The sequence below is a fragment of the Apium graveolens genome, chromosome 7 (genome assembly GCF_009905375.1).
Source record: "Apium graveolens cultivar Ventura chromosome 7, ASM990537v1, whole genome shotgun sequence".
Taxonomy (NCBI): domain Eukaryota; kingdom Viridiplantae; phylum Streptophyta; class Magnoliopsida; order Apiales; family Apiaceae; genus Apium; species Apium graveolens.
Window position 1 is genome coordinate 99,062,256 of NC_133653.1, and position 72,089 is coordinate 99,134,344.

Here is a 72,089-nt window from a genome sequence, read left to right on the forward strand (position 1 = left end):
TTCATGCATTTTTATTTCTTGTTCTTTGAGTCTGTTTATGCTTGAGGACAAGCATCGATTCAAGTTTTGAGGTATGTTGAGTGGCATTTATGACACTTTATAACGCTCCATTAAGTTTTGAATTGGTGTATTTGTACTCAAGTTGTTGGTGTTTTAATGTGTTTTCTAGTGTTTTTGCATTTCAGGCATTAATCTGGGATTCAGGAGAATTAGCATTGATTTGATGCTAATATGGTGTTAGGATGGTGTCCAAGGAATAAAGCTCGGGAAACCAACTCATTGCAGCAAGAAAAGAAAGAAAGCAGAATTTTATTTAGGAGGCCAGCCAAGTTTGAAAGGTTCAGTTTATTTGCTCCTTCTTCAGAGACACAGTGCGCCCATGCTGATGAAGCGTGCTGCCGCGCCGAGTTGGGATGTTAAAATCCTGATTCTACTCGGCTTCTAATTGGAGGACTTCTACTTTGCATGGCCTTCTATATATACCTAAATAAAAAACGTTTTTCAGAGAGAGAGAGATGTAACGGAGCTTAAGGAGAAGACGACAAGAAGACCTATAGCACAATTCAACGAAGGCGAAGAAGATCTAGTTTATTCTTGTGAATCTTTGTTCTAAGTTGTAATCTTGGATGCTCGTTTTTTGTTTTGTTGAACCTAATACTCTGGATAACGTACTTTGTTTATTATTTGTTTATAAAGACTACATTTATTATACCATGCTTTCATCGGAACCCACGTTGATGATGAGTCCGAATATGGGCTAATCGTTATCGTGGAGTTCTAGCGGATTTAATTATGGATTTCTTTTGTTGATTTGTATCAATGCCTTAGTGTGTGGTGATTGTATGATAACCAAGTATTGGTTATGCTTATTCGTCTTATGAGCGTCGCAAACATATAAGACAGCGTGTTAATTCTTAATGAAGCGAAAGTGAATTTAAGGATTTAGAACTTGCCATGCTAGCATAGGTTCATGTGTTATTGTTATGCATGATTCATAGGTAATTTTAACCATCTTACTTGCCCTATGTAATCGCAATAGATAACTTGTGCATTAAACCGTTATGTTGTCAAGTTCTATAGACATATAGGGTCTCAAAATAATTGGTGTCTATTCAGCTTCCATCTCTTTTGTGGATGTCTGGTAGTATGGTATTCGTACAACGAAAGTTGGCATTTCTCAATTTCGTGTTATTTGATTAGTGTCATCACCATTACATGCTAAGATTAAGAACGAAAAGGCTATTGAATGAAGTACTGAATGAAGTATTTAATGAAGTTAGAATCCCATATTTGTGTCATATATTATTCAACCCTCTTTAGTTAATGTTCTCTAGTTTAATTCTCAATAGTTAATCATAGTATAATCAAAACCCAAATTGTTATTCGTCTTAACATTGAATAATAGCCATATCATTGTTGTATAAGTGCATAAATAACAGGTTAACCTAAACCAGTCCCTGTGGGAACGAATCTGATTTATATCTTATACTACTTGTGAACGCGTATACTTGCGTATATTTTAGCGCGTGTTTAGAGACTAACAGCATGATGGCTTGATAGTCTTGATTGCTCATGTCAGAAGTGAGTAGATGCTGTGAGATGTTTGCCAATCCAGAGATCTGCTCAACAAGAAGATCATCTACAGAAGTAGGTTGAGATTCAGATTCTTGCAGCCATTGAGAGAGAATGTGTTGTTGTTGAGGTTGTGAGGTTTAAGGTTGAGCTGTTGAGCGATCAGAATAACCTGTGACTGAAGTCACAGTTTTACTCACAGATTGCTTTGTGTTTACGACAGTGTGTTGTCCTCCACTTGTAGTGGGAACCTCCAATTTAATTGGAGGGAATATGACTGGGTTGTACACCAGCCTCAAACCCTTGTGCTTCTAGCAAAGTATTGTCACATGAATGTGATAAACTTGCCTCTCCCATAGCAGGGTCATTGGCAATTATACTCATAGCATAAACTACTAATGCAATTTCTGCTAGGGTTTTGAGGGGAGTTGTTCATACATGAGGAACCTCCAATTGAATTGAAGAGGATTTAGATAGCTCCCCCTCAGGAGTACTACCCTCAAACCTAACAGTCTGTGAAGACTGATTTGCATATGAAGGTGCATTTGTGACATCCATGGGGTCTTCAGTAAAAACTAATGAACCCCCCATGGTTTTGATGGTGTCATCAAGGTCTACCCCAACTGGTAGCCTCTTACCATCTGATTTTTGTGTCTGGGTGGTGAGCAAGGTTTCTTGAACCATGTCACTTGATTTAGCTTGCACTTGAGAAATAGATTCAAGTGCTGTATGAGAAGAAGAAATTTGGGAGATTAAAAGTTGTTGTGCAGACATGAATGTTGGCAGCTCCCCCTGAGTAGATGAGGGAGCTTCAATAGATGTGCTCTCACTGTCTGTGTCATCCCTATTTATCCTACCATACACTTGAATTTCTTCAGGTGTAGGCTGTGCAGACTCTATACAGGGTGCACTGGGGTGAATGCTCTTTTCAATAGACACATCCTGTTGATAGGATGTATCTAGAGTATGTCTAGTCCCCATTGTTACAACTGCATCCTTTTGGGAGGATACAGAGGTGGCTTGAGTGGTTAGCTCAGTTTTCTTACTCTTTTTTGTTCTCTTGACCAATGGTGACTCAGCTTCAGTTTGTTCCTCACCACTCTCTTCATAACTGTCAAGGTTATCTCATTTCTCTTCTTTTTACTCACTTCACCCTTTTGAGAGGATGAAGTGGTTAGTTTCCTAGATGCTATTGGTAGAGAGGAATAGGCTCAACATGGTAGGTTCCTGTAGGTGTGCATGTGTTTGTGCTTCCACAGGTGTTAGGGCGAAAACATGCGCTAAAATTACACGAAAGTATACGCGTTCGCAAGTAGTATAAGATATAAATCAGATTCGTTACCACATAGACTCTTTTTAGTTAACTTAAGATTATGCACCTATGCAACAATGGTATGGCTATCGCCCAATGGTAAGACAATAACAAGTTGAGATGTTTATAACTAAGATTAAACTAAATGCAATTAACTAAGAGATTAAAAGTGATTGAATTAACTATATGAGACAAACATAGGATTCTAACTTCATTACTACTTCATTCAAAGTCATTGTTCTTTACCTTAGCATGCAATCGTGATGACAACTAATCAGATAACACGAAACTAGTAAATGCCAACTTTCGTTGAACGAATACCCTACTACCAGACATCCACAAAAGAGATAAAAGATGAATAGAAACCAATTATGTTAAGACCCTATATGTCTATAGAATTTGACAACATAAAGGTTTAATGCGCAAGATATCTATCGTGATTACATAGGGCAAGTAAGATGGTTAAAATTACCTATGAATCATGCATAATAATTACATGAACCTATGCTAGCATAACAAGTTCTAAATCTCTATATTCACTGTCACTTCAATAGAGATTAACAAACAATCTTATATATTAGCTACGCACATAAGACGAATAAGCACAACCAATACTAGGATATCAATCAATCACCACACACCAAGATATCGAAATAATTAACTATAGAAATCCATAAGTAAATCTGTTTGAACCCCACGATAAAGATTAGTTAATAACTGAACTCATCGTTACCATGGGTTCGAATGAAAACATGATATAAAACAATATATGAGTACTAGGGTTCAAAGACAAATCGAAAACAAGCATCCAAGTATCAACTATATTAAAGAAAATAAAAGTCTTCTTCTCCGTAGCCTTCTCGTGCTCTATAGGTCTTCTTATTGCTCTCCCCTCGCTCCTCGTTATTAAAAATGTCTTATTTATGGTATATATAGGCTTCAGGTTGACCAGGGCTTTAATTCTCTCAAAAACCAAGTAGAATCAGGATTCTGCCCAAACGAACCTGCGCGGCCTCCCCGCCTTGCGCGCGGGCGCACGCTGTTTCTGACGTTTTGGCGCGGCTGCCCCGCATTCCAGTGCGAGCACGCCGTGCTACTATTCTTTCAGCACGACCGCCCCCCTTCCCAGCGTGGGCGCACTGTGGATTTGGATTTTTGCTCTAATTTCTTGTTTTTGATGTCATTTGAGTTATGTCTGTCAGAATTTGATGATCTAATAGTCCATACGAAGCTCTCGAGATGCTCTTCAATATGAGAATGGTAGTGGCATCATATTCTGACCTCCTTGCAAATATTACCTTGAAAAGCTCAATTAATCTTCCAACTAATGCCTATAATGCACAAACACAAAAACACATCAAAAATACCAATAACTTGAGTCCAAAACACCAACTTAAGCTTGTAATGAAGCGTTCCAAGTAGATATAAAATCCACTTATCATACCCCCAAACTTGAATCGATGCTTGTCCTCAAGCATAAACAGACTCAAAACTATAAAACAACCTAATGCGTGAATGCAACTACGTGAATGCAACTAAATGATAATGCAAACGATCCCCTCAGAATAACCATAACCAACCAACAAGCGAATGCCTCTATGAATGTAATGACTTAAAATAGAATTCGAATAAGTCTCACAAACCAACTCATAAACTAGAAACATGCGCGTGTGGATGCTTAACAGATATACTCTCGAGACTAGATCAAATAACCATAACTTATCTCTCATCAAAATAATCACAAGTTTATAAACAGAATAGACGTTAAACGCATAATGACTCACAACACCTCCTTCCTACTAGAGTTATACAAGGAATCATGCTATTATTGAACACATAACAAAGATGCTTATTTGATCGTGCAATAAATGAGGTCCCATAAGACTTATATAATAATACCCATGTAGCGAGCGTTAGGTTAGCGTATCCCAGACTATCAAAGCCATAGGTCACTAGGCACAAAGTCCCCTAGAACTTAATAACTCGAGTATTAAAGAGCTCACTCTTGATCAATTATGCATAAACACTTATATATTATTTCTTATTTTTTTCACTTTTTTTCTTTTCTTTCTTTTCTTTTCAAGAATTTCTGAATGAGTGTGTTTCGCTCCATCTCATTCAACCCTAGACTACTCATAAATAATGATCCAGCTACTATCCATTTAACACCTAGCCTTATTCACAACTAGCAATGAAATCCAAGTTTTTCTCCAGTTTAAAAATCAGTATTTTTACGTCATTACGTGAATACCAAAAATTCTAGATATAAACAAGTGACTAAATCTCACCAAATAAACAAATATGATCATGATCTAGATCAAAAGCAAACCTATACGACTTGTGAATTTTATTTTTTTTCCTGGCATGCAAATCAATTCATTAAGACTTAAACATCCCTTTATTCATCATCACTACACTCACATCAACATCACCCAATCAATCAAAAACAGCTCAACCTAAAGGATCATGTTATATGCATGCACATGCAACTATATGAACTCATATAATAACACAAATAAATATGCAAACAAATATGACCTAAATGAACAATCATGCAAAAATATGAATAAAATAAACTAAACATGCAACATGAATCTATATGGACACACATAAACTAATCCTTACATTATCACCCCCAAACTTAAAATTTTCAATGTCCTCATTGAAGGGAATAATAAGAAATTCAGACATACCTAGTTAGCGGGAGGATCACCCTCTTCGGGTGGAGGATCAGGTGGCCAATAAACCTCGACACCAGTGTCTCAGAAAATAGTACCGAGAGCGTGTGTCAAATCTTCATCAAATCGTCGGTGGATGTCATGCATGGCCTCAATACGCCAAATCAACCTTCTATACTACGCATCACCAAGACCAAACCTATCAACTTTCTATGGTGCATGAGAGGGAACCTCTGTAAGAACAGGAGGAACCGGCCGGTCACCCTTTAGATTATCATAGATATATTCCAACCCCTTGTCCGGGGGTGCACCTAAGAATGCATAACTCAATTGGTCTGGCAGTGGGTTGAGCTCAAGTATGGGAGCTTCTTCAATCGACGGTTCGAGACACTCCTGAGAAATTTTTAGCTCTGCTAACCCAAGAGAATCAAATGGCATATCCAACTTCCTCTTCCACGGAGGTGCATTCAAAACCTGCAGCTGCTATGCTCCTTCTTCATCTTCAATAATTGATTCCCCTATTAAGGATCTCTCTAAGGTATCTGACCTTGGCAATTTCTCAAGCTCCGAATTCATGACAGAGTCGACCCACTCTACTATATAGCACTGCTCTTTATCTGTGGGTAACTTTATTGCCTTGAACATTTTAAAAGTGACCTTCTGATCTTAAACCTTTATTGTAAGCTCTCCTTTTTACACATCGATCATAGTTTGGCCCGTAGCCAAGAATAGTCTTCCCAAGATAATGGGAATCTTCTTATCCTCCTCAAAGTCTAGAATGACAAAATCAATAGGGACGATGAGCTTATCCACCTTAACCAAGATATCCTCCACTACTCCTCGCGGATAAGTGATGGAACGATCAGCCAACTGCAAAGACATGTTCACTGGTTTTGGATCAGGTAGTCAAAGTTTCTTGAAAACTAAAAAGGGCATCAGATTGATGCTAGCTCCCAAGTCACACAAACACTTGTCGAACGACAGATTTCCAATGGTGCAAGGTATCTTGAAGCTTACTGGATCTTTAAGCTTAGGAAGCAGGTTCTGTTGCAGCACAGCACTGCACTCTTCCTTTAGAGCAACAGTGTCCAACTCCTCAAGTTTTAGCTTCCGAGATAGAATACCCTTCATGAACTTAGCATATCTTGGCATCTGTTCTAGAGCTTCAGCAAAAGGTATGTTGATATGCAGCTTCTTGAAAAATTCCAAAAACTTGGCAAATTGCTTGTCGAACTTATGCTTTTGAAGCCTTTTAGGATATGGCGGAGGTGGGTAGACATATTTATCCCTTGTATTACCCTCAGGGTGATTGCTTTGAACAGCTTTTTTCTTCGGTTCCACCTCGGTACCCTTCTGCACCACTTTTTCAGCTACAATCTCATTTTCTGGATTTGGAAAAGATGCAGATGCACCTGCATTCTGGACACAATTTTCAGACTCTTCGTCTCGCTAAATTTGGGGCTTGCGACCTTTCCGAACCTCAAGGTAATGGCTTTCACCTGTTCGTTAACTTCCCTCTTGCCTGGATTGACTTCTGTATCACTAGGAAGCATTTCTGATGGTCGATTCAATAAGGCATTAGCAATTTGCCCTATTTGGTTCTCCCGAGTCTTGATAGAAACAGCCTGGCTTTGGCACATAAGAGCCTGATTTGTAATAACCCCAATTTTTGGAAATTTTTGAAACCCTTATGAATAGTGTTTTTGCTGAATGAGAAAACTTTTCATGCCACACTATGTAGGGGTTCTGATATGGATATTCTGAGATTTTATTAGTACTTTATATGGGATATAAGTGTATGTAAAGATCGTCAGAATCCAAATCCGAACACTTTGATTTTTCCCGAAAATCCAATAGATACGGAAAGAATTGAGTATAAGGTAACAGGATAAAAGGATTTAAATTAAAGGATTATAATAGAGGATCATAAAAAGGAATATAATGTATTGAGAAAGGTTAAGGGAACCTAAGTAATAAGATCCCGGGTATGATCCCTCAAACGATAAACGAAAACGAAAGTTAAGCGAACCGTATAACAGATCAGCGGTCATTAGGCAAACAATTAGGAAGTTAAGCAAAGGGATTAGAGGAAGTGATGTCACCCAACCAATGAGAAGAGGACAAGGAAGGGAGGATGACATAGCAATGTGATGTAAGCATGACATAGGGAAGGAGGAGGTGTGGTTGGTTTATAACCACACAAATATAAGGTTATTAAGGTAATTAACCAAAAACAAAACAAAAAACAACCAAGCTAAGCCAAACAAATCAAAAAACACAAAATCATTTCATTCTCATCATCTTGCTCTCGGCTTTTCATCTTTTTCAAGGGCAAGAATTTCAAAAATCAAGTTCCAAGCATTGTTAAATCACAAGGTAATTATCTAAGCTTCCTTGAACATAGATATGGATATGCTATAAGTTTAAGCTCCTAATTCCTTCACAATCTCTTCCAATAAATCAAGGAAGAAGATGGTGAATAGTAACCTTCAAGAAATAACTTTAGTTTTCTTGAATTTTTATGAAAGATTAAGGTTATACAAGCAAGGATCAAGGTTCTTTTAGGCATTCAAAGCTCTTGGGTTGTGTTAGGAAGCTTCAAGGAGGTATAAACAACTTTCACCTTTAACTTATAGTTTGAACTTTGAGTTTTGATGAGTTTATGGATGGATTAATTTATATATAGAAATATCCATGTATGTATAACAAGATCCATGTATGTTAGATAGTTGGTTGGATTTGTGGTGATTTTGGATATGAATCTTGGTTAATGGTTAATGAATCTTAAGTTATGGTTAGTAGATCATGTTTGTGGTTGAATAAGTTGGAAAACCTTGAGATTATGGACTGACTTTGCCTTGATATAAGTTGTGTTTGATGTATTGATGATGGTTGGGTGGTTTGTAGTGAATTGGTAAAGAATTTGGAGTGGTATAAATATTGGTAATCGCGTAAACATAGCCGTCGTAACGTCCGATTTTCTTTAGACTGTTTTGTGCATAACATTAGGACCCGAGGACCCCCTGCTAGATTATGACCACTGCCATGTTTAGATAGCTCATGTTACGAGCTTCGTTTTGATATGTAGTTCGTTCGATTCCGATGCACGGTTTAGGAGAAACGACCGTTTCAAGTAACGGCGTTTCGCGAACGATACTTTTCCCCTCGCCTTACTTTGAAACATAGGTTAAAGACCTTAAAGGACTAATTGAAGTATGAAACATTTATGTAAGGTGTAATAAGCAGTTGGTAAGACATCCGCGAAGGAATCACTTTAAAACTCGTAAAGGTTAAATTATTAAAAATGGTGGAGCCGAGGGTACCCGAGTGACTTAAGCAAATCAGTGAGCGCAAAACAAGCGTTAGAGTCTAAGTTAGTTAAAGTATAGATTTACAAGTGACTTTGGTTTAATTCCAACTTACTTGTTGTTTATAGGTTACCAGACTCGTCCCGAGCCATTCGTAACCCCAGTCGCCCAGGCAAGTTTTCTACCCGTTATACTGTTGTTGTGATGTAAATATATGTATATGCATTATCTTGTGACATTGCATGATTGTTATTAGCAAATTTTGCGATATATTGGAGCATGCTAATATGGTATATATGCATGTCTGTTTCGTAATCTGGTTATCTATCTGTTGATTTCAATGCTTATAGTTGCATAATACCTATGCTAGAAATAAGCAAGTAGTTGCGTATACCCTTAGTATAGGGGATAAAAGGTGAACATATTTCTAAACCGGGAGTCGATGTTCCCGAGTATATATATATATATATATATATATATTTATATATATATATATATGGATATATTTTTTAAAACTATTAATCGAATAAGGTTTATTCGATAAGTTTAACTTTATTTTATTATTGAATATTATTTCAAATATTATTCGAAGGCGTATGACTCCTTTACATTATTTATTGAATATTATTTGAATATTCATTTGAGGATGTATGACTCCTTTATTTTATTTAATTAATATTATTTATAATATTCATTCGAGGTATTATGACTCAGCTTATTTTATTTATTGAATATTATTTGAATATTCATTTGAGGATCTATGACTCCGATTATTTGCTGAGATATATTCTTTATTTTATTAAAGAATAAGGTGTCGATAATCAAACTTATTTTTGATTATTCAAATAAAGATATTACTTTCGTATAAGTATATCTTTGATTAATTGCTATTCATTTCAAGTATAAGTTTTAATACTTCTACTTCAATTATTTTATAAAGATTATTTTTTATGGGAATATTATTTAAATAATAATATTCAGACATTTTCTAAATATTCTGGGGACTGATTTGCTTCATTAAATCAGTTTTACTCCAAACACTCTTTAAAGTGTTTTCGAGTCTTTAAAATGATTTTCAAAAGTTAGAGCGGATCCCAAAACTATTTTTATATTTAAGATCTTCCTTTTAAAAAGGGGATTTAAATACTCGCTCAAAACCTGGGGGATCCGGCTCGGTGGTGTGTTTTATATTCGCAACAAGGTTGTTGTCTTGGTAAAAGAGTTTTTGATTACTTACCCAATATTCGGGAAGTAAAATTCTTGGAACAAGTTAATCCATTAACAGGCATCGCCTGGGAAATATCGGTGAGTTTTCCTTTCCAACTAGGTACGACTTCTTGGTGGAGCCGTATCAACAAGTTTCTACTTGGGGAAAGGGGGAAACGAGCTTTACGTTTCAGAGTCATGGATTTCATCTGAACTAGGAGTGGCGTAAGTGGTCGAGTAGCGCCGGCCCAGCCTTATTATATTGGCCCAAATGGCCTGGAAGTTCCGCTAAGGCGGTCCATTCCTTAGGAGTTCAGTGTTCGGTTGACAAGTAAATCCGACAGGTTCTCCTCTACATGTAGAAAATGGTGGGGTTGCACTACTACGACTGATCATCGTAAGTGGTCTTCCTGGCACAGCAAACTCCCGTAATGAGTTCATCATCCAATTGGATATTTCTGCAACACTACCCAGAGCACTTCGATAGAAAGGCTACGGTTGGGCGAGTGTTGGCAGGGTCAAGTTTTCAAAATGATGTTTGCATCAAATGAAGCATCTCGTAACTTCATTTTATTTTGATGATATTTTAAAGATTTAATCTATTCAAATCTGGTCTTGTAGTATCATCTATGTGATGAACTTTGGAAACTAATTATAACTTGAATGGTGGTAGTTCAAGTAGTATTTGGAAAAGATATAAGTATATTGGAGTATCTTGTAACTTCATCTTTTAAACTTATATCTAGTAAATGATTATCTTATGCATGACAAAGATTTTCAGAAAAATGTTGAGACAAGGTTAGATATATGAGATCACCTTGCAACGATATTTTTATACAGTTATACACTGGAACTCTGTGTGTATTATGCATGGAAGAGGACTTCCAATATTTTGAAAAGTATATATGTATATATATACTGAATATTTTGCGACTTCATCGCATTAAGATATCATCTTGGTTCATTTCTTTTGACCAAGACCTTCATGAGTACTATGAGAAGGCTCATATATTGTTAATCATTATACATATTATTTTGGTGGGCTTGCTGCTCACCCTTGCTTTCTTCTTTCATCACACAACATCAGATAGACAAGATGAACAGGACCAAGCTCCCAATTCGCGAGCGGATAGGAAACGTTCCGCAGCTTCCTATAGGCATTGATGTCGCTGTAGCTGAGGTAGGAACTACCAATAGGCTAGGCTTTCAACTTTGATGTATCAGATTATGTATATTTATGAATTGTAATAATGACAAAGAAATGTAAATTTATTCAGAAACCTGTTTAAGGTGTATTGGCATATAATTGTGGAATAAAACGACTTGTGATTATTTTTGGATATTCATCTCTGAGACTATAACTTGTGGTGTGTGTGTTTATTGTGGGGTCACAGTACAGAGTAGTTGATTATTTATTAAGAGTGGGTGTTATTAAGGGAAATGGAACTCGTGACAACCCGGATCCCCGACCCCGGATTTGGGGGTGTTACAGAAATGGTATCAGAGCCAAGCGTTATAAACCTCAGAGATGATGGGACGTTAAGATAATAAGTTCACTAAGATAATAAGAACTCTTGCCAAGTTCATAGTCGGACTACCTAACGTAGTACTGACAGTTAAAACCCTTATGGGAACCCTTATAAATGTAGCGATAGAAGCGTAGTTCGTTATCGTATAGAGTAGCGGGACTCCGAACTCTGAGGTTGAGGAGCAACAGCGCGATGATGTTTTATTACTAATTGGAGATCGGATTGTGGATCCGATAGAGTGTCCTAATGCAGGACCAGATGATGTTGATATTGAGGATGTAGCGGTTGAGGATGTTGTCCTAGATGGGATTGTTGCTGAGGAGGATCTCGTGGAGGATCCTGACAAGAATGAATAAAGGACCACTGATGAATTGATGACCATGGTTAGGGCAACTCCCAGAGGTAGGATTGGCCGGTCACTACCGGAGGTTCGTTCAAGTTTGTAAAGATAGTAGCCCCTTTAACGCGGCTTACTCGTAAGACTGAGAAGTTCGAATGGACAGAGAAATGCGAGAACAACTTTTAAGAACCGAAGCAAAGGTTGGTGACGTTCCCTATGTTGGCGTTGCCGGATTGAAAATGAGATTTTGTGAAGTGTAGTGACGCTTCGCATAAGGAATTAGGGTGCTTCTCATACAACACAGCAAGGTAATCGCGTACGCGTCAAGACAATTAAGGTAATATGAAATTCGATATCCCCGCCCATGAGCTTAGGCTCGTGGCAATAGTTTTACCCTAAAGATTGGAGGCACTACTTGTATGGAGAGAAGTGCGAGAATTACCTAAGCCATAAGTGCTCTAGTACATTTTCACGTAGATAGAGCTCAACATACGCCAGAGGAGGCGGTTAGAGCTAATCAAGAATTATGATTGGGAGATTCTTTATCATTCGGGGAAAGCCAATATGGTGGCTGATGCCCTTAGTAAAAAGGAGAGACTCAAGATGATAATGTCTTTTGGAGAGTTTATAAGAGATTTTGAGAAAATGGAAATAGTAGTGAAGGTAACCGGAGCCGGTACCGAAAAGCTGTTTGAGATAGCAATACAGCCCGAATTATTGGAAAAGATCTTATTGTGCCAGAAAAAGTTATGAATGAAGGCAGAGAGCCAACAAATAGATAAGAGGTTAATACCGAGAAAGATGAGAAGGGAATAATGAGGTATTCCTACAGAATTTGGGTTCCAAATGTTCAAGAGCTTAAAGATGAGATCTTAGATGAAAGCTAGTTTGAGGAATAAGATTTAGAGCAAACCCTGAACGTGATAGTCAGGGAGGTCGCCATCAAGATAGAAGGAACCCATGACATAATGGAGTGGAAAATGAGGATTTTAAATTAAAAGATGACCCCAATTATGGGGAGTAGGATGAAACATTTCATACTAAGGAAACAAAAAGTCGAGCGAGATAAGGAGACCCGAGACGGTACTCCTATACGGAAATTCATGGACCTGTCTAAAGAGAACTTAGACTATTATCCCCAACCACCACCCTGAGGAGACAGTGCGGTGGGAAATTCTTTCAGGACCTTTAAATCGCTAAGCTCTCAGAGTTCCAAGGAACAAGCTGACCCAGTCGAGGCAAGAGCCTGGCTAAAGGAAATATAGGAATCATTTGAGATTCTAAATGATTGACGAATCACAAAAGACTGTTTTTATCACTTACCCTCCTAAGAGAGAGACCACCCGCTGGTGAAAGACCAAGAAAGGCACGGAGCCAGAGATTATAATAAACTGATTTAAGTTCAGTCAATTGTTTTGAGGAAAGTACTTCCCAAGGTTACGGAGATAGTGTAAAAGCCTTAGAGCCAGAACAAAGGCAGACGAGTATGATGAATTATGAATCTAAGTTGTAAAAGTTGTTAAGATTCGTTCTGAAGACGCGAATCCAGAATGACGGGATATTTGAAATCAATGCTTATGTTGTGTTGGTTCATGAAATAATGATAAGAGAAAGGAAAATAAAAAGGAATTGAAGTGGAAAGGAATATAAAGGCAACAGAGTTTGAGGAATGATAAGGGAGTTGGGTATGAGGAAACCCTAAAGACTCATATTAATAGAAATAGAAAAGTATATGATCGTCAGGATGAGGGTGATTCACTATGAGTTAAAGTTGACGGTTGAAGGCATAAGAGATGCATATATTTTATCCCCTTTAAGTTGGGAGGATTCGAGGAAACATTGAGATAGTTCGAAGGATAAACAATGAGACGCGGATAGACTGAGGAGACAAGGAAGTAAGAAATTAGGAAAATTGGATGAAGGAAGTGACCTTCAAGAATGTGAAGTGTAAGACCGGTGGCTTGATACCCAGAAAGGGATACGCCAGGTATGAAAGATATCCCAACATTGAGATGACTGTTGAGATAAATAAAAGAGGTAAATGAGTAGTTAGAACTAAAAGGTTCACGTTGAACACGACAAACATCTTCTAGAACATCCCTATTATCATTACTGAATCAGGCAAGAAAAGCGGATAACCGTTCTTATCTTTTGGAGGCCATATTGATTGACCTCATTTTGAATACAGATGTTATTGTGAAATTAGGCATATACTATCGAGGTGGGAATGATTGAATAAGATACCCTTATCAGGGATATATGACTTGATTTATCCATGGAAGGATGCATGTACCTTTTAAAGGTGGAATTAAGGATAGAACATCGGTAACTTAAAATGAATCCTCGGGGAATGCATAAAGGTTGGAATTTCACCCTTAATAGGGATAGTATGAGTTTTGACAGTATGAATTGGAAAGGATTAAGGAAATAATAACCTTTAAGGATCAGTGGAGAAATTCTTCAGAAGTATATAGACAATGGTTCTAGTATTAGTAAGTGGTATTTTGATATGCCCTGTATATAGGGAATACAGGAGGAACGATTAAAGGATAACCTTAGAGGTTCTACAAGGAGAAAGGAAATATTCGAAATTCTCAAGAATAAAAATGTTGATAAAGGAAATATGACATAATTATAATGTTGCCAAGTGGGGCACGTGTTAAACCACGAGAAAGTATGGATCGAACCAGTAATGGTCGAAATTGTTCAGGGCAATTAGGACTTAAGATAAAAGATGTTCTAATTATGATTGAGAGTCAGTCATGACAGTGATTAACCTCTAAAGACTGAGGCAATAACTTATGGAAAAAAAAATGGTGATTTTTTTTTACTCATCAGATTTTAAGGAAAGCATTTTCACATAAGCTGTGATTGAAATAAGGTAGAAAATTTATTTGGAGGTGGTTAAAATGACATTGACTGTAAGGAAATTTTACTATCAGGAAAGGCTAAAGAGGTGGCCGACACTTTAAAGGTAAGAGGATAATTATAGGCGCTTGTGCCAAAAGAATACAGTGATGATGGTTAAAACTGTGAAGGTTGTATTATGGTTTGGAAGATTGACATTCCTCCTGATGACTATGCAATACCCAACCGTAATAGTAGTTGGTAAAGGTTTAATTCGTGTAATCGCCATGAACGGGCTATCTATCTTAGACGGTCCTATCTTGAGATAAGCTAGGACCATGTTTCAAAAAGGACTAGATGAACCCTTGAGTTAAGTCTTCTATTTAGGGCGTATGATTAAGAATGGTATTAACCTGCTATCGTTGCTTTGATTGAAACTCTTCTGCACTTTTATCTGCTTCATGTCATGTATGTATGTCAGGATCAGGAGTGTTCTTCATGAATCATGAATGGTGATTATGTTACCTCCTTAGAAGGATTTGATACGACATGTATGGACTCCGTATGGTTAGCTATTAAGACTTCATGGAAAATGAATGACTACAGTAGGTCAGTGGTGGACCATAGTAAGGAAGCAATGATTCTGCGAGTAATGAGCTGATTACAACCGTGAGAGTTGTATTGGAATGGGTGTTGAGATTGAGTACCACTAATCGGGTCGTGGTAGTGTATAAGCTATCATTGATAGACTAATTAAGTAGAGTATCTACCTAGTGAATTATTATTCTTTCTTATCAATAGAGAGTCGTATTATTATACGAGGAAGGTTGCGGTGCAAGCATAGAATCCTAGTAACGATGATGTATAGAATGAGATCCCAGATTCGATTTTCGATGTCGAGGGAGTTTCAAAGGTGATTGTGTATAAGCTCGAGGAAGAGCATGGGTCCATAGAATGATGGACGGGATAGCAAAAATATTTAGGCATGTGAAATACGATGCTATAATACTTGATGTTGATATAAATACATATATGTTTTGTTCTCCTATGACAAACCTCTATAGTTCAGAGGTAGATTCCAAGCCAGATATTTTATGGCAATATTTTTTTTACATATATACAATTCTCTTCAGTTCGTTCTTTTCTCTTCTTTTCATTTCAAGTAAGCTGAGAAGAACAACCCTTCCAGAAGGGGAGGTATTGCCGAATGACTATCTATCTTTGTGATAGAAGCCTAGTAGGATACCATCTATTGTTTAGTTGCTTGTCAAGTACTAAAGGCTGGCCACCTTCTGTACTAACTATGCGATATAACAAGTGTTCATGATCATAGTGATCTCTCAACAAATTCCTTTACTTCTATTTGATTGATCAAATTTTGGAAAATAGAAGCAACTGAAAAAGGAGTAATAAAGTGGTGGTAGTATGCGGAATGGGAACACATTCGTGATACTAAGGTTGACGTGGTTATTAAAAGGTTATAGAACGCTAACGAGCAAAAGTATAACCAGTATAATATTAGGAACGGAAGGTAGTAGCGATTACGAACTGGAAAAGAATGGGTATTGAGAAGCAGAAGCTCTAATGTTAAAAGCAATAATGAGAGTCTGTGCAATAGACTTGAAAGAATTTGGAATGATCACTTAATTCGGATTGAGTTATCTTACGACAATAGATCATATGTCATTATCGAGATGTCGCCTTATGAGATCATTGAGGGAAGACAATGTCGATCTCCCTTATGTTAGGATGAAGTTGTAGAGCGCAAGATGCTCGGACCCGCAGTAGTCCAAAGGACCAAGGATATGATAGATCTAATCAGAGGACGGCTGGTAGTAGCCCAAGATGGTCATGATAAGTATGTTGATTTGACACGAAAGGATAAAGAGTATGAAATAGGGGACCTAGTAATGTTATAGGTATCCCTTGGAAAGGATTGATGAGGTTCGGAAAGAAAGGAAAGCTAAGTCTACAATTTGTTGGACCCTTGGATATATTAAGACGTTTGGGAAGTTAGCATATGAGCTAGCCCTAACCCAGAACATGTAGCTAGTCATAACGCGTTTCACGTATCAATGTTAAGGAAGTGTAATTCAGATGCTAGATAAATAGAGGCATATGAGCGCATAGATATGCAACCCGACGTAACCTATATGGAGCAAACAGAAAGGGTTATAGATCGAAAAGGGACAAGTGCTTAGGAGAAGGGTTATCAAACTAGGCAGAGTTTGGTGGTAGGACCACAATGTGGGAAAATTTACTTAAGAGTTAGAAAGTGCAATGCTAGGAAGGTATCCCTATTCATTTTCTATCTGATTCCGGGACGGAATCCTTTTAAGGAGGGGAGACTGTAATAACCCCAATTTTTGGAAATTTTTGAAACCCTTATGAATAGTGTTTTTGCTGAATGAGAAAACTTTTCATGCCACACTATGTAGGGGTTCTGATATGGATATTCTGAGATTTTATTAGTACTTTATATGGGATATAAGTGTATGTAAAGATCGTCAGAATCCAAATCCGAACACTTTGATTTTTCCCGAAAATCCAATAGATACGGAAAGAATTGAGTATAAGGTAACAGGATAAAAGGATTTAAATTAAAGGATTATAATAGAGGATCATAAAAAGGAATATAATGTATTGAGAAAGGTTAAGGGAACCTAAGTAATAAGATCCCGGGTATGATCCCTCAAACGATAAACGAAAACGAAAGTTAAGCGAACCGTATAACAGATCAGCGGTCATTAGGCAAACAATTAGGAAGTTAAGCAAAGGGATTAGAGGAAGTGATGTCACCCAACCAATGAGAAGAGGACAAGGAAGGGAGGATGACATAGCAATGTGATGTAAGCATGACATAGGGAAGGAGGAGGTGTGGTTGGTTTATAACCACACAAATATAAGGTTATTAAGGTAATTAACCAAAAACAAAACAAAAAACAACCAAGCTAAGCCAAACAAATCAAAAAACACAAAATCATTTCATTCTCATCATCTTGCTCTCGGCTTTTCATCTTTTTCAAGGGCAAGAATTTCAAAAATCAAGTTCCAAGCATTGTTAAATCACAAGGTAATTATCTAAGCTTCCTTGAACATAGATATGGATATGCTATAAGTTTAAGCTCCTAATTCCTTCACAATCTCTTCCAATAAATCAAGGAAGAAGATGGTGAATAGTAACCTTCAAGAAATAACTTTAGTTTTCTTGAATTTTTATGAAAGATTAAGGTTATACAAGCAAGGATCAAGGTTCTTTTAGGCATTCAAAGCTCTTGGGTTGTGTTAGGAAGCTTCAAGGAGGTATAAACAACTTTCACCTTTAACTTATAGTTTGAACTTTGAGTTTTGATGAGTTTATGGATGGATTAATTTATATATAGAAATATCCATGTATGTATAACAAGATCCATGTATGTTAGATAGTTTGGTTGGATTTGTGGTGATTTTGGATATGAATCTTGGTTAATGGTTAATGAATCTTAAGTTATGGTTAGTAGATCATGTTTGTGGTTGAATAAGTTGGAAAACCTTGAGATTATGGACTGACTTTGCCTTGATATAAGTTGTGTTTGATGTATTGATGATGGTTGGGTGGTTTGTAGTGAATTGGTAAAGAATTTGGAGTGGTATAAATATTGGTAATCGCGTAAACATAGCCGTCGTAACGTCCGATTTTCTTTAGACTGTTTTGTGCATAAAATTAGGACCCGAGGACCCCCTGCTAGATTATGACCACTGCCATGTTTAGATAGCTCATGTTACGAGCTTCGTTTTGATATGTAGTTCGTTCGATTCCGATGCACGGTTTAGGAGAAACGACCGTTTCAAGTAACGGCGTTTCGCGAACGATACTTTTCCCCTCGCCTTACTTTGAAACATAGGTTAAAGACCTTAAAGGACTAATTGAAGTATGAAACATTTATGTAAGGTGTAATAAGCAGTTGGTAAGACATCCGCGAAGGAATCACTTTAAAACTCGTAAAGGTTAAATTATTAAAAATGGTGGAGCCGAGGGTACCCGAGTGACTTAAGCAAATCAGTGAGCGCAAAACAAGCGTTAGAGTCTAAGTTAGTTAAAGTATAGATTTACAAGTGACTTTGGTTTAATTCCAACTTACTTGTTGTTTATAGGTTACCAGACTCGTCCCGAGCCATTCGTAACCCCAGTCGCCCAGGCAAGTTTTCTACCCGTTATACTGTTGTTGTGATGTAAATATATGTATATGCATTATCTTGTGATATTGCATGATTGTTATTAGCAAATTTTGCGATATATTGGAGCATGCTAATATGGTATATATGCATGTCTGTTTCCTAATCAGGTTATCTATCTGTTGATTTCAATGCTTATAGTTGCATAATACCTATGCTAGAAATAAGCAAGTAGTTGCGTATACCCTTAGTATAGGGGATAAAAGGTGAACATATTTCTAAACCGGGAGTCGATGTTCCCGAGTATATATATATATATATATTTATATATATATATATGGATATAGTTTTTAAAACTATTAATCGAATAAGGTTTATTCGATAACTTTAACTTTATTTTATTATTGAATATTATTTCAAATATTATTCGAAGGCGTATGACTCCTTTACATTATTTATTGAATATTATTTGAATATTCATTTGAGGATGTATGACTCCTTTATTTTATTTAATGAATATTATTTATAATATTCATTCGAGGTATTATGACTCAGCTTATTTTATTTATTGAATATTATTTGAATATTCATTTGAGGATTTATGACTCCGATTATTTGCTGAGATATATTCTTTATTTTATTAAAGAATAAGGTGTCGATAATCAAACTTATTTTTGATTATTCAAATAAAGATATTACTTTCGTATAAGTATATCTTTGATTAATTGCTATTCATTTCAAGTATAAGTTTTAATACTTCTACTTCAATTATTTTATAAAGATTATCTTTTATGGGAATATTATTTAAATAATAATATTCAGACATTTTCTAAATATTCTGGGGACTGATTTACTTCATTAAATCAGTTTTACTCCAAACACTCTTTAAAGTGTTTTCGAGTCTTTAAAATAATTTTCAAAAGTTAGAGCGGATCCCAAAACTATTTTTATATTTAAGATCTTCCTTTTAAAAAGGGGATTTAAATACTCGCTCAAAACCTGGGGGATCCGGCTCGGTGGTGTGTTTTATATTCGCAACAAGGTTGCTGTCTTGGTAAAAGAGTTTTTGATTACTTACCCAATATTCGGGAAGTAAAATTCTTGGAACAAGTTAATCCATTAACAGGCATCGCCTGGGAAATATCGGTGAGTTTTCCTTTCCAACTAGGTACGACTTCTTGGTGGAGCCGTATCAACAAGTTTCTACTTGGGGAAAGGGGGAAACGAGCTTTACGTTTCAGAGTCATGGATTTCATCTGAACTAGGAGTGGCGTAAGTGGTCGAGTAGCGCCGGCCCAGCCTTATTATATTGGCCCAAATGGCCTGGAAGTTCCGCTAAGGCGGTCCATTCCTTAGGAGTTCAGTGTTCGGTTGACAAGTAAATCCGACAGGTTCTCCTCTACATGTAGAAAATGGTGGGGTTGCACTACTACGACTGATCATCGTAAGTGGTCTTCCTGGCACAGCAAACTCCCGTAATGAGTTCATCATCCAATTGGATATTTCTGCAACACTACCCAGAGCACTTCGATAGAAAGGCTACGTTTGGGCGAGTGTTGGCAGGGTCAAGTTTTCAAAATGATGTTTGCATCAAATGAAGCATCTCGTAACTTCATTTTATTTTGATGATATTTTAAAGATTTAATCTATTCAAATCTGGTCTTGTAGTATCATCTATGTGATGAACTTTGGAAACTAATTATAACTTGAATGGTGGTAGTTCAAGTAGTATTTGGAAAAGATATAAGTATATTGGAGTATCTTGTAACTTCATCTTTTAAACTTATATCTAGTAAATGATTATCTTATGCATGACAAAGATTTTCAGAAAAATGTTGAGACGAGGTTAGATATATGAGATCACCTTGCAACGATATTTTTATACAGTTATACACTGGAACTCTGTGTGTATTATGCATGGAAGAGGACTTCCAATATTTTGAAAAGTATATATGTATATATATACTGAATATTTTGCGACTTCATCGCATTAAGATATCATCTTGGTTCATTTCTTTTGACCAAGACCTTCATGAGTACTATGAGAAGGCTCATATATTGTTAATCATTATACATATTATTTTGGTGGGCTTGCTGCTCACCCTTGCTTTCTTCTTTCATCACACAACATCAGATAGACAAGATGAACAGGACCAAGCTCCCAATTCGCGAGCGGATAGGAAACGTTCCGCAGCTTCCTATAGGCATTGATGTCGCTGTAGCTGAGGTAGGAACTACCAATAGGCTAGGCTTTCAACTTTTGATGTATCAGATTATGTATATTTATGAATTGTAATAATGACAAAGAAATGTAAATTTATTCAGAAACCTGTTTAAGGTGTATTGGCATATAATTGTGGAATAAAACGACTTGTGATTATTTTTGGATATTCATCTCTGAGACTATAACTTGTGGTGTGTGTGTTTATTGTGGGGTCACAGTACAGAGTAGTTGATTATTTATTAAGAGTGGGTGTTATTAAGGGAAATGGAACTCGTGACAACCCGGATCCCCGACCCCGGATTTGGGGGTGTTACATGATTTTTGCACATAAGCCATAACTCCTCCAATTCAGATTTTTCATTCGAAGATAGACCTGACCTCCATGAGTTTGTTGTTGAAGTTGGAGTTGTTGTCTTGGTGCACATTGCGGTTGTTGAAAACCAAGAGGGTTGAATGGCTTTGTTACATACTGCTGATAAGGATGTTGCATCACACTCTGATTTTTGCTCCAGCTGAAGTTATGATGGTTCCAGTTGTCAGGATGATAAGTTTCTGGAACTGGTTACTTCTATCTCTGAAAGTTACTCACAAACTGATCTGATTCACTAGATATAACGCATTTCTCTGTCGCATGCGAACCTGCACACATCTCACAAACACTGGTTATCTGATTAACACCATAGTTAGCCAGAGAATCGATCTTCATAGACAACGCCTCTAGTTGAGCATTGATAGCCATAGTTGTATCCACTTCCAGAACTTCTGCTACCTTGCCTTGGGGTTATCATATTCATTAGCAACCATCAGTTCAATTAGATCATAAGCTTCCTCATAGCTCTTTGCCCATAATGCTCCACCTGATGCTGCATCGAGCATGGGCCTTGACTGTGCTCCCAAAACGTTATAGAAGCAATTGATGATCATCCAATCGGGCATTTTATGGTGAGGAAACTTCCTAAGTATCTCCTTGTAGTGCTCCCAAGCTTCACATAGAGATTCTCCCGATTGCTGCGCAAATTGAGTAAGAGCATTCCTCATTGCAGCTGTCTTCGCCATAGGGAAGAATTTAGTAAGAAATTTCTGAGCGAGATCCTCCCAAGTAGTGATAGAACCTACCGGTAGAGAATGCAACCAGCACTTAGCCTTGTCCCTCAGAGAGAATGGGAAAAGCCTCAGCTTTATAGCATCTTCAGAAACATTATTGAACTTGAAAGTGTCACAGATCTCGATGAAATCCCTAATATGCATATTAGGATTTCCGTTGGAGAACCCCCAAACTGGATCGAATTTTGTACCATCTGAATTATGCCAGGCTTGATTTCAAAGGTACAAGCTGTGATAGCTAGCCTGAAAATGCTAGATTGAATGTCATTGATCTTGGGTTGAAAAAATTCCATCAACGCTTTCGTTGGTGATGCTGGATCTCCCATTGTAATGAGTACCTGAAACACAAACAAGTAAACCGTGAAAGTAAAAGAATCCGAGTCAGTGAACTTTAACAACCAATGATGTCAAGCACATAAACTAAAAATTAACACTGAGTCCCCGGCAGCGGAATCAACAACTTGTTAGGGCGAAAACACGCGCTAAAATTACACGCAAGTATACGCTTAACATCAGTGGTTGTTAAAGTTCACTGACTCGGATTCAACTACTTGTTAGGGCGAAAACACGCGCTAAAATTACACGCAAGTATACGCGTTCGCAAGTAGGATAATATATAAATTAGATTCGTTCCCACAGAGACTCTTTTTAGTTAAGATTATGTACCTATGTAACAATGGTATGGCTATCGCTCAATGCTAAGACAATAATAAGTTAAGATGTTTATAACTAAGATTAAACTAATATGCAATTAACTAAGAGATTAAAAGTGATTAAATTAACTATATGAGATAAACATGGGATTCTAACTTCATTACTACTTCATTAATAGTCATTGTTCTTAACCTTATCATGCAATGGTGATGATAACTAATCAGATAACACGAAACTAGTAAACGCCAACTTTCGTTATATGAATACCCTACTACCAGACATCCACAAAAGAGATAGAAGCTGAATAGACACCAATTATGTTGAGACCCTATATGTCTATAGAATTTGACAACGTAAAGGTTTAATGCGCAAGTTATCAATCGTGATTACATAGGGCAAATAAGATGGTTAAAATTACCTACGAATCATGCATAACAATTACATGAACCTATGCTACCATGACAAGTTCTAAATCTCTATATTCACTGTCGCTTTAATAGAGATTAACAAACTATCTTATATGTTAGCTATGCACATAAGACGAATAGGCACAACCAATACTAGGATATCAATCAATCACCACACACCAAGATATCGAAACAATTGACTATAGAAATCCATAAGTAAATCCGTTAGGACCCCACGATAATGATTAGTTCATAACCGAACTCATCATCACCATGGGTTCCAATGAAAACATGATATAAAATAATATAAGAGTACTAGGGTTCAAAGACAAATCGAAAACAAGCATCCAAGTATTAACTATATTAAAGAAAATAAAAGTCTTCTTCTCCGTAGCCTTCTCGTGTTGTCTAGGTCTTCTTATTGCTCTCCCCTCACTCCTTGTTATTAAAAACATCTTATTTAGGGTATATATAGGCTTCAGGTTGATCAGGGCTTTAATTCTCTCAAAAATCAAGTAGAATCAGGATTCTGCCCAAACGAACCCGCGCTGCCTCCCCGCCTTGCGCATGGGTGCGCGCTATTTCTAACCTTTTGGCATGGCCGCCCCGCATTCCAGCACGGGCACGCCGTGCTATTGTTCTTTCAGCGCAGCCACCCCGCTTCCCAGTGCGGGTGCGCCTTGCTTCTGGATTTTTGCTCCAATTTCTTGTTTTTGATCTAATTTGAGTTCTGTCTGTCAGAATTTGATGATCTAATAGTCCACGCGAAGCTCTCGAGATTCTCTTCAACATGAGAATGGTCGTGGCATCAGATTCTGACCTCCTTACAAATATTACCTTGAAAAGTTCAATTAATCATCCAACTAATGCCTGTAATGCACAAACACAAAAACACATCAAAAATACCAATAACTTGAGTCCAAAATACCAACTTAAGCCTATAATGAAGCGTTCCAAGTAGATATAAAATACACTTATCAACAGGGTCAGGAACCATCGTTGCACTAGGTTGACTTGCACTAGTTCTCATGTCTGGCATAAAATAAGGGAAGTCTTAAATCTTTCAATCATGAAAGGTATTAACTTAAGATTTACTGGAACCTTATTCTTAGTAAGAAGTGATCCAAATAGAATTTTAGATACTTGCTTACAATTTCCAATTAGTGACCTATTTACTCCTTCTAGCATATGTATGTCATTAACTTTATAGTTTAAAGGACATAATAAATCTAGGTAGAAAAATTTCCTTACCTCTTGACTCTAATGGCATTGTTAGTCTGGTGCTCAATTCCTCAGTATGTAGTGTCCTACATTGATCTATTTGTTATGGGCCATTGAGTAGACCAACTTTTGGACAACACTTGATATGCTGCCAAACCCTGACTTCTTGTAGGTGAAAGCCCTTATCACTAAATCAAACAGGAAGGACCACTCTCTCCTTAGGTGCTTCTTGTTCATGCTTGACATATTGATCTTTTCAGAATAATTGATGAAGTCCATAAATTCATACAGCTCATCCTGAGTTGGAGCCTCCATTAGCTTGTCATTAGGGATTCATAATGCCATATTGACATCACCCTCAAGGATCTCAACCTGTTTTCCTTTGATTGTGCAGTTTATCACAATTGTTGCAGCCTGGTTCTCATGGACAACTGTCCTTGTTGTTGCTTTGTTCGAAAAGTCCCCTAACACATCCAAGTACAACACATGATTAACAGTAAGAGCTCCTACAAAGTAGGTCTCAGATAGAAATTTTACAAAACATTGGAAAATTTCAGGTGTTTGGTTTGCATCCAGAAATGCAAGGAAGTTAGTCTCCTTTGGGATGAATGGTACAATATTGTTGGCTGCCATTGATATGAGTATGAAGTTTAGTGGGTAAAAGAAATTAGTGAGAAAGGAGTGAAAAAGAGAGAGAAATTGGTTTTGGATTGAAAAGCTATGTCACTTGAGATCTCGAAAGTTGGTATTTATATGTATCGAGATGTCTGGGTATTTATAGTAAAAGAAAATGACTTGTCGAGGACTCAAAAATAGACGTTTGGAATTACTCTATCGAGAAGTCATTTTAAGAAATGAAAGACATATCAATAAGTCATTTTATTTATTCTTGTAGAGAACTAAAAATAAGCTTATCAAGATGTCAAATAAATACCCAGTTTGTCCAAAATGGACTGAATTTGATTCCAATTTTTATTTGAACAAATTCAAAATAAAATCAGAATAATTTTGCCAAAAGTATTTTACCAAAATAATTTATTGAATTAAATTATTTTAGTTCTGAGTTATCTATAATTCTAAAAGAATACTTGTAAAGAACTCTGTAAGTTTAAACTTATAGAGAACTCTACAATGACTTATCGATAAGTCATAATAATGCTTATCGAGAAGTCAGTAAATTGACTTATTGAGAACACACTCGAGAAGTCTCAAAATGACTTGTCGATAAGTCAGTTAGACTTATCGAGAACTCAGTTCTCTATATAGTTTTGATCAATTTGATCCTGCCATGTGTTAATTTTACATATTAAAGATGTAGATTAACAACTGATCAGTTTACTTAGAATTTAAAAAATTCCAAGTTGAAAGTTTTGTTTTTGAAAAATAAATATGTAGAGATTTCTGAAATATTTATAATTCATATTTCAGTTAATTTCCAATTAAATCAAATTAATTTTGATTTACTAGAAATTAATCTGCTGCAACACATTAGCAGAGTTCTTGCCTTAGGATGAAGAATTGAGCATTCCAATTTCACCTACAAGTCTAGTGAAGATTATTTCATCCAAAGGTTTAGTAAAAATATCAGTAAATTGATTTTCTGTTGGAATAAAAATGAGCTCAATAGTACCATTTGTAGCATGTTCTCTAATAAAATGGTACCTTACATCAATGTGCTTTGTTCTAGAATGATTAACTGGATTAGCCACTATTGATATAACACTAGTATTTCATACATAATTGGAATTTTGTGTAACACTAGACCATAGTCCATTAGCTGATTTCTAATCCAAAGCACTTAAGCACAACAACTTCCTGCAACTATGAATTCAGCCTCTGCTGTAGAAGTTGACACATATTGTTATTTCTTGCTATACCAGGATACAAGTCATGGTCCAAGAAACTGACAACTTCCACTAGTGCTCTTTCTGTCAACCCTGCATCCAGCAAAATCTGCATCTTTGTAGCCAACAGCTTCAAAACCAGTTCCCTTAGGATACCACAATCCCAAGTTTGGAGTCCCCTTCAAATATTTGAAAATCCTCTTTACAATTGTCAAATGTGACTCTTTTGGATTGGCTTAAAATCTCGCACACAGACATGTAGCAAACATGATGTTTGGTCTACTTGCAGTTAAATAAAGAAATGATCTAATCATCCCGCTATAGCTTGAAATATCTACACTTTTGCCCTTTTTATCTTCATCCATCTTTGTTATTGTAGACATAGGTGTAGATGCAGGTGAACAATTAATCATGCCAAACTTTTTAAATAGATATTTGACATGTTTAGTTTGGCTGATAAAGATTTCATCATTTCTTTGGCTTACTTGGAGTCCAAGGAAGTAACTTAATTCTCCCATCATACTCATTTCATATTCACTCTTCATAAGCTTGGAGAATCTTTGACAAAGCTTTTCATTGGTAGAGCCAAAGATGATATCATCCACATAAATCTGAACTAGGATCATATCATCACCATGCTTTTTGTAAAAGATAGTCTTGACAATAGTACCTCTAGTAAAACCATGTTTAAGCAGGAATTCTGACAATATATCATACCAAGGTCTAGGTGCCTGCTTTAGTCCATATAGAGCCTTGAGTAACTTGTACACAAAATCTGGAAATTCTGGATCTTCAAAACCAGGTGGTTATTACACATAACCTTCTTCTTCTAGCTCACCATTTAGGAAGGCACTCTTGACATCCATTTGATATACTTTAAAATTTGAGTGTGTAGCAAATGCTAGAAAAATCCTTATTGCTTCAAGTCTTGCAACTGGAGCAAAAGTTTCATCATAATTAATTCCTTCTTCTTCTGAGTAGCCTTTAGCAACCAACCTTTCCTTGTTTCTGGTAACTATACCATTTTCATCCCACTTGTTCCTGAAACCCCATTTTGTTCCAATTATACTTTTATACTTTGGTGCATGAACTAACTCCCAAACTTTGTTTCTTTCAAACTGATTCAGCTCTTCCTGCATGGCAGATATCCAATCAGGATCCATTAGAGCTTTTTCAGTTTTTTAGGCTCTACTTGAGACAGAAAGCATGCATGCAGGCACTCATTAGTAGTTGCACTTCTAGTTCTCACACCATCATTAGGATCACCAATAATTGCTTCTCTAGTGTGACTTCTATCCCACTTCCTTGTGTGAGTCTGTTGACTTGTGCCTTCATCATTTTCTTCATCATTGGTATGACTTGTAGATCCTTCTTCTCTTTCTCCTCCTGAGTTTGTGCTATCAAATTCAGGTGTTTGAGATGAGCTTCCATTCCCATGAATTTCCTGTTCAGTAGTCTCTTCATTCATCATATATTGTGTAGTAGATTCCTCCTCTTCATCAGAATCATTGTTAATGTTGAGGTTTTCAAATACAAGGGCTTCTGCTTCATTTTCATCAAGGCATTCCAAGCCTGGACACTTGTCATTATCAAAAGTCACATTTGTGTTTTCCATAATATTCTTTTGATCAATCACATAGACCTTGTAGGCAGTTCTCTCCAATAAATATCCCAGAAAAATTGCTTCAAAAACTTTTGAGTCAGATTTTCCCACATATTCAGAGTTGTTTTTTAAAATATAACACTTGCTTCCAAACACATGAAGATGCTTTACAGTAGGCTTTCTCTTAGACATGATTGAGTAAGGTGATTTTCCATGAGCCTTGTTAATGAGATATCTGTTTTGAGTATAGCATGGCGTGTTAACAACCTCTTCCCAGAAACTTGTTAGTAACTTGGCATCTTGCAACATTGTTCTAGCAGCTTCAACTAATGTTCTATTCTTTCTTTCAACTACTCCATTTTGTTAAGGTGTTCTAGCAACTGAGAATTCTTGAGTAATGCCTTTGCTTTTGTAGAATTCACTCAATGTTGCATTCTTGAATTCTGTTCCATTATCACTTCTCAATCTTTTTACACAATTATGATCTTCAGCCTGTTTTTCTATCTTCTTGATGTGCTCAATTATGATGTGTGGAGTCTCATCTTTAGAGTGCATGAATTCTACCCAAGTGTATCTTGAGAAATCATCCACCATCACAAGTGCATATTTGTTCCTTGAAATTGATAAGACATTTACTGGCCCAAACAAGTCCATGTCAATAAGCTGTAATGGTACACTTATAGAGTTCACAGTTTTTGACTTGTGACTTGATCTTTTCATTTTTCCTTTCTGACAAGCTTCACAGACTTAAACTTGAGCAAACTCTAGAATAGGTGTAACACCCCCAAATTCGGGGTCGGGGATCCGGGTTGTCACGAGTTCCATTTCCCTTAATAATACTTAATCTTAATAATCAACCAACTACTGCGTACTGTGACCCCACAATATACACAGAAACACAAACCACAAGTTATAGTCTCAGAGATGAATACCAAAAATAACACAAGTCATCTTATTCCACAATTATAAGTCATTACACCTCAAAAGGGGTTTTTTGAATAAATTTACATATTCTTTGCCATTATTACAATTCATAATATACATAAGTCTGGTACATCAAAAGTTGAAAGCCTAGCCTATTGGTAGTTCCCACCTCAGCTACAACGACATCAACGCCTACAGGAAACTGCAGAAAATTTCCTATCCGCTCACGAATTGGGAGCTTGGTCCAGTTCATCTTGTCTATCTGTTGTTGTGTGATGAAAGAAGAAAGTAAGGGTGAGCAACAAGCCCACCAAAATAATATGTATAATAATTAACAATATATGAGCATTCTCATAGTACTCATGAAAGTCTTGGTCAAGCAAAAATGAACCAAGTTTGATATCTTAACGCGACCAAGTCGCAAAATATCCAGTATATATGTATATATACTTTTCAAAATCTTGGAAGTCCTCTTCCATACATAATATACACAGAGTTCCAGTTTGTAACTGTATAAAAATAGCGTTGCAAGGTGATCTCATATATCTAACCTTGTCTCAACATTTTTGTGAAAATATTTGTCATGCGTAAGATAATCATTAACCAGATATAAGTTGAAAAGATGAAGTTACAAGATACTCCAATATACCTATATCTTTTCCAAATACTACTTGAACTACCACCGTTCAAGGTATAATCAGTTTCAAAAGTTCATCACATAGATGAGACTACAAGGAAAGACTTGAATAGATTCAATCTTTGAAATATCATTATAAATAATGAAGTTACTAGATACTTCATTAAGTCCCGATATATATATACACCTATATATATATATACATTTCATACACTCCTTGAAAACCTCTGTTATGAAAATTATAAACAGAGTTGCAATATCCAATGAGTTTGGAAAGGAGAAAACCTTGGCATAAACCTGATATCTTGCTGATCAGGCAAAGATACCAATAAGTAACCTTTTCTACTAGTAGATGGATGAATCCCCCACCGGTCATCACCCTGGCCGCATTAGGACCTTGTGCTGGACCGCCACCCGGCCTCTTACGCGTTGATGGACTGCCACCCAGCCACTTACACTTTGATAGACCGTACCCCGGCCTGTCGCTTATGCCGACTCAATTAGATGGACTTACTTCCCAAACGTTGGGTAAGTAATCAATTCATTTATCAAAACAACAACCTCGTTGCGAATATAAAATACACCACAGAGCCGGATCCCTCAATTTTTAAGTGAGTATTTAAATCCCTTTCGAAAGAAAGATCTTAAATTTGAAAATGAGTTTTGGGATCTGCTCTAACTTTTAAAATCATTTTGAAGACTCGAAAACATTTTTAAGAATTTTTGGAGTAATGCTGATTTAATGAAATAAATCATTCCCGATATGTTAGAAATTATCTGAATATTATTATTTAAATTATATTCCCATAAAGTAATCTTTATAAAAATAATTGAAGTAGAAGTTTTACAACTCATACTTGAAATGAATAATAAATAACCAAAGATATAGTTATACGAAAGTACGATCTTTATTTGAATAATCGAAAATAAGTTTGATTATCGAAATATTATTCTTTAATAAAATAAAGAATATTATTTAATAAAATAAGCGGAGTCATAAGTCCTCAAATGAATATTCAAGATAATATTCATTAAGTAAAATAAGCGGAGTCATAAGTCCTCGAATGAATATTCAAAATAATATTCATTAAATAAAATAAAGTCATCGAATAAACCTTATTCGATTAATAGTTTTAAAAACTATATATATATATAAATATATATATATATATTATACTCGGGAATATCGATTCCCGGTTTAGAAAATGTTCACCTTTGGGTCCCCTATACTAAGGGTATACGCAACTACTGCATATCTCTAGCATAGGTATTATGCAACTTATAAGCATTTGAATCAACAATTAGATATCAAGATTATGAAACAGACATGCATATATACCATATCAGCATGCTCCAATATATCACAAAATTTGCTAATAACAATCATGCACTTATCACAAGATAATGCATATACATATATTTACATCACAACAACAGTATAACGGGTAGAAAACTTGCATGAGCGACTGGGGGTGGTAAAAGGCTTGGGACGAGTCTGGTAACCTATAAACAACATATAAGTTGGAATTAAACCAAAGTCGCTTAAGAATCTATACTTTAACCAACTAGACCCTAACGTTCGCTTTTGCGCTTAACGATTCACTTAAGTCGCTCGAGTACCCTCGGCTCCACCATTTTTAATAAATTAACCATTAAGAATTTTAAGGCTATTCTTTCCCGAGTACTCTACCAACTACCTAATCCACCTTACATAATTGTTTAATACTCCAATTAGTCATTTAAGGGCCTTAACCAAGGTTTCAAAGTAAGGCGAGGGGTAATGGTTCGTTCGCGAAATGCCGTTACTTAAAACGGTCGTTTCTCCTAAACCGTACATCGGATTCAAGCGAACCACATATCAAAATGAAGCTCATAACATGCAATATCTAATCATGGCAATGGTCAAAACTTAACAGTGAGTTCACGGGTCCTGAAGTTAAGAACAAAAACAGTCTAAGGTAAATCGGGCATTACGACGGCTATGTTTACGCGATTACCAAATTTATACCATTCCAATCAATACACAAATAAACCCACAATCATCACTACAACCAAACTCCATCCATACCTTACTACAACAGCCCCAACATCTCAAGATTTCCAATTTATACTACCCTCAAACATGAACTAAAAGCTTATACTTAAGTTCAGTAACCAATAATCAAGATTTACAACTTCAAACTCATTACAAAACCAACCCAACTCTAAATATACATGAATCATTCCTCCCAATCACTAAACCTAGCATAAAAAGCTCTAAATAATCAAAAGTAAGGTTAGGGTATGAGATTATACCTTCCTTGGTGAGTAGAAGTAACTTAGGGAGCTTGAAACAACCCTTGAAAATCCTTACTAGAGCTTTATCTAAAGAAAACACAAGATCAAAAATTTCAAGATCTTGAAAACACTATTCACCCTCTTCTTCTATGAATTATTGGAAGAGATTGTGAATGAAATGGAAGTTTAGATTCATAGGATAGCTATATCTATGTATAAGGAACCTTGGATAATTACCTCACAATTTAACAATGCTTGGATCTCGGATTCTGATTTTCTTGTCTTTGAAAAAGTGAAGAAGCCGAGAGCTTCTTGCTTGGAAATGGGAGTGATTTGTGTTTTTTTGGGTGTTATGATTTGTTTTGGCTTGGTTGCTATTGTTTGTTAATTAACTTTTTACCATGGTAACAAATGAATGGCACTCATTTAACCAACCAATCCCTCCATTTGTCATGCTTATGTCACCATGCCTATGTCATCTTTCTTATATTATCTTCTTACACTTGTCTTCTTCTTATTGGTCTGATGACATCATCACCCACTAACCTCTTTGATTAACCCCTAATTACTTGGCTAATGACCGCTTATCTGTTATACGGTTCGCCTAACTTTCGTTCTCGTTTATCGTTTGAGGAATCATACCCGGGATCTCATTACTTAGGTTCCCTTAAACCTTTCTCAATATTTTATATTCCTTTTATGATCCTCTCTTATAATCCTTGAATTAAAATCCTTTTAATCATGTTACCTTATACTTAATTCTTTTTGTATGTGGTAGGTTTTCGGGAAAAATCAAAGTGTTCGAATTTGGATTCTGATGATCTTTACATACACTTATATACCATACAGAGTACTAATAAGATCTCAGAATATCAATAAAAGAACCCCTACATAGTGTGGCATGAAAAGTTTTCTTATTCAGCATAATCAGCTAAATCACTATTCATAAGGGTTACAAAAAGTCCAATTTTTTTGGGGTTATTACAGTCTCCCCTCCTTAAAAGGATTCCGTCCCGGAATCAGATAGAAAACAAATGGGGGTACTCTTCTAGCATTGTGCCTTCTAACTCTCAAGTCAATTTTCCCACATTGTGGTTCTGCCACAAAACCCTGCCTAGCACGATAACCTTTCTCCTAAGCACTTGTTCCTTTTCGATCTATAAGCCTTCCTGGTTGCTCCATATAGGTTACGTTTGGTTGCATGCCTATGCGCTCATATGCCCCTATTTGTCTGGCATCCGGATTACACTTTCTTAACATTGATACGTGGAACACGTTATGTACTTGCTATAGTTTCGGGGGGTAGGGCTAGCTCATATGCTAACTTCCCAATATGTCTTAATACCTCAAAGGGGCCAACAATTCGTGGGCTTAACTTTCCTTTCTTTCCGAACCTCATTCATCATTTCCAAGGGAATACCTATAACAGCATTAGGTCCCCTACTTCCTATTCTTTGTCCTTTCGTGTCAATTCAATATACTTCTTATGTCCATCTTGGGTTACTACCAGTCGTTCTCTGATTAGATCTATTATATCCTTGGTCCTTTGGACTACTGGTGGTCCGAGCATCTTGCGCTCTACAACTTCATCCTAACATAAGGGAGATCGACATTGTCTTCCCTCAAGGATCTCATAAGGTGACATCTCGATAATGACATATGATCTATTGTCATAAGAAAACTCAATCCGTGATAAATGATCATTCCAAATTCTTTCAAGTCTATTACACAGACTCTCATAATAGCTTCTAGCACTATAGCTTTTGCTTCTCCATACTCCTTCTTTTCTTGTTCGTAGTCATTACTATCTTCTGTACATAATACTATACTGGTTACACTTTTGCTCGTTAGTATTCTATAACCTTTTAATAACCGCGTTAACCTTAGTATCATGAATGCGTTAGATTCGGAATACCGCCGCACTGATACTACTTCCTTTAGCTGCTTCCATCTTCGAAAGTTTGATCTATCATATAGAAGTAAAAGATTTTATTGAGAGATCACTATGATCATGAACACTTGTTATATTGCATAGTTAGTACAGAAGGTGGCCAGCCTTTAGTACTTGACAAGCAATTAAACAACATGTGGTATCCTACTAGGCTTCTATCACACATATAGATAGTCATTCGGCAATACCTCCCCTTCTGGAAGGGTTGTTCTTCTCAGCTTATACAAAATGAAAAGGAGAGAAAAGAACGAATTGAAGAGAATTGTATATAAAAAAAAATACTGCCACAAATATCTGGCTTGGAATCTACCTCTGAACTATAGAGGTTTGTCATAGGAGAACAAAACATATGTGTATATATATCAACATCAAGTATTATAGCATCGCATTTCATGTGCCAGAATATTTACTATTCCGTCCATCATTCCATGGATCCATGCTCTTGCTCGAGTTCATAAACACTCACTTTTGAAACTCCCTCGACATCGAAACTCGAATAAGGGATTTCATTCTAGACATCATTGTTACTAGAATTCTATGTTTGCACTGCAACCTTCCTCGTATAGTAATACGACTCTCTATTCATAAGAGGGAATAAATATATAATATGTAAATACTTCACTTGGTAGTCTATCAATGATAACTTATATATCAACACGACCCCATTAGGGGTACTCAATCTCAACATCCATTCCAATACAACTCTCACGGCTGTAATCGGCTCATTACTCGCAGAATCATTGTTGCATTACTATGGTCCACCACTGACCTACTGTAGTCATTCATTTTCTATGAAATCTTAATAGCTAACCATACAGAGTCCATACATGTCGTATCGAATTCTTCTAAGGAGGCAACATAATCACCATTCCATGATTCATGAAGAACACTCCTGAACTTGGCGTACATATGACATGAAGCAGATAAAATTGCAGAAGAGTTTCAATAAAAGCAACGATAGCAGGTTAATACCATTATTAACCATATATCTTTATTAAGAGACATGAAGCTCAAAGGTTCATTTAGTCCTTTCGTAACATGGTCCTGGCTTATCTCAAGATATGACCTTATAAGATAGATAGCCCGCTCACGGAGATTTCATAAATTAAATCTTTACCAAACTACTATCACGATTGAGTATCGCACAATCATCAGAAGGAATGTCAATCTTTCAAACCATAATACAATCTTCACGGCTTTAACCATTATCATTGTATTCCTCTGGCACGAGCGCCGATAATTATCTTTTTACACTTAAAGTGTCGGCCACCTCTTTGGCCTTTCCTGATAGTAATATTTCCTTACAATCAATGTCATTTTAACCACCTTCACTAAATTTTCTACCTCATTTCAAATCACTGTTTATGTGAAAATGCTTTTCTTAAGTCCTTGTGATAAAAAAAAATCACCATTTTTCCATAAGTCACTGCCTTAGTCTTTAAATGTAAACATTATCATGGGTGACTCTCGATCGTACTTAGGACGTCTTTTATCCTGGGCCCTTCTTGCTTTAACAATTCTGACCTTCATTGGTTCAATCTATACTTCTTATGGTTTAACACGTGCCCACCTGGCATTATTATAATTACGCCATTTTTCCTTTATCAAATTTCTATTCTTGAGAACTTCGAATATTACCTTTCTCCTTATAAAACCTCTAAGGTTATCCTTAAATTGTTCCTCCTGTATTCCCTAGATATAGGGCATATCAAAATATCATTTACTAATACTAGAACCATTGTTTATACACTTCTGAAAAATTTCTCCACTTGTCCTTAAAGGTTGTTGTTGCCTTAATCCTTTCCAATTCATACTGTCAAAACTCATACTGTCCCTATTAAGGGTGAAATGCCAACCTTCATGCATTCCCCTATGGTTCATCTCAAGTTATCGAAGTTATATCCTTAATTCCACCTTTAAAAAGGTACCTGCATCCTTTCATGGATAAATCAAGTCATATATCCTTGATAGATTATCTTATTCAATCATTCCCACCAAGATAGTATATACCAATTTCACAATAGCACCCTTATTCAAACTGAGGTCAACCCATATGGCCTTCAAAAGATAACAATGGTTACCCGCTTTTCTTTTCTAATTTGGTAATGACAACAGGGATGTTCTGGAAGATATTGGTCGTGTTCAATGTGAACTTCTTCTTAATAATTTCTCATTTACTTTTGTTGTTTATCTTAACAGTCATCTCAATGTTGGGATATCTTTCATACCTGGCGTCTCCCTTTCTGGGTATCATGCCACCGGTCTTACACTTCACATTCTTGAAGGTCACTTCCTTCATCCAATTTTCCTAATTTCTTACTTTCTTGTCTCCTCAGTCTATCCGCGTCTCATTATTTATCCTTCGAACTATCTCAAGGTTTCCTCGAATCCTCCCCACTTACAGGGGATAAAATATATGTGTCTCTTATGCCTTCAACCATCAACTTTAACTTATGGTGAATCACCCTCATCCTGATGAATACATATTTTTCTATTTCTATTGCTACGAGTCTTTAGGGTTTTCTCATACCCAACTCCCTTATCATTCCTCAAACTCTATTGCCTTTATTTTCCTTTCCACTTCAGTTTCTTTTTATTTTCTTTTCTATTACAATCATTTCATGAACCCACTACTCATTGACTTCAAACATCACATCGTTCTGGGATTCTTGTCATCAGAATGAATCTTGACAACTTTTACAACTTAGCTTCATAATTCTTCATACTCGTCCGCCTTTGTTCTGGCTCTAAAGCTTTTACACTATCTCCATAACCTTGGGAATTACTTTCCCGAAAACAATTGACTGAACTTTAATCAGTTTATTCTAACCTCTGGCTCCGTGCCTTTCTTGGTCTTTCACTAGTGGGTGGCCTCTCTCTAAGGAGGGTAAGTGACAAAAATAGTCTTTTGTGATTCGTCCATCATTTAGAATCTCAAATGATTCCTATATTTCCTTTAGCCACGCTCTCTCCTCTACTGGGTTCGCTTGTTCCTTGGAACTCTGAGAGCTTAGCGACTTAAAGTTCCTGAAAGAATTTCCCACCGCACTGTCTCCTCAGGGTGGTGGTTGGGGATAATAGTCTAAGTTCTTTTTAGACAGGTCCATGAATTGCCGTATAAGAGTACCGTCTCGGGTCTCCTTTCCTTACTCGACTTTCTGTTTCCTTAGTATGAAATGTTTCATCCTTCTCCCATACTTGGGGTTATCTTATACGTTAAAATCCTTATTTTCCACTTTATTATGTTATGGGCTACTTCTTTCTTAATGGCAACCTCCCTGACTATCACATTCGGGGTTTGCCCTAAATCTTATTCCTCGAGCTATGGATTTTACCTAAGATCCAGTCCTTAAGATCTTAAACGTTTGGAACCCAAATTCTGTAGGAATACCTCATTATTCCCTTATCATCTTTCTTGGTATTAATCTCTTCTCCAGTCATTGACTCTCTGCCTTCATTCATCACTTTTTCTTGGCACAATATGATCTTTTTCGATAATTCGGGCTGTATTACAATCTCAAACAGCGTTTCGGTACCGGCTCCGGTTACCTTCACTTTTATTTCCATTTTCTCAAAATCTCTTATCAACTCTCCCAAAAACATTTTCATCTTGAGTCTCTCCTTTATACTAAGGGCATTAGCCACCATTTTGGCTTTCCCTGGATGATAAAGAATCTCATAATCGTAATCCTTGATTAGCTCTAACCACTTCCTCTAGCGCATGTTGAGCTCTTTCTGCGTGAAAATGCACTAGAGCACTTATGGCTGGTGTAAATTTCGCACTTCTCTCCATACAAGTAGTGCCTCCAAATTTTTAGGGCAAAACTATTGCCACAAGCCCAAGCTCATGGGTGGGGATATCGAATTTTATATTCCCTTAATTGTCTTGACGCGTACGCGATTGCCTTGTTGTGCTGTATAAGAGCACCCTAATTCCTTATGCGAAGCGTCAATACAAATTACAAAATCTCCTTTTTCCATCCGGCAATGCCAACATAGGGGTCGTCACCAATCTTTGCTTCGGTTCTTGAAAGCTGTTCTCGCATTTCTCGGTCCATTCAAACTTCTCAGTCTTACGAGTAAGCCGCGTTAAAGGGGCTACTATCTTTGCAAACTTGAATGAACCTCCGGTAGTAACCGGCCAATCGTACCTCTGGTAGTCGCCCTGACCATGGTCATTTATTCCTTAGTGATCATCTCTTCAGTCTTGTTAGGATCCTTCACGAGATCCTACTCAGCAACAATCCCTTCTGGGATAACATCCTTAATTGTTACATCCTTAATATGAACATCATCTAGTCCCTCGTTAGGGTGCTCCATTGGATCCACAATCTGATCCCCAATATATAGTAAAACATCATCATATTATTGCTCTTGAACTTCAGGGTTCGGAGTCCCACTACCACATACGATAACGAACTACGCTTCAATCACGATATTTATAAGGGTTCCCATAAGGGTTTTAACTGTCAATACTATGTTAGGTAGTCTGGCTATGAACTTGGCAAGAGTTCTTATTATCTTAGTGAACTTATTATTTTAACGTCACATCATCTCTGAGGTTTATAACGCTTAACTCTGATACCATTTCTGTAACACCCCCAAATCCGGGGTCGGGGATCCGGGTTGTCACGAGTTCCATTTCCCTTAATAATACTTAATCTTAATAATCAACCAACTACTGCGTACTGTGACCCCATAATATACACACACACACCACAAGTTATAGTCTCAGAGATGAATACCAAAAATAACACAAGTCATCTTATTCCACAATTATAAGCCATTACACCTTAAAAGGGGTTTCTGAATAAATTTACATATTCTTTGCCATTATTACAATTCATAATATACATAAGTCTGGTACATCAAAAGTTGAAAGCCTAGCCTATTGGTAGTTCTTACCTCAGCTACAACGGCATCAACACCTATAGAAAACTACAGAACGTTTCCTATCCGCTCACGAATTGGGAGTTTGGTCCTGTTCATCTTGTCTATCTGTTGTTGTGTGATGAAAGAAGAAAGCAAGGGTGAGCAACAAGTCCACCAAAATAATATGTATAATAATTAACAATATATGAGCATTCTCATAGTACTCATGAAAGTCTTGGTCAAGTAGAAATGAACCAAGTTTGATATCTTAACGCGACCAAGTCGTAAAATATTCAGTATATATGTATATATACTTTTCAAAATCTTGGAAGTCCTCTTCCATACATAATATACACAGAGTTCGAGTTTATAACTGTATAAAAATATCGTTGCAAGGTGATCTCATATATCTAACCTTGTCTCAACGTTTTTATGAAAATCTTTGTCATGCGTAAGATAATCATTAACCAGATATAAGTTGAAAAGATGAAGTTACAAGATACTCCAATATACCTATATCTTTTCCAAATACTACTTGAACTACCACCGTTCAAGGTATAATCAGTTTCAAAAGTAAATCACATAGATGAGACTACAAGGAAAGACTTGAATAGATTCAATCTTTGAAATATCATTATAAATAATGAAGTTACGAGATACTTCATTAAGTCCCGATATATATACACCTATATATATACATTTCATACACTCCTTGAAAACCTCTGTTATGAAAATTATAAACAGAGTTGCCATATCCAATGAATTTGGAAAGGAGAAAACCTTGGCATAAACCTGATATCTTGCTGATCAGACAAAGATACAAAAAAGTAACCTTTTCTACTAGTAGATGAATGAATCCCCCACCGGTCATCACCCTGGCCGCATTAGGACCTTGTGCTGGATCGCCACCCGGCCTCTTACACGTTGATGGACTGCCACCCAGCCACCTACACTTTGATAGACCGTACCCCGACCTGTCGCTTATGCCGACTCAATTAGATGGACTTACTTCCCGAATGTTGGGTAAGTAATCAATTCATTTATCAAAACAACAACCTCGTTGCGAATATAAAATACACCACAGAGCCGGATCCCTCAATTTTTAATCGAGTATTTAAATCTCCTTCGAAAGAAAGATCTTAAATTTGAAAACGAGTTTTGGGATCCGCTTTAACTTTTAAAATTATTTTGAAGACTCGAAAACATTTTTAAGAATGTATGGAGTAATGCTGATTTAATGAAATAAATCAGTCCCGATATGTTAGAAATTATCTGAATATTATTATTTAAATAATATTCCCATAAATATAATCTTTATAAAAATAATTGAAGTAGAAGTTTTACAACTCATACTTGAAATGAATAATAAATAACCAAAGATATAGTTATACGAAAGTACGATCTTTATTTGAATAATCGAAAATAAGTTTGATTATCGAAACATTATTCTTTAATAAAATAAAGAATATTATTTAATAAAATAAGCGGAGTCATAAGTCCTCGAGATAAGCGGAGTCATAAGTCCTCGAATGAATATTCAAAATAATATTCATTAAATAAAATAAAGTCATCGAATAACCTTATTCGATTAATAGTTTTGAAAACTATATCTATATATATATAAATATATATATGTTATACTCAGGAATATCGACTCCCGGTTTAGAAAATATTCACCTTTGGGTCTCCTATACTAAGGGTATACGCAACTACTGCTTATCTCTAGCATAGGTATTATGCAACTTATAAGCATTTGAATCAACAATTAGATATGAAGATTATAAAACAGACATGCATATATACCATATCAGCATGCTCCAATATATCGTAAAATTTGCTAATAACAATCATGCACTTATCACAAGATAATGCATATACATATATTTACATCACAACAACAGTATAACGGGTAGAAAACTTGCCTGAGCGACAGGGGGTGGTAAAAGGCTTGGGACGAGTCTGGTAACCTATAAACAACATATAATTTGGAATTAAACCAAAGTCGCTTAAGAATCTATACTTTAACCAATTAGACCCTAACGTTCGCTTTTGCGCTTAACGATTCACTTAAGTCGCTCGAGTACCCTCGACTCCACTATTTTTAATAAATTAACCATTAAAAATTTTAAGGCGATTCTTTCGCGAGTACTCTACCAACTGCCTAATCCACTTTACATAATTGTTTCATACTCCAATTAGTCATTTAAGGGCCTTAACCAAGGTTTCAAAGTAAGGCGAGGGGTAATGATTTGTTCGCGAAACGCCGTTACTTAAAACGGTCGTTTCTCCTAAACCGTACATCGGATTTAAGCGAACCACATATCAAAACGAAGCCCGTAACATGAAATATCTAATCATGGCAATGGTCAAAATATAACAGTGAGTTCACGGGTCCTGAAGTTAAAAACAAAAACAGTCTAAGGTAAATCGAGCATTACGACGGCAATTTTTACGCGATTACCAAATTTATACCATTCCAATCAATCCACAAATCAACCCACAATCATCACTACAACCAAACTCCATCCATACCTTACTACAACAGCCTCAAAATCTCAAGATTTCCAATTTATACTACCCTCAAACATGAACTAAAAGCTTATACTTAAGTTCATTAACCAATAATCAAGATTTACAACTTCAAACTAATTACAAAACCAACCCAACTCTAAATATACATGAATTATTCCTCCCAAGCACTAAACCTAGCATAAAAAGCTCTAAATAATGAAAAGTAAGGTTAGGGTATGAGATTATACCTTCCTTGGTGAGTAGAAGTAACTTAAGGAGCTTGAAACAACCCTTGAAAATCCTTACTAAAGCTTTATCTAAAGAAAACACAAGATCAAAAATTTCAAGATCTTGAAAACAATATTTACCCTCTTCTTCTATGAATTATTGGAAGAGATAGTGAAGGAAATGGAAGCTTAGATTCATAGGATAGCTATATCTATGTATAAGAAACCTTGGATAATTACCTCACAATTTAACAATGCTTGGATCTTGGATTTTGATTTTCTTGACTTTGAAAAAGTGCAGAAGCCGAGAGCTTCTTGCTTGGAAATGGGAGCGATTTGTGTTTTTTTTTGGTGTTATGATTTGTTTTGGCTTGGTTACTATTGTTTTGTTAATTAACTTTTTACCATGGTAACAAATGAATGGCTCTCATTCAACCAACCAATCCCTCCATTTGTCATGCTTATGTCACCATGCCTATGTCATCTTTCTTATGTCATCTTCTTACACTTGTCTTCTTCTTATTGGTCTGATGACATCATCACCCACTAACCTCTTTGATTAACCCCTAATTACTTGGCTAATGACCGCTTATCTGTTATACGGTTCGCTTAACTTTCGTTCTCGTTTATCGTTTGAGGGATCATACCCGGGCTCTCATTACTTAGGTTCCCATAAACCTTTCTCAATATTTTATATTCCTTTTATGATCCTCTCTTATAATCCTTGAATTAAAATCCTTTTAATCATGTTACCTTATACTTAATTCTTTCTGTATCTGGTGGGTTTTCGGGAAAAATCAAAGTGTTCGAATTTGGATTCTGACGATCTTTACATACTCTTATATACCATATAGAGTACTAATAAGATCTTAGAATATCAATAAAAGAATCCCTACATAGTGTGGCATGAAAAGTTTTCTTATTCAGCATAATCAGCAAAATCACTATTCATAAGGGTTACAAAAAGTCCAAATTTTTTGGGGTTATTACAATAGGCATGTCTCTTACTAACTCCTTTTTGACCAAGGTATTAATTGCCTTGAAATTCAAGTGAGACAACTTTTTATGCCATAATTTGCTTTGTTCTTCTGATGCCTTGGTGTAGAAGCAACAAATACCATACTTATTTGTTGAGTCCAAGTCTGCAACAAACAAGCTTCCTTTTCTTGCTCCTTTCAGAGCAACTTCACCAGTTTTCTTGCTGATAAAAGTGCATTCTTCTTTGTTGAATAAAACTTCAAAACCTTTGTCTGCAAATTGTCTAACACTTGGAAGATTCACTTCAAGACTAGCTACCAGTGCTACATCATCAATGACAATATTTCCAGAAACAATCTTGTCATATCCCATTGTGAATCCTTTGTTGTTGTCTCCAAAAGTCACCAAAGGGCCAACCTTCTCCTAAAATTGTGATAGTAGGGTCTTATCACTTGTCCTATGTCTGGAACATCCACTTTCTATGATCCATATGACCTTTATAATTTTGCCATGCACACAATGAGTTTTAAGTGTTTTTAGCAACCCAAGCAGTGTTGGGCACTTTCTTCTTGTTAATTGAATTAACAGAAGTAGAATGAGTTGTTTCAGATAAAATAGAATTCATTGATTGTTGTGCATTTTCCCTATCTTCTATAGACCCAATTTTTGTTTCTTTGAGGTCTACTCTCAGCTTGTGGCAACTTTTCATTACTTTCAAGTTGCAAGGGATGCAATCAAACTTGTCACAGAATGAGTAGGGATCATTTGCATCTGCTTCATTGTATTTGCATGCTCCTTCAACTGGCTTACTAACAACCTTTTTACAAAGGTGAGTTAGGTAATTCACAGAGCCACATTTCTCACATTTCCTTCTTGGAGCATCTGCAACATAAGCAAAATTTTTGCTTTTGTTTATCCCTATTTTCCCATTTCTATTTTTCTTCTTCTTTCTCGCATCTTCAGTTTATGTTTCTTTGACAGGTGTCTTGGAACCTTGGTTGTCCATGAGATTCTCCTCAGCTTTGGAAGATTGAGTTTCTTCTGCATTTTTCTTCTCATTATCCTTATCTGCAATTTCTTGCTTGATGATCAATTCTTCTTCACTGAAGTTTACTTCACAAGCCTTGAACACAGGTGACCCGGCCTTTTTCAGCATACTGGAACATTTTCATTCTATGTTGCTTTTCCTTTATCTCTTATGTTTTTTTTTTTGCTATTCAAGACATCATAATCAAGACCAATAGCAGTATTTGCACATGGTTTATTTTTTTTCATGATATTGCCCAACTAACTCAGATGCATTCTTGAAGGACTTCAACTTCATTTCATTCTTTTCCAGCTTCTCCCTTAACACTGCTTCAATCTCATTTGCACACTTGAGCTTGTTCTTTAGATATGCATTCTCTTGTCTCACAGCTTCAAGAATTACCAACAACAATTCAACTTCTTGTTTCTCATTTGCAAGCTTCTCATTTATCTTTGTCAGTCCGCTAACCTCTTCATTAGCAGCAACCATACATGTATGAATGTGAAACATTTCTGTGCTCATCTTTTCAATAGTTTCCTTATATTGATGAGGATGATACTCCTTGCTCCAAGGCCATTAGTGCATAATTCCAACTTCCTCATCTTCATCATTATCAGAATCATCCCAACTTTTTCCCTCTGCAATATAAGCTTTGTTTTGTTGTTTCTTCAGAAGAGCTTCGTACTTTGCTTCCAGTTCAAGATAAACTTTGTCTCTCTTTGCTTTCTTGGGTTTCCTGCATTGTGTAGCAAAATGGCCTAGTTCATCACAGTTGAAGCACCTTATCTTTGATCTGTCAACAGATCCAATTTTGTAACCATTTTTGCTATCAGATGTGTACTTCTCTTTTCCTTTCCAGCTGCTGTGTTTGTTGAATGAATGTCCTTTACCCTTGAAGAATTTTGGCTTCTTTACTCTAATATTAGAGAACTTTCATTCCAGATAGGCCATTGACTGATCGAGCTCATCAAGTTCATCCAGGGTATAGAACTCATCTTCCTCCAATTCCAGAATAACTTGTTCCTGTGAATCATTGATTCTTTGCTCACTTGTTGAGGCAACTGGAGTCTAGGATCTTGACTCATCATTGGAGGTCTGGCTTTCATTGACAATTAGATCACTTGAACCATCTACAACATGCCCGCGACCAGCTCTCAATGGTATTCTTTGAATCATTTCTAATTCATATATTTTTAAGATTTTATACATAACTTCCAGAGTTATCCTGCTCAAGTCTCTCCCTTCTCTGATTGCTGAAATTTTCTGTTCCAAATGATCAGGAAATGTAAGCAAAAATTTCAGATTCACTTCTTCAGCTTCATAGTATTTGTCATGAAGTTGCAAGTCATTTATCAGCTTATTAAACCTTTCAAACACATCAGTGATACTTTCTTTTGGCTTGGCCATGAAATCCCATACTGTGAAATCAGTATCCTTCTTTGATTAGATCTAACATCCTCAGTTCCTTCACAGAGTATTTCAATCTTTTCCCAAATCTGCTTAACAGTGTCACAGTTGACAATGTTGTTGTACATTACATTATCAAGTGACTCTATCAATATTAGTTGTAAGCCACTATCCAGGGAAACTTTCTATTTTTCAGGCTCAGTGTACTCAGAAAGATATTTTGGAGCATAATGAGCTGGAATGACCATATCACTATATATAGATTCATCAACTCTAACCATAGGAGTGAAGGGCCCATTTTTGAGAATCTGAATATAGAGTGAATTGGCCATTCTGATAAACAACAATATTTTTTTCCTAAGAGTGTAGTTAGCTTTATCAAAAGTAGTAATTTTGATGCTACTGATTTTCTGTGTATTCATTCTTCCAAGATCTTGAATCTGTTTACTTTTATATTTTTCTCTAATACCACTTGTTAGGTAATGAATTACACACAGAGGGGGGGTGAATGTGTTTTTGTTTTTATGTTTTTCTTGAAGTATTTATGGTTTTGAACAAAGTAAACTAAATCTTGCAGTGAAATGTGTTAATAATGAAATTAAACAAGCAATAAAAGTAAACACTGATCTTTCAAAACTCACTTTATTTTATATAAAAATTTAGAATGTTTTGCTATAAAATTTCTTGGCTCGTTGTTGATAAAAAGTTTAGCTACTTCCTTGAGAGAATACAAGATTTTCTTATCTAAATTGTTACAACTGACAAAAGACCAGTGTTAATTTTATATCATAGTTAACTACTGGTTTACACAGTGTATAATAAGAGATGCTACTCACTTTAGTAAACTATCACTTATCATTTCCATTTTAGGAAAAGTATATCTTCCATTTCTGGCTTAGCATATCTTTGCATGATGTGTTAACTTTGACCTTCCTTCATCCGTTAATCTTCACCCTTGATCTTGCACATTCTTCAAGCTTCTTTTTGTAGACTTGTCAATCCAACTGGTTGGATTGTTTGTTTATTGTTAATCTTGGATATTGAACTGGTCTGCAATTTGTACTTTAAGATTTTACCTCAAGATCTCCAGTTAGGCATATAGAGAATTTGACATCTCGATAAGTATATTGGCTTATCGAGATCTCTAATCACTCTATTATTGCTTTGACTTGTAGAGGTCTCTGATTTCTCTATAAGAGAATTTGGCTTGTCAAGATCTCTCCACTTCATGTCTTCACTTTGGCTTATCGATATCTCTGAGTTCTCTAGTGACTTATTGACTTGTTGATAACTCAGAGTTCTCTAGTCAAATTTGACTTGTCGATAACTCAGAGTTCTCTAATGAATTTTGGCTTGTCGATATCTCTGAGTTGTCTAGTGAAATTTGACTTACCGATAACTCAGATTTTTTTTAATGAATTTTGACTTGTCGATAACTCTGAGTTCTCTAGTGAAGAAATGACTTGTCGATATCTCCAATCTTCATATCTTCAATTTGGCTTGTCGATATCTCTAAGTTTTCTAGTAGCTTTCCTGAATTCTCTATAAGTCATTCTGGAGTTCTAGAATGACTTCTCTATAACACTAAATCTGTGACTTGTAGAGATCTTGACTTAGAACATTTTTCTCAAAACAGATTTATTCAACTTCAAGCTTCTTCATAATTCTTCTGAGGCATGATCTTCTTGATCTTCTTCCAGATAGAATTCTTAGGCTTGATACTGTTTACAGAGAAAGACACTAGTCTGCTCTTGATTATTTTTACAGACTTTAAATGTTATGATACAAAATACAAACTAAGATTACAATACAACTTACATAGGATTGTCAATTTGACTTAGTCTTGTTAAAGTACAGGCATATCTTGTACAACAACATGGTACTCTAGCAAAAATATGAGTAGCTTGGTTGATGTTGATTTTATTTTTAACATGACAAAGATTATGATTAGGTCCAGACCTAAACTTATATCTGCAGAATTCGATGATGTGTCCAATTTCAAGGTAGTGTTCCATCTGACCATTGATAGCATTCACGACAAGGGCAACATCACTTTCAATAGACACTCCGTCTAGTCCCAGCTCTTCTACCCAGGAGATTGCTTCTTGGACTCTACGAGCTTCAGCCTCCATGACTGTGATTCCGCCAGAAAAGCGCATATTTTTTCCCTTTCACAAATCTTCCCTAATCATCTCTAATCACCATGCCAAGAGAGAAAGAGTCTTCATTGTTAAAGACCGAGGCATTTACATTGATCTTGACCCAATCTTTTTGGGGAGGTTGCCACTTGAGCATAATCTATGTCTCCTCAAGTTTGTTGGTTTTGTTGATATCCACTTTTCATTTTAGAGCATCCTGCCACTCCGTTGCTTGTTTTACACTTATATCAACCACTATTGCTGGTGCAATGCTTTTATTTTTCTAGACTTTCTGGTTCCTTGCAAACCAGATGCTTCATAAAGTTGTAGCAATCTTTTCAATACTCTGTGGTGACTCAGTTTTAATCTTCTGTAAAGCCAATTTGAGGTTGACTCCATCATTTGTATATCCGACAATCTTTGCAAACTTGCAGTCAAAGAAAATGTGTTGCATATTTTCAATGTCACCATCACACATTGGGCATGTGATTGGTATATTTTCAATGTCAAGCATCACATTTAACGGCATCTCATCCTTCCTCGTAAGATTCCCCACTCTTTGGAAACGATCACACCTTAAAACGAACTGATGAGTATCCTTAAACAAGGTAGGCCAGAAAAAACCTGCTTGCAGAATACGAGCTACTATCTTTTCACCACTATAATTTCCACCATAAACTGTAGAGTGGCAGTCTCATAATATCCGACAATCTTTGCAAACTTGCAGTCAAAGAAAATGTGTTGCATATTTTCAATGTCACCATCACACATTGGGCATGTGATTGGTATATTTACTCCTCTACTCTGTAATTGTTTTCTGACCGGGATGTTGATATTGTAGAATCTCCAGATAAACGTTCTCATTTTATGTGGTAAGTTTATCCTCCATAACTTATTCCAGGTCATTGATTCTTCAACCTCTAAGCCAACTGAGTTTTGAGACATCCAGAATTGGTATCCTATTTTGATAATATACATACATGTGTGCGTTCTAACCAAGCAATCATATCATTTATCATGTTTTGCGGTATTCTTGTTTGAAGGATCACTAATGTTGTTCAAGTGAAAGTTTTGTTGCACATTTTGCACATCCCAAGCTTTGCTACCAGGATGAAACTAACAACTAACCCTCTCATTTATTACTCTATTTATGTGACTGTCCTCCCCGCAATAATCTTTCTTCCCTTTCAACCACGAATCTTTAAAGATTCTAATACTTTCTCCATCTCCCAAAACCCAGCAAAATCATTTCTTTAATTGCTTTTTTGCTTCTTATATCCCCGTCTACACAAAGCTTGATACCACACCTTTAGCTGCACACATAATATTGTCATTTGAGAAATACCTTGCTTTAAATACTCTAGAAACCATAGAATTTGGGTTGTTGCTGAATTTCCACACATGCTTTCCCAATAATTCCAAGTTAAACCCATATAGATCTCGAGAACCAAGCCTTCTTTTGCACTTCAAATGAGCCATTTTATCCCAAACAGCCCATCTAATCCTTTTCGAGCTAGCTCCTTTCGAACCCCACCAATAGCCATTCAATAATCTATTTATCTATGTGCATAACGTCTTAGGCATCAGAAAACATGACATGCTATAAGTTGAGATGGATTGCCCTACATTCTTCACCATCACTGTTTTACTTGCTTTTGATAAGTTTTTATGATTCCACTCTTGCACTTTTCTCCAGGTTCTTTCTTTCACATAATTGAATACATATTTCTTTGATATACCAAAAAATGATGGCAAACCTAGATATTTTCTATCTTTCATATCATTACTAATCTCCAGTATTTATTTTATTTCATGTTGTTTATCCATCTTCACATTTGCACTGAAGAAAATCCCTGATTTTTGGTAGTTTACTATTTTTTCTAGAATCTGCTTCATATATGTTTGAGTGCCTTTTTATAGATGCTGCTTCTGCTTCCCTGGATTTGAAGAATAGTATACTATCATCCGCAAACAGGAGGTGTATTACACTTGGAGCATTCGTGATTATTTGGAAGCCTGATATTTCTCCATCCTATTCAACTTTGGTGATTGAATGAGACAGTCCCTCAACACAAAATATGAACAAGTAGGGAGACAATGGGTCTCCCTGCCTCAGACCTCGACTCAGATTGATTGGGCCCACTCATCTACCATTGAAGTTTATCATGTAACTTAGAAAAGTCACGTATAACATAACCCATTTTATCCATTTATCCGAAAACCCCATTATTTTCATTTATTTTTGCAGGTAGTTCCAACTCACTCTTTCATAAGCCTTCGAAATGTCAAGTTTCAATGCCAATTCTTCGCCTGAACCTCTATTCTTCCTTTTCATAAAATGCAGTAGCTCGAATGCAACTAATACATTATCAGAGATTACTCTACCTAAGACAAAATCTGATTGATTTTCAGAAATTAACCCTGGCAAGATCTCCTTTAATCTGTTAGCAATCACCTTTGCTAAAATTTTGTACAAAATATTGCATAATACAATGGGTATGAGGTCTCCTAGTTTTTCCATATTGTCCTTTTTTGAAATTAACACTAGGGTCGTATCATTCAGGTTAACCGGAAATGATACTTCTCTAAGCCAATCACTACAACATTTGAATATTTCTGGGCTAAGCATCTCCCAAAAATATTGGAAAAAAGCAGGGCTCAAATTTGATATCTGACATTAACCTGTCATTTTGCACTTTTGATATCAATCTTTTAACAGTCACCTCCTCATGTGTATCATATTGTTGATTACCTGCAAAAAAAATTATTGAAGTATTCTACCACCATTTGTCCCATAACATCTTGATTATCCACCTGTTACCATCTTCATCAATTAAATGATGTATGCTATTCATCTTTTTCCTTCTTGTTGCTGTTGCATGGAAAAAATTAGAATTTGTATCTCTGTAAGCTAAAAAGCTTTTGCACGTTGAAGCCAATATAATTTCTCATGGTACAGAATTTCCTTTAACTTACTTTTCTTAATAAAGTACTGTTGAATACTCACCTCATCAATTATGTTTGTCAAAGCACTTAAGACCTCTTTCCGTTTCTTCACTTTGTCTCTTAATTTGTGGAAGAATTTTCTCCCCAATTTTACCATAAGCAAAGATATAAACAATAATTTAGGGAGCATATGCCTTATAGGAATGTTCATCCAAAAATCTGAAACATCTTTTTTAAAGGTTGGTTCATTAAGCCAAGTATATTCAAATTTAAATCTGAACTATTTCCTTGACTGAGACACAGTCACAGGTTCCTATATAATTGGATCATGATCAAAATAAATCATGTGAGTCACAGATAACTTGCAAAGAGGAAACTTTCTCCACCAAGTGTTGTTTGTAAAAGCTCTATCCAGCCTTTCCCTCGCCCACCTTGGGCTTCATTTTCTTTTTTCTTACGTAAAGTTTCCACCTACAAGATCAAGTTATGTGAGTTCACAGTCTTCAATAGCTTCTCTAAATACATCCAAAAGATGTTAGGGATGAGGATTAGGTCCTGTCTTGTCAGAAACATACAATAGATCATTGAAATCACCAAAAATACACCAAGGCAAGCTTGTCTTAGTTGCCAACTTCCATAGCATATCCCATGCTTCTCTCTTCACGCTCCTTTCTAGAAATCCATAGTAGCAGGTTAAACGCCAAACTACTATTGAGTTTTCAACGACGTGAATGTCAATATGATTGAAAGAAGATTCAACCACTTGACAGATTATATTATATTTCCAAAACATATCCATGCCACCATTTCTACCTACTTTGTCAATTGAAAATACATTTCTGAAGCCAAGCTTTTATGATTTTTTATTCATTTCACTACCATCTAAAAGAGTTTCTAAAAGAAAAACTAAATATGGTTTCAAGACTTTATCAAATTTTCTAGGATACGAATTGCACGAGGTGTACCAAAACCTCGGGAATTTCAGCTTAAATAATTCATAATGGTCGGTTAGCTTGCTTAGAAAATGTAGCCAAAACATTATTGTTGGTTGTTGTAAAATCCATTTCATAAATCACAGTTTCCTTATTTGGTTTCAATCCTCCAGTGTACTCGCTGCTGGCTATTATATTTTCAACGTCCATTATGTTGTTTGATATCGACCCACTTTTATGTCTCTTTCTATCTTCTAGTTCCAGCCCATAAATTTCCTCCGGTTCAAGCCCAATTAAAATATATTTAATAGCAGATGACCATTCTAAACTTTTTCCCCCCATCTGATCAATTTGAAAATGTTATTTATTACCAATTTCTCGATCATCACTCCTGATTATCCTCCTGTTAGTTACTTCTATATCTTCCCTCCCAAATTTCTTGTTTGAAAATTTTGGGATGTTATTCTCCCCCCCCCCCAAATCTCGTCACCCAATCCACATGTTCTTCATTCCTCACCCACTTGCTTCATCCTTGTCCACCCCCTCGACATGCCGGAGCTCGTCACCATGCACCCTATTCTCTGTTTCCCCTTCACTTCTATTTCCAATGGTTCTCCTACCAAAAACACTTCGTTTGCGTGATCAAAGCACACGCAAAACAAAAGTTACCCAACCTTTCGGACTTACAGGTTACCATAAATTCAGTACTATTCTTACATTGTATCTTTTTCTTCCTTCTCAATGATCTTCTGACGTCTATCCTGATCTTTATACGCATGTATTCCCGCCATATACTGTTGTTGTTCTTACTATCTTATGATATAAAAGAGCCAAAGAAATTTCCAAGTTGGACTCCTACAGGCTCCGGGAACCCACTTGGTAGGTCATTTACTTATATCCACGTATTCAGATTCCATAGAGGTACATGCAAGGGTTACTCTCCTTCAGGGATATCCTCCATTAACAACATTGCGTTATCAAAATTCCAAGGACCGCCATTCAATACCCATGTTTTATACTCTTTGTGAAAGAATTGAAAAAGAAAGATTCCTATTTCCAATTCCTTGATATTAATCCCCATTGTAGGATTCCATATTTCCGCCATCTTTGATTTCATAGCCCTCGTGTTGATGTTTTTCTCAGTTAAGAAACGCCCAACCACACAAAGTTCATACTTATCAGTTTTCTCTTCTATATCTCCTTCAAATGTCAGATCTTCATTCTTCTCTTCATCTGCATTAGGATTCTCCATTTGTTCTTCCACACTTAGGTATCTAGTCATCGTAACAAAGTAGAGTCACACAAACCTAGAATTAGATTCGGAGAGAAAAATGACCTCCCACGTAGTTGGAGAGAAATTTTATCAAAATTATTAATTTATGTGATTTGTAATTTATATTTTAATTTTATTTCAAAAAAATATAAGTTATAAGTTATGATTTAATTAACACATTATCAACTTATTAGTAACTTATACATAAAATTATCCAAACACCTAGATAACTTAAAATTTACGATGCTCATATCACTCATATGACACTTTTCAACTTTAAATTATAAGTTATATTTTTTAAGAAATTTCAAACCAGCCATAAAATGAACTCTTCACATTAGTCACGTTTAATATGGTTTATCACATAAGTCACATTTAATTTGATCTATGTTATGTCATATTGTATTATAGTGCACTGCCACATATTACATAATGTATTTTAAATTTACTTTCAAATGAAACTTGTCGATCTTTTTATTTATGAGGCTCATATATCAGTTCGAGATCTTCATTTTATTGAGAAAGATTGATCAATAATATGATAATATCTTAATATTGGAAAATAGTTTTAAAGACGCGGAAATTGTAAAATCTATTATATATTATATATATAATACAACAACATAGGGTTCAATGAGAAAATTTAATCATAAATAATCTAATTAATATTCATAAGATATTCATTTTAGTCATTAGTACTCATTAATCATTATGTATTTAATGTTTATATTTATTTTAACTCATTAATATATGAAATATTTAATCATTAATACATTCTTTAATATTTAGTAAATATCCTCCAAACATTAATACATCATTATTAATGTTGCATTAATAACTATTAATACATCACTAAATATATATATTCATAAATATATATGTTTAGAGATATTACATTAATATTTATCTTATCTCATCATTCATTATATAGTGATTAAAAATATGTGCATGCATACATGTATTAATACCTACACACTTATACAAACATGCATATATAGGTGTAATATTTTAGGAAATGATTATATTTTGTGGTATAAAATAAAATTATTTTTATCTTTAACCTAACTTTAAATTCTGAATACGAGTTCATACATTATTAATTATCAAGTTAATTATATAAACAAGTGAATTATATATGGCAAGTAAATATAAATATAAATATTTATAATTTTAAATTTCACTAAGAAACAAAAATACTTAATTTGAATTATATTTTTATTTGAATAGTAGGTCTACCTAATAATAATAATAATAGTAATAGTAATTATAATAAAGTAAAATAATAATAATAATAATATAAAATAATTATATGTGATAAACTTGATTACAAATCATGTTATTTTATGGGTGATGGCCTTATATAACTAAATTGATAAAAGGGCGGTCCAAATTTCTGAATTCGGGATGGAGGCGACTAAAATGTCGGGCAAACACGGAGAATCAAGTGTCGTATCAACTAAATAAGTCACATCAAATAACATATTTATGTTTCACGCAAACTTATATAACGAATCAACTCTCATATGCAAAAATCAACAAAACGCTAAACATGATACCGATTTCCATACATTAGAGGTAACAACATACACGTAAAATGCAAAATGCTAATCTAGGATGGGGTAATCATATATACAAGATATGATAATGAAACTTATATCTATTTCATTAGGTTTGTGTAAATTTACCATTTAAGTCCTTAAATTATCGAACAAGGCTACGAGTACAAGAGAATTTTAAAGAGAATAACACCAACTGAAGATAGTGGAGAATTAATTATTCTAAATGAAATGTTAATTGACTAAGTTCTATAACTGTAATGAAGAGTTATCATGTATAAGCATAAATATGGAAGAGAAAGAGAAGAGAGGATGAACCATAGAGGTCGTTAGAGGTGGTTGTGACGAAAAAAGAAAGGAAATAAGGTTCGGGGAGATATGATTACATATTTATGCATATATTAACATAAAATAGTTCTTTATTATGGTTGGCATTTTAGGTAGGTATTTATGGCAAAAAACCGACAACATATATATTTGGTCAAGGTATACCCACAAATGAGTATATTGGCTATTTTCTCTTAATTTATAAATAAGTGACAATGCATTTAAATGAATATAGAGTTTATTATTACAAAAATATTGTTGTTTGTCATCAGTTTCAATGATTTTCATCACACCCTATCAATGATAATTTATCACGCAATTTGATGACATATACCTTATATCACATTAATTCTAATATTTAGATCCGTTATATAGATTTACAATATTAATAATAAAATAAATTCAACCGAAAAATATATGTATTAAGCATGCATAAGCACTGTACCTCTTATTAAAAAGATTCTATATATAGGTACAATACAAATTTGTAGTGAAATTAAGTGTTGTATGACTCATCAGTCATATTTTTAACACTGAAAAAATTAAATAATTCCTATCACATTTCTAACATACAAACACAATATTTTTTTTTCAGAAATTAATATTTTATACATACTAGCTTAAACCTGTGCGATGCACGCATCACACAATTTTTTTTAATATTATATTTTTTTAAAAAAAATCATTTTAATTCTTAATTTTGTTCATTTAAAATTTTGAATGATATGACTTCATGATAATTATGTTAGTAGACATATATTTTCATAATTTTTTTAGAATATTTAAACTTATTTAAAGTGATAACATTGGTAAGGGGAGAAATATTATAGCGAAATTATTATGTTATTGAGTGTAAAAATATAATGTCTCGATTATGTTGGGACCCTAAAAAAATATTATTTTAGCATGGTAATTATTTAATCGATTAATTATAACTCTATACAATATATTTAAAAAATATAATATTACTGATTGAATGATATAGTTTTATTGATGATTCTATGTATATTTTTTAGAAAAAATGTTTGTGTTTTAATTAAAATTTAATTTTTTAGTTCACATCAATAGGATACGAATTAAACTTAGTCTAATATTAATTTGATTTATCTCGGATTAGTGGTTTACATTATTTTTTTAGCACGATGCCCAATACACCGACCAAATTAAACTAATTATTTTTAGTTTAATTTTAATTTTTTTAAAGTCTGGATCAATAAGATAATTTTATTTTAGATTGAATAGTTAATATATATGATTTTGTTTATGTTGGTCGAATTGTATTTTTATTTTAGTTTTGTGTTAGCCTTAATCAATTGTATAATGTACTTTTTTTATCCTGGTTATTTTATTTAATTTAGTTCATTAGTATAATTTTTTAAGGAGAATTGATAGTATTATTATTTATCTTAGGCCGAGTCACATTATATCAACTAAATCTTAGTAATTTATATTTAGTTTGCTTAAATTTAATTTAGCTCGAATTAACTAATTAGAATAATATAGAACTCGATATGAAAAAAAAAATTAAATTCGTAGAAGAAGTTGAATTTAATATAAATTATAATGATATAGAGTTCAATATAAAATAAAATTGAAATTGATAAACAAATCGAGGAAGTTGACTTCAATATCAATTAGAATTAGAATTGTTCGACCCAATAATTAGAATTAGAATAATTACATAATTAGGGGAATTAAGTAATTTCAGCAAGTATCAACATACCGACTACCAAACATTTAACATTTCGTCTATTATAATATAGTATAGATTTAGATTATGGACATGCATTACATTTGCTAAAGATTACATTGCGCCTAACCCGTGGACCTCTAGAATATATTCTTATCTTACTCTATCTCCTAGACCGATTAATACACCATTCGCTTTCTTAACTGTTGTGGCTTACTTTTTCGAAATATATGGTAGAAAATGAATAAGTGTGTGTATGTATATGGTAAAATTTCACAGCCACGGTTGGCTCCACGTGTTGGCAGCCACAGGAAAAGACTTCCGCAATGTTTCATGGCGGAAGACTTCCGCAATGAAACAATGCGGAATACATCCGCAATGTTTCAAAGCGGAAGTCTTCCGCCTTGAAACATTGCGGAAGAATTTTGTTTTTCTTTAATTATTTAATAATATGTGCTTTAAAAGTGTTTCTGATTTAAATATATTTATAATTTAAAACAAAAATAATATTTATATTTTAAAACAAAAATAATATTTATATTTTAAAATAATTATGTTATTTTTTAAAAATAAAGTACTTAATAAAATTTAAGAAAGAGATTTATATTGAATTAAACATTGAATAAAATTTAAAATAAAAAAAGAACCACTTCCCTTACTTACCATCATATTAGTTTGAGGGACGTATACCCGGTTACCGAGTATACGTCCCTCGAACTAATATGATGGTAAGTAAGGGAAGTGGTTCTTTTTTATTTTAAATTTTATTCAATGTTTAATTCAATATAAATCTCTTTCTTAAATTTTATTAAGTACTTAATTTTTAAAAAATATAAAAATCAAACATAAAATTATAAATTCAAATTTATTTATCATCAAATTTAATAATGGAGATTTAAATGTTGAAGATAACATGAAACATTCAATATTAGAAATTTCAAATGAAATGATACAACTTACTAATAGACATTGTACTTCATTCATACTTATCAAGTGCTTAATATATGTTCTCAACAAAATAATATTTATTTATTTTTTCACATACCTATATTATAAAAAACAAATTAAAATTAAGTATTATATGTTTAGACAATTTTTTTAAATATTTAATTTATTATTTTCATAAAAAAAGGCAAAATATACAATAATAATAAAAAAAAATTAATTTTTTGATATAAAAAATTTATGTAATATTGACAAGTAACATGAATGTTATTATGAATTTTAAAATTTTTTTACTAATTATTTTCTTCACAAAAAAAAATAAAAAATAAACAATTATCAAAACTGCATCCGCAATGAATCATAGCGTAAGCTTTTGAATCCGCAATGATTCATTGCGAAAGGAACTAATGTTTTTACAATTTATGCGTGTTTTAGCGCGTGGGTTGGCTGAAGCATTAAATACACCTTCCGTAATGATTCATTGCGGAAGTGTGCATTAAATTTATCTTACCAGCTTCATTTTTTACTTTATAAACCCAATTTCACCATTTTTCTCTATCATTTTTCAATTTGGAGCCAAAAAGAGGTTAGTTTTTTTTACTATGGCATCTCATTTATTTAATTATTCAAGTTCATCTAGTGAGCATGACGATTTTGATTATTTTACACCCGTTGGGAAAAATCCGGTTTATCGTAAACTTATTGTAGATGATGTTAATGAATTGATTGATGTTGATAATTATAAATGTAAGAAAAAATTGGATATGGATGATGATGATATTGAGTATATGGAAAAAAAATATGGATGATGATGATGATGATGATATTGAGTATATGGAAAAAGAGAAATATCATAAAAAAGAAGAGGGAGATTGTAAGGGAAAAGGAAAAATGAATGATGATGATTTTTGTAGAGAAGAGAAAATGAATATATGTGATGATGATGTTGATGATGATGATGAAAATGATGATATGAGTTTTGACAAAAAAGGTTACGGTTTTTCAAAATCAAATATGAATAGTGTTGTGCCTTGCGTTGGTATGTTTTTTAACACTTTGGATGAAGCCGAAAAAATTTATAGAGATTATGGTAGAAGTGTTGGATTTGAGATTATTATTAGGAGTACTCATAGACATTCACGGGGTAATGGTATCTCCTCTCATTTGTATATTTGTCGTAAGGGTGGAAGACTAGGTTCTAGTACGAAATTGGATGTTGATGATGAAAGAAAGAAAAAAAGAAGGATTAGAGATGTAATTCCGAGAACAAATTGTAGTGCTCGAATGTGTGTCACTCATAGAGTTACAAATAATAAATGGGAATTAACTTTGGTTAAATTAGAGCATAATCATGATATGGTAACCTCGGATAAATTACAATTCATGCAAAGGTCCAAAAATATAGATCCGGTTACCCGAGCATTGCTTGAGTTATTTGATAAATCGGGCATTGAAACCGCTAAAGCGATGAGATTTCTTGGTGAAACATGGGGTGGTGTGGAAAAACTTGGATTTTCTAATCAAGATGTTCGTAACGTAATTCGTGATATTCGACGACGGGTGTTCGATTCCGGTGATGCGGGGAGTGGGATGGCATTGCTACGATAATTGAAAGAAAAAAGTTTTGGAAACTTTTTCTATCGAGTTGATTTGGATGAAGAAAATAGAGTTAGAGGTTTGGTTTGGGTTGATCATCGATCATTGAACGCATACACGAATTTTGGAGATGTTGTTTCATTTGACTCCACATATAGGACCAATAGGTATTGTATGCCATTTATACCAATAACCGGGATCAATCACCATTACCAAAATATCTTGTTCGGGTTTGCACTCATGCGGGATGAGACGGAGATTTCATATAAATGGGTTTTGAAGACATGGTTGGAAGCCGTCGGAAACAAACCTCCCCTCACTATTATTACGGATCAAGTTATAGCACTGGGAAATGCTATTGCCGAGATTTTGCCGGATACCAAGCACATATTATGTTCGTGGCACATAAGTAATAAATTTCCCGAAAAATTGTCGGCTTGGTACACACAATATCCGGAATTTAAAGGGGATTTTAATGATTGTTTGTACAAGTCGTTGTCACCCACGGAATTTGTTGGTAAGTGGGAGGTTTTGGTTGATAAGTATGGACTCGAGGATCATGTTTGGCTAAACGATATGTATGCCATAAAAGATAAATGGATTCGTGCTTACACAAAACAACATTTCTCTACCGGTATGACCACCACCTCAAGAAGCGAGTCCATGAATTCATTTTTTGACGAGTATGTGAAAGTTTCAACCGGGTTGAAAGAATTCATTGAGAATTCACAAAAGGCTTTGGAAACACAAATTCTTAATGAGGTTAAAGCCGACTACGAGACCGAGTATAAGGAAAGGAGATTGATATTTAATTCCCCCTTGGAAAATCATGCTTCTTCTATTTACACAAAAGAAATGTTTAGGCAATTTCAAAATGAGCTTAGAAAAAGCACATCTTATGTGGTAAATAGTTGCAAAGATGGTTCCAGTTACATGTGGAAGTTGTATTTAGTTGAGAAGTATAATGTGCCGGGGAATCTTAGAAGAAGGTATCGGGTAATGGTTTCTTTGGAAGGAAATATTGATTGTGAATGTAAAAAATTTGAACATTCCGGGATGCTTTGCAAACATATCCTACGCTATCTTGACAAGAAACAAAAAACTATGATACCCACAATTTTTATTAAATCAAGATGGACGGCGAGCGCAAATAAAATTGATGGTTTTTCGCCTTATAATCCTCCCATTCTTGTTGATGTTGGTGATTCAACAACGGCAAGGTCTAGTGCTTTGTGTAAATCTTTTCAAGGTTTGGGTGCTCTTGGAAGTTGTTCAAAACCACGATACAATTACGTCATGGATTTGATTGAGAAAGGAAAATGTTACGTGATTGAAAAGTTTCGTGAATAAGAAAATAATTCAAGAATGGAGGAGGAGTTCCAAGTTTACGATGAACATGATCCAATATTCAATCCTCCAATGTCACAAACAAAGGGAAGAAAGAAGGATTCGGCAAGGTATAAAAGTGGCATTGAGACGTCAACAGCAAAGAAAAATTCAGGAAGGTCTAAAAGTGGTATTGAGACGTCAACTGAAAAAATCCGTTATTGCGGTTTTTGTGGTGTGGCCGGACATGATAGGAGAGGTTGTCTTAAAAATCCAAATAGAAATTTTAAATGATTTAATTCTATTTGAATGTAGAAATTTAAATTAATGGAATGTAATATTTGAATTTGGAATGTCATATTTGAATTTGGCTTTTAAATATTATTTGGTATGTATTGGAGCTATAATTTACTTTTTTTATAAGTACAAATTTTAAAAAATTAATAGCTGAAAAAACAGGGGAGTAATACCTACTTCCGCAATGATTCATTGCGGAATGCTTTTCCTTCCGCAATGATTCATTGCGGAATGCTTTTCCTTCCGCAATGATTCATTGCGGAAGGTCCCCTGTTTCCCCTGTTTTCCCCTGTTTTTCCTTAGCTTCGAATTTTTAAGGAATTAATTCAATTTTAAATTTTTAAAAAATTTAAAATTAAATGGAAAAAGTCAGAAATGGTGAAAAAAATTAGTGATAATATTTTTGATTATTTTTTAATAAAAGTCCATTTTTATATTTTTCTTGATTTTTAATTCAAATTAATACAATTAAAGGAAAAAAATAAAAAAAAAAAAGAAAAATGGCGAAAAAGATTAGTGACACTATTTTTTGATAATTTCAGTGTCTCCTCTAATTTTTGATTAATTTTTAATAAAAGTCCATTTTTATATTTTTTTTCTTTATTTTTAATTCAAATTAATACAATTAAAGGAAAAAAATCAAAAAAAAAGAAAAATGGTGAAAAAATTAGTGACACTATTTTTTGATAATTTCAGTGTCTCCTCTAATTTTTGATTAATTTTTAAGAAAAGTCCATTTTTTTATTTTTTTCTTTATTTTTAATTCGAATTAATACATATTATTAAAGGAAAAAAATAAAAAAAAGGAAAAAAGTCAGAAATGGTGAAAAAAATTAGTGACACTATTTTTTGATAATTCCAGCGTCTCCTCTAATTTTTGATTAATTTTTAAGAAATGTCCATTTTTTTTATTTTTTTTCTTTATTTTTAATTCGAATTATTACATATTATTCAAGGAAAAAATCAAAATAAAATGGAAAAAAAATGAGAAATGGTGAAAAAAATACAGAAATTATTGTTTAAAATTTTCAGTGTTCCAGGCATTTTTTGCAATAATTGTAAGAGTTTTTATTATTTAATTCGAATTTATTCATATGCAGTGACCAAATTATAAAAAAATGAAACAAGGTGACCAAAGTGTGATTTTTGCAGAAGTTTCAAGCTTCCGCAATGAATCATTGCGGATGGGACTTGTTTCCGCAATGAATCATTGCGGAAGGGTACTGATATCTGCAGACTGCAAATTTTGCTGTTTCTGCAGCCTGTAGTTTTCTGCAATTCCTAGTTTTCCTGTCCCTGTTTTTACGCTACAAACTCAACAATAAAAATACATAACCATTCCAACAAATCAAACACCAATCCAAATTAACCAATCCAACAAATCAAACACCAATCCTCATCGAAAATGATAAACATTCTAACCATTTATTCTAACATTCAAAAGCTAACCAAATCAAAAATCCAAACCAAATCCAAATCAAAAATGCAACCCAAATCCATACGAACAATTTAACCATTCTAAATAAGTTCATACCAACATGAACAATCGAAAAACTACTACAAGAACCAACATAAGTATACAAATACATGTCCAATAAATCTTCTAAATTTAAGAAATAAATCATAAACCCAAATTTCTTTGGGTCAATCCCCATGCTGAAAGATGACGAGCACGCCCCCTACGCAATTCCCAAGTAATGCGATAACGAAATGTCTCTACATCATCATATGGATGCCAGACAACGTGCTCCAATCTAATCCCATTAAGAATGGCATCCACATACTTGCATACATAGACGCCGCAGTCAACTCCAGTATCTTGCTTCGGCCGAGCCGTAACTATAGCCATCTTCATGAATTTCTTTGTAAATCTCTGGGGGTCCAAGTAATTTAGCCAGCATGGGAGGACTTTCTCCTACAATTTCAAATAATTAGTAACAAATATGAAATAATTAAGCATGAATTCTTTTCTATAAGTCTTTATTATGCATTTTATCCTAAATATGCAAATAATAAATCAAATTAAGGTCTAAAAGACATGAATTCTTTTCTATAAGTCTTTATTATGCATTTTATCCTAAATATGCAAATAATAAGTCAAATTAAGGTCTAAAAGACATGAATTCTTTTCTATAAGTCTTTATTATGCATTTTGTTAGGTCACACTTTCACTGTAGAGGGGGTGAATACAGTGTTTATTACAATCAAATCAAACTTCAAGAACTTATGTAACAGAAAACAAACTTTATTGAAACAATAAACTCTGTTACAATCTGGAACTGTTATCTCTCAGTGATGAACAAAATATCACGAGAGCTGCTAGGGTTACAGTAAATAATATTCTCGATAATGATAACACTTATAGTGTAAACCCTATGTCTGTGTTTATATACTACACAGTTACAAGATAATCGCTAATTGATATGGAATATAATTCTGCTTCCTAATATATATCAATCAGATATCTTCTATTCCAAGTATTCCATTCTTCACGGAATTCCTTCTTCATGCATATCTCTTCTTATGTTTATCTTGATCTTCTTAACTTTAATCAGCTACTGTCCTTATCTGATCGTTCTTCAGCACTTAAGTTCTGATATCTATCTCCTGATGCTTATCTCCTGATAACATAAGTACTGATATCCCTTAAGTTCTGACGTCCAGTATAAGTACTAATCAGTTAAGTACTGATTTGTTCTGTTCAAATAAGATCTGAAATCTAAACATAAAACATATTAGCCATGACATTATCAAATATATCTAACAATCTCCCCCAACTTGTAAATTAGCAAAATATACAAGTTTAACAGATATTTGAAGATGTCAAAAACATTAAGTACAAATGCATTAGAAATAGACAAGATAACTACAACTTACAGTCCTTAAAGCTTTTACCAATTCAACTTCTGATAACAACTTTGGTCTGTATACACATCAGAATTTAAGTAGTTGTAGATCTTTGACTTGGCTTCATCATTTTCTGATCTCTCTGATGTCAGGAGTTGTTCTGAGATAATTCTTCAACAAACATTTCTCAGCATATCTGAGTTCATCAATCATTCTCCGTTTGACATCTTTAAGCTCTGCAGTATCTTCACCAGTTTGAAATATTGCAGCTCTGAGATCATTAATCTTTGCTTTTCTCAACTCCCGATCTAGTCTTATGACATAAGCTTTGTTAGACTCTAGATTGAATTCAAGCCCCTTAATACCAAGATATGTTCTGATCTGTGCAGTATTAGGCTTCATATCAACAATATCACCATTGTGATTTCTGTACTTTGGAACATATCTGCTGTCAAACTTAACAGAATAAAGCCTTTTCTGTCTCTGAATCTGTTCTTTTAAGTAGTTTGCAGCAGTCTCTGTTATTCTGTTATCCACTTGAAGTAAGAAAAGTACATGCTCCAATTCTTCAAAATACTTCAAAGGAATGGCATTTTGTCTTATATGATAAACCCTACCATCTGTCATGAAATACAACATGATGTATTCTATCAAGTAGGTATGGTAAACCATCTGTACAGATTCTAGTTGATTCAATCTCTCAGGAGTTGCTCCAATACCAGGTTCACTCAAGGAAGTTGGATCATCGATAGTGTTGTGTACTCTTCTTTCATCAGCACTTCCCAATCCAGTTTTATCTCTAGCTTCCTTTCCAGTAACTACTCTTGCTTCAAAACCACTTGGAGTAGTCTTCAAAGATTGAGTCTGTTTTGTTTTAGTGAATCCTGGTAGGAGTGTTTTAGATTTATTTTCTGATATCAAGTTAACTTGAGCACTGTCAGAGGTTACTTGCTTCTTCTGAATATCAGAACTTACAATTTCTTGACTCTGAACAACTTGAGCCATGTCAGAGGTTGTTTTAAGAACTTTTCTTGAAGTCAGAGCAAGATCATCTTTTCCATCAGTAATTTCTTCTTCCTCAGGAGGTACATAAGGCTTGATAGGTTCACCAACCTTTTCTTTACCCTTGGATCTTGGATCTATCTGTGGTTGTGATCTAGCCAAAGTTTCTTCAGTATGTATCCTTTCTTTGATCACAATGCCTTTAGGTTTTGGAAGTAACTTTTTACCAGAAGCTTCAGATTTAGATGTGACTTTCTCTGATTTAAGTCTGGCTTCTTCTTCCTTTAAACTTTCCAAGTCCATCCCTGGATTTTCTTGAAGAAATAACTGTCTTGACATTTCCTCATCAAGATCTAGAAGTTCATCAGAACTTATCCTTTTACCAGCAGCAGAACTTATTCTTTTCCCAGTATCAGAACTTGTTCTGTGACTAGCTTGTCTTGATGTAAACCTTCTACCTTGACTATGACCACTACCCATTCCAGAGTTTCCTTGGTCATCTTTTCCATCATCCTTTCCTTGCAGTGACTTGTTGGTTTTGCATTTGGACTTAATTACCTTCTCCCCCTTTTTGGCATCAGCAGGTAATAAAAGAGAGATAAGTAGTTCCACTGAGGTCTGGATTTCAGTAAGTTGCGATTGCTGAGAAGCTTGATTTGTCAGAATTTGATCAATCTGAGCTTGTTGCTTCTCTTGAGTTTTCTCAATATAAGCAACCCTGTCAATGGTAGGTTGGAAGAACTTTTTCTTATCAATTTTCCAAACTTGTTCCTGTTTGATAAAGTTCTCCTGAATCTTGTGTAGCTCTGCATGAGTGTTGGAATGAAGACCTTGTAGATGTTTAGTACTCAATGCAGTGACTCTAAGCTGGGTTTTAAAATCATCAGAATGTAACATTTCATCAGCTTTAGTCAAGTGCTCAGCAAGATGTAAAGCATTTGGAACACATGAAACTGAGTTCCATTCCTTAGTCCACTCCTGACCTGCAGGAGTTTCACTCCAAGGTACTGGTGCATCCCTGATAACAAACTCCTTTACCAGTTCAGACTTAGGAAGAGTCAGTGGAGGAGTATGTCCTGAAGGACCTGCTTCATCAGCATCTACAGTTGTAGCAGCCTCACCAGTATCTCCAACATTTACAACATCAGAACTTAGAGAATCAGTATCTTCTGATAAGACAACTGTGTGAGTAGCAATGGAGGCTTCAACATCCTCTAATTGCTGATCTGATACTAAGTTCTGATCAACAGCCATATCCTGATGCTCACCTAAAATCTGATCATCAGCATCTTGATGCAGAGAAGGTGTTAGTGATAACTCAGGAGTTTGAACAGCATCAGTAACAGGTGTTGTGGAAGGATTATTTGCTGTTGGAGCTTCTAAGAAAAGTATTTCCGGCACAACCAGGTTCTGAATATCAATTTCAGCACTTGTGCCTGGATCAACAAGAGACATAGAAGGTGAATTAGCCTTGTCAGATACAGGTTCCTGAGATGAAGTTGATGGAGAAGAAGTGACTGGAGCAAATTCCTTGTCTTGTGAGATCAGAGATTCCTGATCCCCTTCCTTAGCTGCTTCCTCCTCATCATCTGAAACTGACCTTTGTGCCCTCTGTTTCTTGTACTTCCTTGTTGATTTGGATTCCTTGGGAGTTTCAGGAACCGTCATACGTCTAAGCCTCTTGAGAAGCCTAGAACCCCCAATTGCAGAATCCGTCTGAGAAGTTGCCTTCTCGGCTTCATTTACCATAGGTTCTGAAGAGGGAATCTGATCCTCAGAATCTGATTCATCTCTCAAAGTAATGCTTCTCCTCTTTTGAGAAGAATCAGAACTTAAATAAAGACAAAATTTAAATGGTCATCAGAATATCAAGCAGGATTTAACAACACAAGATAAAATAACTCAGAGACAAAATCTTGAAGTAAAAACAGTTTTCATTAATATATCAAGTCAATACATATATGAAATAGAAATTACATCAATACAAGATTTTCCCTAAGCTTCTAATCCTAACGTCAACAGCTTTAGTCCTAGCTAAGAAGCCTGACAACGCTGAGGATGAAGAAGAACAGGAAGAAGACGAGATTAAGTCATCTTCCTCTTCCTATCTTCGACAAACAAGATAGCGAGTCGAATGATTCGCTCTTGCTGACGGATAGCTTCCCGCCGTTCCGCCTCCAATCGATCAAGATGAAGCTGGTAGTCCATCTCGAAGAACAGAAGTTGGTTCAGCACCGCCTGTGGGACAGAGCCCCATATCTCTTCAGGAATGGCAGTTACATGCCACTCCTGCTGCCAGTCGGCGCAGCTTAGCTCCATATGAAAATTTTGGTAATTCAAAAACATGTTGTATCGAACCATGATGCTTTTGAAAAAGAATATGAAGTTACGATTGTGAGAAAAATTGATGAAAGGGCTAAAGTGAAGTGGCTGATTATATAGGCAAGAGAATGCCAGGAGACGCGGAGATATTTAATGCTGACAGGTAGAATTAATTCTACCTCGTCTCCCTAGACTTTGAAAAAGAATAACAGTCATTGGAAAGAGGAATCATGGTCTAGACCGCACAAGACACAAGAAACAGTGGACTGTTCAAGTACAAAACCATTAATCCTAATCATAGTGACTATTAATCTTCCACTTCAACATATGCGAGTACAAACTGAGACTGTTATTAAATTTCATTCAAAGATAAGCCAAGTAAAGGATTAGACTGAGAAATCAGAACTTAGACCTATACCAGAACTTAACAGTCATCAGAACATAATTTCTTAACTCGAAAAAGGAATGCTCATCTTAGTAAATACTCATACAAGTTCTTAGTTATGAACGTCAGAACTTAATCATCAGAACGTGTAACTAGAACTTGTCCTCAGAATTTGTGCAAAAATGACACAATGACTGTTTATCTAAAATAACATAGACCACCACAGAAATTTTCATCATTCAGATGGAGTGATTAGTGTGTGCATTAAGCTAAATAACAGACAAAGAGTAAAGTCTGATCTACTTCAGTACATCTTAGAAATAAGTCATAATTAAAATTTTGCTAAAGAGCTGTCATTATCCTGAAACCTACTGATAAATGAGTTCATGCATGAGTCCACCTCAACTGTTTTTGTGCTAATTTTATGCATCTTTAAAATTCTCTTTTACAGTGGCTTCTCAGTGTAAGTGAGTCACGACTGCTTATCAGAATTTATGCTTTTATCAGAGTATTTCTCCAGTAATCATAGAGTGTGAAAAGTCACCAAGAAAATATTTTGCTTTTCTAATGAATATTTACTTAATACCAGCAATGCACTTGGGTCGTCCCTTTCACATTTTTACTCTAGATCTCAAAGGAGTACCTGATTTTATTCTTTGATTTTTTTTTTTTTTTAATAATAGAGGTCTATCAGCACTTAGTATTCAGCAGTTTTACTAGTATCAGAACTTAACAGATGAGTAGCATTATTCTAATTTGTGACTTAGTAATAAGATATACAAAGTAAACTTAACTAAGCTCAGTTATCAGAATTTGCTAGTGTCATAAGATTTCCACTGAAATAATTACTTCTTCTATGGAATCATTTGTTTATTGAAGATTACTAGATCAGTATCTAGCACAGTTATCCTCATAGGATTGAATAGTTACTGAAACAGACATATCACTTATCAGAGTTTAGAAACATATATCAGACAACAGTCAGTACTTAAAGACATTTATCAATTAATGCACAGAATATACAAAGAGATTAATTCTGTAAATACTGATCATAAAGTCTGATAACATAGAACAAGTTTAAGCAGATTTAGAGAAAGAACCTGAAATCATTCCAAGTTCATTTACCAATTTTGAAAAGGTAGCTTCACACAGTGGTTTTGTGAAGATATCTGCTACTTGTTGATCTGTGGGAACAAAATGCAATTCCACTGTACCTTCATCCACATGTTCCCTGATGAAATGGTACCTGATGCTGATGTGCTTTGTCATAGAGTGTTGAACTGGATTACCTGTCATAGCAATAGCACTTTGATTATCACAGTAAATAGGGATTTTGAAATATGTTAACCCATAATCCAGTAACTGATTCTTCATCCAGAGAATCTGTGCACAGCAGCTTCCTGCAGCAATATACTCTGCTTCTGCAGTTGATGTGGAAATTGACTTTTGTTTCTTGCTATACCAAGAAACCAACCTGCCTCCAAGAAATTGGCAGCTACCACTTGTGCTTTTCCTGTCAATTTTGTAACCTGCAAAATCTGCATCTGAGTAACCTATTAATTTAAAATCTGATTCTCTAGGATACCATAATCCTAGATCAGCTGTTCCTTTAAGATACTTAAAGATTCTTTTTACAGCTGTTAAGTGAGGTTCTCTTGGATCTGCTTGAAATCTTGCACAAAGACAGGTAGCAAACATGATATCTGGTCTACTAGCAGTTAGATAGAGAAGTGAGCCAATCATACCTCTGTAATCAGTAATATCTACTGAATTACCAGTATCCTTATCCAGTTTTGTTGCAGTGGCCATGGGAGTGGATGCACTTGAACAGTCTTGCATTCCAAATTTCTTCAGCAAGTTTTTGGTGTACTTAGATTGACAAATAAAAGTTCCTTCTTCACTCTGTTTGACTTGAAGGCTCAGAAAATAACTGAGTTCTCCCATCATACTCATCTGATATCTTGACTGCATTAGTTTGGCAAACTTTTTGCAAAGTTTGTCATTTGGAGACCCAAAAATAATATCATCAACATAAATCTGGATCAAAAGTAAGTCCTTGCCATGGTTGAGATAGAACAGTGTTTTGTCAATAGTTCCTCTGTTGAATCCACTTTCCAGAAGAAACTGAGTTAAAGTCTCATACCATGCTCTAGGAGCTTGCTTAAGTCCATAAAGTGCTTTATCAAGCCTGTAGACATAATCTGGATGTTTGGAATCTACAAAGCCTGGAGGTTGTTCAACATATACTTCCTCTTCCAATTCTCCATTGAGAAAAGCACTTTTCACATCCATTTGAAAGACAGTAAACTTTTTGTGAGCAGCATAAGCCATGAATATCCTTATGGCTTCTAACCTAGCAACTGGAGCAAATGTTTCATCATAGTCAATTCCCTCCTGTTGAGAATATCCTTTTGCAACCAGCCTTGCCTTGTTCCTTACAATTATGCCATCACTGTCAGTTTTGTTTCTGAATACCCACTTTGTACCAACAACCGATCTATTCTTGGGTCTTGGCACTAAGGTCCAGACTTTGTTTCTTTCAAATTCATTCAACTCTTCCTGTATTGCTTGCACCCAATCAGCATCTTGAAGAGCTTCTTCCACTTTCTTTGGCTCAGACTGAGAGAGAAAAGAATTGTAAAGACATTCATTCGAAGTACCTGTTCTAGTTCTGACACCTGCCTCAGGATTTCCAATTATCAAATCAGGTGTATGTGATTTTGTCCACTTCCTTGCAGATGGAAGATTTTCTCTAGAACTGGATGCTCCCCCATGATTCATGCTGTCTTCGGTTTCATTTTCTGATGCTCCCCCTGAAACTATGCTCTCTGAGTTGGATCCTTCAGCATTTAGATTTTCAGTACTGTCAGTACTTGGCTTATCAGAACTTGACGAATCAGAATTTGAAGAGCCAGATGTATGTTCTGATGCTTCTTGAGATGTGATAATATCTTGAGTATGCTCCCCCTGCATTGGTGCATCTTCCTTTGACGTAGTCACCACAGTTTCAATAACATCAGAGTTTAATCCATCAGAATTTACAGTATCAGGACTTAGACTGTCAGGACTTGAGGTATCAGAATATGAATCTTCATTTTCAAATCTCAGCTGATCATGATCAATGCAATCTTCAAGGCCAGTGATCTTCTTGTCATCAAAAGAGACATTGATAGATTCCATGACCACTTTTGTTCTCAAATTATAGACTCTGAAGGCTTTTGTAGAAAGTGGATATCCAACAAAGATTCCCTCATCAGCTTTTAGATCAAACTTGGATAGCTGTTCAGGATGAGTCTTGAGAACAAAACACTTACATCCAAATACATGAAAGTATTTGAGATTTGGCTTCTTGTTCTTCACCATCTCATATGGTGTTTTTCCATGCTTGTTAATGAGTGTTGCATTTTGAGTAAAACAAGCAGTCTGCACAGCTTCAGCCCAGAAATAGGTTGGAAGCTTTGCTTCTTCAAGCATTGTTCGTGCAGCTTCAATGAGAGTTCTATTCTTCCTTTCAACAACTCCATTTTGCTGTGGAGTTCCAGGAGCAGAAAATTCCTGCTTTATTCCATGACTTTTGCAGAACTCTTCCATTATCAGATTCTTGAATTCAGTGCCATTATCACTCCTCAAAATTTTCACAGAATCTTTGATCAATTTATCCAGATGTTTGACATGATCAATCAGGATAGATGCAGTTTCACTTTTTGTGTGCAAGAAATACACCCATGTGTATCTGGTGAACTCATCTACTATGACCAACGCATATTTCTTCTTTGCAATAGACATGACATTCACGGGACCAAATAGATCAACATGAAGTAGATAATAAGGCTCAAGAATTGATGATTCAGTCTTGCTCTTGAACGAAGATTTTCTTTGTTTAGCCTTCTGAGATGAGTCACAAAGACCATCAGGAACAAACACTGATTTTGGCAGTCCTCTCACAAGATCTTTCTTGATCAGTTCATTTATCTTGTTGAAGTTTAAATGAGAGAGTTTCTTGTGCCAATTCCAGCTTTCTTCAGTTGAGGCTCTACTCACTAAACAGATTGCAGAACCATCAGAACTTGTTGAAAGCTTAGCTTCATAAATGTTACCACGCCTGAATCCCTTCAGAACAATTTTTTCTTTAGATTTACTAACTATTTCACAATGTTCTGCAAAGAAATCAACATGATAACCTCTGTCACAGATTTGACTTATACTCAGTAAGTTGTGTTTAAGTCCTGAGACCAGAGCTACATCTTTAATGATGACATTCCCAAGATTGATATTGCCATATCCCAAAGTTTTTCCAATGTTGCCATCTCCATAAGAAACACTTGGGCCAGCTTTCTCCACAAAGTCTGATAGCAGGGCCTTATTTCCAGTCATATGTCCTGAACATCCACTGTCCAGAACTAAAATATTTTTCCTGTTGTCCTGCAATCAAAAGACCACTAATTATTAGTTTTAAGGACCCAGACTTGCTTGGATCCTTTGGCCTTTTTAGGTTTGTTAACATTTGCAGCGGATTTAGCATCAGATTTTATGTTAACAGTTTTCTCATCAGAACTTATACTACCAGACTTTGAATCAGAACTTACACTAGAAGGAACAACAGAAACTTTCTTTAAAGAAGGTTTTATTTGATAATAATCATAGTACAAACTATGATATTCCTTACAAGTATAAATGGAATGCCATAAACTACCACAATGAAAACAAGGATTTTGTGGTTTGTATCTAACAGACTGACTCTTAACTCCTGATTTTGAAGATAAGGAGTTAATATTCTTATTTTTCCTGCAAAAAGAAGCCAGATGGTTAGAACTTCCACAGTTATGACACGCTTTCCTAGGAGCATCAGGAACAGATTTATAGTTATTGCTTTTATTCACACCTTCCTTTCCATTCCTGTTTTTCCTAGGTGATTTTACCTTGTTTGCATTCTTAACATCTTTCAGCTTATGCTTAAGCTGCTTCTTTGTCATTAAGCCTATATTAACTTCAGCTGTCTTTTCCTGTTTTAGTTTGTCAGAAGCTAATTCCTTTTTAACTTCTGATTTCTCATTTTCAGATTTTTCAGTTACAAACTTAACAGGTTTTAACTTCGGTTTTTGCTTATCAACAGGCTTAATTTCTACAGTTCCTTTTTCATTTTTATTTTCTCCATAACCTAAGCCCTCTTTCCAGTTTCCACTGCTTAGCAAATTTTGAGTTGTTTTGCCAGAGTTAGTCCAAGTTCTGATAATCTCTCTCTCCTTTTCTAACTCAGTTTTTAGAGATTCATTCATTTTTAGCACTTCATCCCTAACATAAAAAGCATCATCTCTATCCTGCTGAGTTTGATGGAACATGACTAACTCTTTTTCTAAGAAATCATTTCTTTTCCTAAAAGCAAGATTTTCAGAAGTTAATCTTTCACATGTTAAAGTTTGATCTCTATAACTGACAAACATGGTTTTAAGATATCTTCTCAACTCATTAATATCATCAGTATGAAAAGCATAAGTAGTCTGAGGTACCTTTGTTTCAGCAGCTTCAGAACTGCTCTCAGAACTTGATTTATCAGCATTTGCCATCAATGCATAGTTCTCCTCACTTTCAGAGTCTGAGGTGTCTGTCCAGCTTCTCTGCTTTGTGACAAGAGCTTTGCCTTTGTCACTCTTGGTCTTCTTGCAATCAGGAGATATGTGGCCTTTCTCACCAC

General features: G+C 35.1%; 1 protein-coding gene and 1 non-coding gene across 2 annotated transcripts; both read left to right on the plus strand.

Moving 5' to 3' along the window:
* Positions 1 to 22,105: 22,105 nt before the first annotated feature.
* On the plus strand, positions 22,106 to 22,212 carry LOC141675946 (small nucleolar RNA R71). The gene has a single exon (XR_012556569.1). It is a non-coding gene; the product is annotated as a small nucleolar RNA R71 (small nucleolar RNA).
* Positions 22,213 to 58,458: 36,246 nt separating this feature from the next.
* On the plus strand, positions 58,459 to 59,568 carry LOC141673898 (protein FAR1-RELATED SEQUENCE 5-like). Its single transcript, XM_074480626.1, has one exon. The coding sequence runs from the start codon at positions 58,459 to 58,461 to the stop codon at positions 59,566 to 59,568; it is 1,110 nt and encodes a 369-aa protein (XP_074336727.1).
* The last annotated feature ends 12,521 nt before the right edge of the window (positions 59,569 to 72,089 follow it).

What these genes read in the sequence shown, in the direction of transcription:
- LOC141673898 (XM_074480626.1), top strand. Translation starts at nt 58,459, where the DNA reads ATGCGGGATGAGACGGAGATTTCATATAAATGGGTTTTGAAGACATGG.